The 69,888-nt window shown below is 52.8% G+C and overlaps 1 protein-coding gene and 2 long non-coding RNA genes across 5 annotated transcripts; 2 read left to right on the top strand and 1 right to left on the bottom strand.

The window, feature by feature from the left end:
* Positions 1-15,945: 15,945 nt before the first annotated feature.
* LOC132335640 (matrix metalloproteinase-24-like) lies at positions 15,946-37,646 on the bottom strand. 3 transcript variants are annotated; one of them, XM_059862424.1, is made up of 7 exons: positions 37,047-37,646; positions 34,520-34,668; positions 28,455-28,571; positions 26,209-26,513; positions 18,314-18,865; positions 17,849-17,965; positions 15,946-16,343 (listed from the first exon to the last, which is right to left on the bottom strand). In XM_059862424.1, exons 1-5 carry the CDS (start codon positions 37,503-37,505, stop codon positions 18,858-18,860), a joined length of 1,038 nt encoding a protein of 345 aa, XP_059718407.1. In that variant the 5' UTR covers positions 37,506-37,646; the 3' UTR covers positions 15,946-16,343; positions 17,849-17,965; positions 18,314-18,857. The 3 variants fall into 3 exon arrangements, with proteins under 3 accessions (XP_059718407.1, XP_059718405.1, XP_059718406.1); XM_059862422.1 differs by having other exon boundaries at positions 18,314-18,612; XM_059862423.1 differs by having other exon boundaries at positions 15,946-16,289; positions 18,314-18,612.
* Positions 37,647-37,748: 102 nt separating this feature from the next.
* On the top strand, positions 37,749-42,936 carry LOC132335641 (uncharacterized). Its single transcript, XR_009488715.1, has 3 exons — positions 37,749-37,889; positions 41,874-41,953; positions 42,849-42,936. It is a non-coding gene; the product is annotated as an uncharacterized LOC132335641 (long non-coding RNA).
* A 6,878-nt stretch (positions 42,937-49,814) lies between these two features.
* On the top strand, positions 49,815-60,085 carry LOC132335642 (uncharacterized). The gene is made up of 2 exons (XR_009488716.1): positions 49,815-55,564; positions 55,942-60,085. It is a non-coding gene; the product is annotated as an uncharacterized LOC132335642 (long non-coding RNA).
* Positions 60,086-69,888: the final 9,803 nt, after the last annotated feature.

The raw sequence follows: 69,888 nt of genomic DNA, 5'->3' as shown, positions 1-69,888 counted from the left end.
TCGATTATGAACCACGAATAACTTGTCACCTTTACAGAAAGAGATAAAAGCCACAATAGTGTAAATAGTGTAAGAATAAATAATTACAGAGTCTAAATGTAGGTTTTAAGATTTTTGGTATAGGGGTTTCTGGTGACAAGATGGAGGGATTTGGGCGTGTCTAGCCTTTCTTCTTCTTCTCTACCTCCATCTTGTCTGGTGATGTTGGCACTTTTAGATTGGTCTAAAGTAGAAACTCACTGTCTAATATAGATGATAGGTATTGGAAAATAACTGTAAATATTGTACACGTAGTTTGTAGTATATAAAGATAACACCGCCCTGGAGGAGGGGGGAGTGCCTCTGGCTGTCCTGCCAAACGGATCTCGGCTGGACAGGGAGAAAGAACTTTATAGATAAGATGCAATAAACAATCTTGAGACCGAAAAAATGAAGAGCCCTGACTTCTTCTTCAAGTACCGGGCTAGGAAAAGAAACTTTCGAACTTTAGTCGGGGTCACTCTGACCAGCAAGAAAGACAGCCCCCGGCAGCCTCCCACTGCCCCGTTGTCCCCTCAGGGTCTCCCCCAGCCGGGCCAAGCTGCCTGGCAGCGGCGCAGCCCCGAGGGAGCTGCAGAGGAGCCGAATTGAGAGGCACCTCGGAGCCCTCAGCAATGCAGGCAGCAACACACGGACAGGAGGACACAGATGGCCCTTCCTGGCTGGGCAGGAGGGCTTGTGGCCATCTCCAGGCACCAGTCCGGCAGGGATCCCCACAGCTCCGGCCCCTGCCCAGCCGCTCTGTCGCCAGCACAAAGGCTTCAGCAGAACCACCAAAGGCCAAGGGGCTTCTGGCCATCTCCCCTTCCCCACAGCACGCCTGGGCAGCTTGCTTGGCATGAGGACCCGTTTTCCCCTCTTCTCCAGTGCCCTGTGGATGCTGGGCACCAAAGAAAGCTCCTGGGAGTCTGGGTATTAGAACACATTCTATATTTATATCCTAAAGAACAACTAAAAAGAAGGAAAAAACTAATCTTAAAGAAAAGAAAAATCCCCCCTGGCTTAGGTGCCCTTTAGCAGACAGAGAGTTTCTCAAATCAGCTCTCCTCAGAGCTCCAGCAGCACAGCCAGCCGTGGTCCCAGAGACAAGGCCGTTCCTTGTGTGCCCTCCGAAACCGATCTTGCAGCCTCTGCAAGATGGAGCGTGGAGCTCTCTCCAGAGCCCGGAGGACAAAGGCTGTTTCGAGAGCCAGGCTTCTGCAGGAAGGGCTGATGTCCTCTGCCTTGTCTTCAAGGGCTGTGAGGGAGAGGAACAGAGCCACGGTCAGATCCCGGATCGGCGGGGACCCGAGGAGACCCCCGTGCCAGGGCCATGCCAACCGGCTCTGGCCATGGCCAGGAGGGAGCAGGGAGCAAGGGGATCAGCCCGAAGCTACCGGACACTATTGCCCAACGTGGGTCTGAAATCGGTGCGTGTGCTCCGGCCGCGCCAGCCCTGCTCCGCACAGGGTGCAGAGCCCTCGGCAGTGGGGCAGGGGTTGCAGCTCCCCCCCGGCAGCCCAGCCGGGGCTGGCAGCCCTCTGCCTTCACTCACCCTGACGGATGTGCCGGAGCTCTCGCTTGTGAGCCCTGAGGTGCCTCCCGGCCATCCCTGGGAACACAGAGCCTGTCACGGCGGCAGTGGCACAGCTCCCTGCCAGCAGCGCTGCCAGCCCTGGGGCCACACACCCTCCCGGCCCCGGCAGGGCTCGGGCCGGGCCCTTGCTGCATGCTGCCGCCCAAGCGCAGGGCTGCGAGAGGGCGGCAGCAGCGCCGAGGGCAGGCGGGGCTCCAAGGTGCAGGGCATGGACGGCGCTGTCGGGGCGGGGCCGGGGCCGGGGCCGGGGCAGGGGCAGGGGCCGAGCTGCGGCAGGGCAGGGCTGGGAAGGGCAGCCCAGGATGGTGCCTCACCGATGAACCTGATGGCCGCCTGTCGCAGGGACTCCTGTGGGCTCTCCAGGTACTGCAGGGCGTGGTGCACGTGCTCGGCCGCTCGGCTCCCGCCTTCTGCCAGCTGGAGAGAGCGCCAGGAGGGTGCGCTTGGTGCAGGCTCAGCCCCTTGGCAGGGCGCTCCGTGCGGCCAGCACTGGCCTCCCCCGTCCACAGAGCCCTGTCCGCCGGCCAGCTGCCCGGGGAGCCTCTGTGCCGCCCCGCCGCACAGCCCAGCTGGGCCCGGCTCCATCGGCACCCATCTCGGGGCCACGGGAGCCTGGAGCAGAGCCCGCGTGGCCCAGGGAAGGCAGCGGCGTGTGGGGCGCAGGCTGGCGGCCCTGGATGCAGTGCTGGGCAGGGGCGCGGCTGCCAGCCGCATTCGCTGAGCAGCGCGGTCAGGGGGCTTCTCCAGCCTGAGGCTGGGGCTTGCAGGTCGTCCTTACCAGGCTCTCGCCGAACCTCCAGGTCTGATCCAGCTGCAGCATGTCTTGGAGATCCTTCCTGTGCAGGAATGTGGCTGAAGAATGCAGCGTTTCCCCGGAGGCCTGGAGAGCAGCAGAGACCCAGAGATGGCACCACAGCCCAGGGCACAGGAGCCGCACAGGTCCCTGTACCAAGGCCAGGAGGAGGCTGCAGCCTGCCAGGCGCCAGAGCAGGAGGCAGCCCGGCCCCCTGCCAGGGGACCAGCAGCAGCTGCTGAGTCCTCACCTCTGCCACACGCTGGTTCTCGTCATGGCAGTGGAAAAAGAGTGGGAGCAGGCTCTTGCGCACGCGCGACTTCAGGGCCTTTCTTTCCCCTTCCGGTAAAAAATACAGCAGCTCTCGGAACATGAACATGGAGCACAACTGCACCTGGCTATCATCCTGTATGAAAGGAAGAAAGAAGGACCTGAGCATGGGGAGCTTCATGCCCACCCGGGCCCAGGCCTGAAAATGCGCAGGGCACAAAGTGTGCGGGCAGCAGCCGGTGGCCGTGGCTGGAGGCACAGAGCCTTACGTTGTCAAAGAGCAGCGGGAGCTCCTCAGCCAGCTGCAGGGCGAGGGGGCTGGCTATCGGGGCGCCATTGCACAGGAACAAACCGCTGAGGAGAACCATGGTCATCCTAAGCATGTCGCTGTCATTTTCCTGCAGGAGCTCCACCAGCCTTTCGTGCAGGCTCCACATTCTTATGCAGGCCTGCGAGGAAGACGAGTGTGTGAAACGCCACCCTGCTGCCACAGGGCCCAGAGGCCAAAGGCCTGTGCCAGAGCACTCGGGCAGCTGGAGCGGGAGGCAGGAGAGCTGGGAGCGGCTGCCTCAGCGCCCAGAGGCCAGCCGAGCCCAAGCGACTGCCTTCCCCAGCCCCACGCTGGCAGCATGGCTTCAGCCACTGCCCTCTTCTCACCGAGACACTGGTGCCGAGCACCAGGAGTCCTCTGAGTGCCAGGCGACGCATCTCCCTGCACTCGCTCTGCAGGTTCTTGGACATGACCTCCAGGACGCTGTCACGGCATTCACTCAAGTTCAGGCACCCCAGGATCTGGAAGGCACAAGGCCGGTGACAGGGGAGCCAGCCGGCAGGAGCCCGGAACCACACAGGGCCGGACCCAGGCAGCAGCACAGGGCGCGGGCACCGTCCCGGGCAGCTGCGGCCACGAGAGGGCAGAGAGCTGGGAGGCAGCTGAGCGAGGCAGTGCTGGCCCTCAGGCTCACCTCCACAAGGAACGCCATGGCAGCCAGATCCCGGGATGGCATGTCTTTGCTGAGCAGCCCGAGCAGGTAGAACGCAATCGCAGAACACAAGGTTTCGGATGCGTGGTGCATTTCTCTGACAGGGGGAAATAGGAAGCAAAACCCTGAGCCAGCAGGGGTAATCTCCCAGGACTGACTCACAGAGGTCTGGCCTCTCTCCACCACCCTGCAAGGGAGAGCCAGGCCCTTTGGGAGGTGGCTGCTCTTGGGCACACTCCTCTCCCAGCCTTTTGCAGTCTTCCTTGGCCATCCCTTGGTGACAAGGCCCTCTGGCCCACGACCACGGGGACTGTGGGGGGCACCCCGGGCACAGGGCACAAATGCCGGGGGCAGCTGGGGAGCAGGGGGTCTCACCTGGCCAGCACGCCCACAGCACAGTGCTGGGTGTCAGCACAGAGCAGCGTGTCCCAGCCACGCTTGTCTTCCATTGCCACCACCACGTCCTCGTAGTGCAGTCGGCAGAGCAGGTCCTTCAGGGTCTGCTCCACAAAGCTGTGTGCAGAGCAAAGCCCAGGTGATGCTGAGGGCACTGGCACCTGCCCTGGGCACGTGGAAGGGACAGGAGGACTGCCATGGAGCACCTGTTGGGGTCGGTGGCGAGGCCGTGTTGCTGCTGGCATCCCTTCCAGAAGGTGTCGGCCGCCTCTGGCATATCCAAGGTGCTGAAGAGCACTTGGAAGAGCAGATGCACAAAGAGGTGGGGGAAATGCACGCTCACTACGTGTGGGACACAGGGCATCTGGAGGATCTTCCACATCACCACGGTTGCCTGCAAAGGACAGAGCAGCCCAAGCTCAGTGCTGAGGTGTCCGTGTGGCAGGGCCCCAGCATGGGAAGGAGAGGCCAGCGGAGACGCAGGGGGAGCACCGGGCCTGGTGGCTCTGAAGCTGCCCCTAGGCCAGGTTTCAGCCCAGTGCCTGAGGCAGGGAGATGCCATGGGGGAGGGAGGATGGAGACCTGATGGAGAGGTAAGCTTGGGGTGAGCAAAGGCCACTTGCAGAAACTCACAGCCAGGGCAAGGACAGCCGTGTGGTCCCCATCGGAGGTGCACATGCTGTGCTCCGGCCAGTTGCCCAGCACGTCAAGGAGTGCAAGCATGGCCGGCTCTGCAGTCCTGCACGCGCACATGATGGCCTTCCACATGGTGGTAGCAGCTCTGTGGGGTCAGAGCTCTGTCTCAGGGCGGTCTGGGACACAGCGCTGTGGCCTGGGCCGCAGCAGGGACCTGAAGTAGCTGCCAGCCCTGCCTCTGCCCACTGCCCCTCAGCACACAGGCAGCTCAGCCCAGTGGGGACTGGCCCCTGAGGAGCAGGGAGGGAGCATGGCAGCATGCTGGGGGCTGACATGCCAGGGCTGGCAAAGGGAGGAGCCAGAGGGCCCTGGAATTCTCTGTCTGTCAGACACGTGGGACAGGCTGTACAGGGTGATGGGCTGCTGAGGCCTGAGCCTTGTGAGCACGTGGGCCCTGTACCTGTCACATGATGGGGCCGCACGCAGAAGAGCCATCACCACATCAGCGGGCTGTGCCTCTGCCAGATCCAGAAGGGGCCTGTACAGGTTGTACTGAGGAAACTCATTGGCCACGAGCCACTGGTGGATGTACCTCACCATGGCGGGTACCTGGAGAAGGCAGGGGAGATTTGGAAAGCTGCCAGAGGGAGTAACGTGCCCAGCTGCCCCAGAAAAGTACTTCCCTTGCCATCAAACCGCCATGGCCTCAAGGCTTACAGTGAGCAGCAGGCATGGCCTGGGAGGCCAAGCAATTGCTGGGAGGCTGGAAGCCAGGCCACAGGCTGCTTACTTGTTTTGGACTGGAAGGACCCTCCTCCACAAGCATATCCAGCAGGGCAGCACTGGTCTTGGTTTTGAGGACGGGAGGGTACGCTCTGATCACGCTGCCCATGACGCTGGCCTCTTCCTCCCGAATCCTCTTCATGAATTTGCCAACCATCTGTAGCAGAAGGGCAAGAAGCAAGGGATGTTGCGTGGAGTGCTCCGAGCACGGTGCTGGGCTGAGCAGTGACAACAGGCCCAGCAGTGACAACAGGCCCGACTGGGCATGGCTGCAGGTACCTGCGCTGTCCTGCGGAAGAGGCCACGGGTGCCTTCCTGCTCTTGTGCGCGCTCCACGGCTGCCCCTGGCAAAGAGCGAGCACAGCCCGAGCTGAGGGGCTGCAGGAGAGGCCGGAGAACACAAGGCCAGCCCTGTGCTCCCCAGGCAGGGACAGCCCCGCGATGCCCCAGGGCTTGGAGCACGGCTGCGGGGTGTCTGCCCCGACCCCTGCTCCGTCCTCTCCATGGGCTTGTCCACAGGGGTTGGGATGGGATGGGATGGGATGGGATGGGATGGGATGGGATGGGATGGGATGGGATGGGATGGGATGGGATGGGATGGGATGGGATGGGATGGGATGGGATGGGGCCAAGCTAGCTGCGGGCACCAGCCCTGCCACTCACCCTTCTGCACTAGCTGGAACTGCTCCACCTCTTCAGGCTGCTGTGCTGGAGCAGTTCCAGGGCCTTCTTTCTCCTCCTTCCCCCAGGCCAGCTTGGGCACGCTCGCAGGTCTCTGCTCTGTGTCACTGCCTGGGTTCATGGCTACTTGCAGGAGAAGATGGCTCGGAAAAGTCTGAATCAGCAAGTGCTGCAGTTGTGCCTTGAAAGCACCTGCAAGAGTGAAGTCCTGGCTAGGTTACAGAACAGCAAGTCCTGCACTCTGGTCTCGAGGGCTCCAGCCACAAGGACAGGAGACTCCTCGTCAAGGAGCGTGGTCAGTGAATGCCACAGTCTGCCCTAAAGAGCACCTGCAGAAGAGAAGCCTTGGGAAGGCCAGAGGTCACCAAGTCCTGTGGTCTCGCCACGAGGTCGCCTGTAGGAATAACGCCTCGGGAAAGCTCCGGGTCAGTAAGGAACGAGTGCACTGTGCTCTGTTCCGTCCTGTCCCGTCGCGTGCACCGAGCACAATGGTGTGGCCACGTCGCTGCCAACACCTAGGTCCCTGCATGTCACAAAGGGCCCTTGGACACGTAGTCCCATTCCATTCCATGGTGACCATGCCGCACCGTGTCACAAAGGGCCCTTGGACACCCTGCCAGCTGCCCTGGGGCCGCTGCCAGCCCCCCCCAAAGTGGCCCAGGTTGGAAGGAATGCCTTTCCCCAAGTGTCTCAGAGAGCCCGACAGGATCTTTAGGAACGGCTCAAACCATGAGCAAACGCTGCCCTGCTCTGCGGGCTCTCGCTCCCCCGTGGCTGCTGACGCAGCAGCAGCGGGAAGGGCACGGGGCCTTCCACAGAAGCTGGCACGGCCTCCTCAGGACACATCCCGCATGGTGGCCACGCTAAGCGTGGCCGTGTGACAGAGACAAGGAACGTGTGGGCCAGGGCACCAATGCTGCTCTGAGCCCTGGGGCCCGGGGAGCACTGACATCAGCCCGTGTGGCAGAGTCCCCGCCGAAGCAAAGTCCCCCCAAGTGCTGGCAGCGCTGGTGCCCATCTCCTGCCCCAGAGACCTGTGCCTCCAGAGGGCTTCTCTGCCAGAGGGCAGCCAAAGCTGACGTGCACTGGGGGCTGTGCTCCATGCTACAGGGCCTCTTGGTAGGAGCACCTGGAGCACCTGGTGGCAACATTTGGTATGGGCCAGATGATGTTGCTCCTTCCTGGAATGATTTTTTCAAGGAAGGGATTAGCAGTAGCACAGAAACACCAACAGCTACAGAATTTCACAGCACAAAGAGACTCCACCAAAACACTGCCATGTTTCCTTGTGCTTTTCTGTCTTTCTTGCACTCGGAAAGAAAAAGAATTGGCCCATCCTCTGCTATTCAACTGTCCACTTACGGGTGTCTTCCTGTGGCAGCTCACGTGCAAACACAACAGGCTGCCTGCTGAGCGTGGCAGTGGATGGCCACAAACAGGGAAGTGCCTGGTGAACATCAAGGCAGACACCTGGGGAAGTGCAGAGGATAGGGATAACTCTGGGAGGAGAAGCTGTTCTGTGTCTCTGATGAGGGTGCCAGCGCACTGAAGGAGCGGCCAAGACAAGTGCTGGAAGCAGCCGTGTCCTGCTCTTTTCTTCTGTCAGATGCACACGGACAGACTTGTGGCCCACAGGTTCACCAGACTTGATCCCGGAACAATGGAAGCCCAGGCATGGGTAGGAAATGGCCTCAGGCAAGGGCAAAGCAGGATCTTCTAGCAGCAAATCCTGAGCTTGTGAAGCGAGCCATGTCCTCAGCAGACACCAAAGTGCTTCCCTCCAAGCCTGAATGCTGGCCACACGTGCCTGCCTTTCTTCAGGGCCTGCTGCTGCTTTCTTTGTTGCAAGCCAGTCCACAATTTAGGCTGGAAGCTCATGCACGTGTTTTTAAGGTGCCTGCACGGAGGAGAGGGATGGCAGCTGCAGCCCAGGGCTTGTGCTGCCTGTCCCAATGGCACCAGTGCTGCTGCCTGGGGGTGCCTGCCAGTGGAAGGCGAGTCTGCCCTCAAGCACGGCCACTGAGGTCAGTCAGGGGCACAGGCTGCAGCTGCAGCTGGCAAGCACTGCTGTGAGGCTGGCAAGGCAAGAGAAAGCCATTGTGGCCAAGTGTGCTGAACCCTTTTGCTAAATCACATGCAATGATGCCCACAGTATCACCTCTTCTGGCAATGGCAGCTGGCGCATACGCCTCCTTGAGAAGGTGCCGGTGATGGGGCTGCTGCTGTTCCTGTGCACGCTCTGGTGCTGTTTCTGTAGTGTCCAGAGCCACTTTGGCAGCAGCGACTCAGCAGCCCTGCTCGAGGAGACATCGCCGCCCTCGCCATGGAGGCAGCAGCCCTGCGGGCCCAGAGCTCTGCGTCAGCAGGGCCTCATCCTCAGCACCGTGGCCTGGGCAGCCGCGGGGGCCCCGGCTGGCCGCCAGCCCTGCTCTGCCCGCTGCCCTGGCGGCACCCAGTGACCGTGCCCCGGCGGGGCCCCCTTGCCCTCCTTGTCTCCAGCCAGCCCAGCCTGGGCACCTCAGGGGTGTCCCCACCCTCCTGCTGAGGCCCGGCCTGCAGGGCTTCTGCCCCAGGCGTGGGAGCCTCTCTGGGGAAGCGCCAGAGAGCAGCCGGCTGTCAGGAACAAGGTGGCAGCCTGGGAGCTACTTATGGCCTCTGACACCCAATTCCTCAGGGCTTCCCACCAGCCTGTGTTCCTACCCGCTACTGTCCCCCTTGCGCATCCTGCCCCCCACTCCCTCCCACAGGGCCCTCGTGCCTTCCCACCACCCTATCCCGTCAGGGCCCCTGCAGCACCTCATCCCTTAACGGCCTCCTGTCGGAACTCAGGACATTCCTTTGGGAGTCTGGAGTTTCCTGGGACCCTTGCCAGGGGGCTCGGAGACCCTGGCACACAGCCCAGAACACCAGTGGGTTCGATTATGAACCACGAATAACTTGTCACCTTTACAGAAAGAGATAAAAGCCACAATAGTGTAAATAGTGTAAGAATAAATAATTACAGAGTCTAAATGTAGGTTTTAAGATTTTTGGTATAGGGGTTTCTGGTGACAAGATGGAGGGATTTGGGCGTGTCTAGCCTTTCTTCTTCTTCTCTACCTCCATCTTGTCTGGTGATGTTGGCACTTTTAGATTGGTCTAAAGTAGAAACTCACTGTCTAATATAGATGATAGGTATTGGAAAATAACTGTAAATATTGTACACGTAGTTTGTAGTATATAAAGATAACACCGCCCTGGAGGAGGGGGGAGTGCCTCTGGCTGTCCTGCCAAACGGATCTCGGCTGGACAGGGAGAAAGAACTTTATAGATAAGATGCAATAAACAATCTTGAGACCGAAAAAATGAAGAGCCCTGACTTCTTCTTCAAGTACCGGGCTAGGAAAAGAAACTTTCGAACTTTAGTCGGGGTCACTCTGACCAGCAAGAAAGACAGCCCCCGGCAGCCTCCCACTGCCCCGTTGTCCCCTCAGGGTCTCCCCCAGCCGGGCCAAGCTGCCCGGCAGCGGCGCAGCCCCGAGGGAGCTGCAGAGGAGCCGAATTGAGAGGCACCTCGGAGCCCTCAGCAATGCAGGCAGCAACACACGGACAGGAGGACACAGATGGCCGTTCCTGGCTGGACAGGAGGGCTTGTGGCCATCTCCAGGCACCAGTCCGACAGGGATCCCCACAGCTCCGGCCCCTGCCCAGGCGCTCTGTCGCCAGCACAAAGGCTTCAGCAGAACCACCAAAGGCCAAGGGGCTTCTGGCCATCTCCCCTTCCCCACAGCACGCCTGGGCAGCTTGCTTGGCATGAGGACCCGTTTTCCCCTCTTCTCCGGTGCCCTGTGGATGCTGGGCACCAAAGAAAGCTCCTGGGAGTCTGGGTATTAGAACACATTCTATATTTATATCCTAAAGAACAACTAAAAAGAAGGAAAAAACTAATCTTAAAGAAAAGAAAAATCCCCCCTGGCTTAGGTGCCCTTTAGCAGACAGAGAGTTTCTCAAATCAGCTCTCCTCAGAGCTGCAGCAGCACAGCCAGCCGTGGTCCCAGAGACAAGGCCGTTCCTTGTGTGCCCTCCGAAACCGATCTTGCAGCCTCTGCAAGATGGAGCGTGGAGCTCTCTCCACAGCCCGGAGGACAAAGGCTGTTTCGAGAGCCAGGCTTCTGCAGGAAGGGCTGATGTCCTCTGCCTTGTCTTCAAGGGCTGTGAGGGAGAGGAACAGAGCCACGGTCAGATCCCGGATCGGCGGGGACCCGAGGAGACCCCCGTGCCAGGGCCATGCCAACCGGCTCTGGCCATGGCCAGGAGGGAGCAGGGAGCAAGGGGATCAGCCCGAAGCTACCGGACACTATTGCCCAACGTGGGTCTGAAATCGGTGCGTGTGCTCCGGCCGCGCCAGCCCTGCTCCGCACAGGGAGCAGAGCCCTCGGCAGTGGGGCAGGGGTTGCAGCTCCCCCCAGCAGCCCAGCCGGGGCTGGCAGCCCTCTGCCTTCACTCACCCTGACGGATGTGCCGGAGCTCTTGCTTGTGAGCCCTGAGGTGCCGCCCGGCCATCCCTGGGAACACAGAGCCTGTCACGGCGGCAGTGGCACAGCTCCCTGCCAGCAGCGCTGCCAGCCCTGGGGCCACACACCCTCCTGGCCCCGGCAGGGCTCGGGCCGGGCCCTTGCTGCATGCTGCCGCCCAAGCGCAGGGCTGCGAGAGGGCGGCAGCAGCGCCGAGGGCAGGCGGGGCTCCAAGGTGCAGGGCATGGACGGCGCTGTCGGGGTGGGGCCGGGGCTGGGGCCGGGGCCGGGGCCGGGGCCGAGCTGCGGCAGGGCGGGGCTGGGAAGGGCAGCCCAGGATGGTGCCTCACCGATGAACCTGATGGCCGCCTGTCGCAGGGACTCCTGTGGGCTCTCCAGGTACTGCAGGGCGTGGCGCACGTGCTCGGCCGCTCGGCTCCCGCCTTCTGCCAGCTGGAGAGAGCGCCAGGAGGGTGCGCTTGGTGCAGGCTCAGCCCCTTGGCAGGGCGCTCCGTGCGGCCAGCACTGGCCTCCCCCGTCCACAGAGCCCTGTCCGCCGGCCAGCTGCCCGGGGAGCCTGTGTGCCGCCCCGCCGCACAGCCCAGCTGGGCCCGGCTCCATCGGCACCCATCTCGGGGCCACGGGAGCCTGGAGCAGAGCCCGCGTGGCCCAGGGAAGGCAGCGGCGTGTGGGGCGCAGGCTGGCGGCCCTGGATGCAGTGCTGGGCAGGGGCGCGGCTGCCAGCCGCACTCGCTGAGCAGCGCGGTCAGGGGGCTTCTCCAGCCTGAGGCTGGGGCTTGCAGGCCGTCCTTACCAGGCTCTCGCCGAACCTCCAGGTCTGATCCAGCTGCAGCATGTCTTCGAGATCCTTCCTGTGCAGGAATGTGGCTGAACAATGCAGCATTTCCCCGGAGGCCTGGAGAGCAGCAGAGACCCAGAGATGGCACCACAGCCCAGGGCACAGGAGCCGCACAGGTCCCTCAGGAGGAGGCTGCAGCCTGCCAGGCGCCAGAGCAGGAGGCAGCCCAGCCCCCTGCCAGGGGACCAGCAGCAGCTGCTGAGTCCTCACCTCTGCCACACGCTGGTTCTCGTCATGGCAGTGGAAAAAGAGTGGGAGCAGGCTCTTGCGCACGTGCGACTTCAGGGCCTTTCTTTCCCCTTCCGGTAAAAAATACAGCAGCTCTCGGAACATGAACATGGAGCACAACTGCACCTGGCTATCATCCTGTAAGAAAGGAAGAAAGAAGGACCTGAGCATGGGGAGCTTCACGCCCAGCCGGGCCCAGGCCTGAAAATGCGCAGGGCACAAAGTGTGCGGGCAGCAGCCGGTGGCCGTGGCTGGAGGCACAGAGCCTTACGTTGATCATGACAGCATCATTTTCACTGCTACCACAACTACTCACAGGTGGAAGTCCACAGTAAAGGTCACTCAGGACAGAGCTGACCTCATGAGACTCTGCCCACCACAGGCTCACTGTCTGTGCTCAGGGACATCTTCCCTCATCTTCCCTCGGTGTCATTTTTCTCCTTGCTAAAGTACCTGCAGTATTTGTGCTGCCAGCAGATCTAGAACTTGTGTCTATGTAACGCTACATATAAATCTATGGAAGTGACTTGCCTCTCTGTGCTAATCCTTTATCAGAAGCATAAGATCAGGCACTATCTTAAGTTAAATTAATTTCAAATAGCTTTCAATCATTTGCTTCTGCCCAAAATAAATGCCAGCCCACTTGACAGGTGGAAAACAAATCCCACGGATTCACAGGATGGCTGAGGCTGGAAGGCACCTCTGGAGATTGTCTGGTCCAATGCTCAGCTCAAGCAAGGTCAGGTAAAGCCAGTTGTCTGGTCAGGTTTTGAATGTCAAATGTCAAGTTTCTCATAGTGGGGAGCTGTGCACAGGGCACTCCAGATGTGCCAGGTGGAAAGGAAGGATCATCTTCTTGCTGGCACTGCTCACCTTCCCTAGGTGCCTGTCAGCCTGTTCCTCCAGCCTCTCGAGGTCTCTGAACAACAGCATCACTGGGCAGTGTTATCAAATGTCATCTGGCTCTGCTCCAAATTTCCTGTCATATTCTGTGGTATTTTCTGGAGTCCTCCATGGCAGGAAGGAAATTATGAATCTGATTCCATGTTCTTAGAAGGCTAATTTATTATTATATTATATTATATTATATTATATTATATTATATTATATTATATTATATTATGCTATACTAAAGAATAGAGAAAGGATACTTACAGAAGGCTTAACAAGATACTAATGAAAAACTCGTGACTGACTCCTCAGAGCCCCAACACAGCTGGCTGTGGTTGGTCATTAACTCAAAACAATTCACCTGTTGGAGAAACAATCTCCAACCACATTCCAAAGCGGCAAAAGACAGGAGAAGCAAATGAGATAATATTGTTTTCTTTTTTATTCGAGGCTTCTCAGCTTCCCAGGAGAAGAAATCCTGGAGAAGGGATTTTTCAGAAAATATGACAGTGACACTCTGCTGCATCACTGATGTCATTTCATGAAGGTATCAGTACTGATCTCATGCAACTCCTCTGACACAACTCTTGAACTTCTCCATCTCGCGGTTACCGCAGCCAAGGATGCCACTGATCTTCGCACTACCCAGATTTCTTCAGCTGTCAGGTCCAGCAGATCATGGCTGTTTGTTCTTTGATCACCAGTGAGATACCCAGTAAGAGTCCTGTGATGATCAGCAAGATGAAGGCTCATTCCTGAAGAAGTACCTCAACCACCACAGTGGTCAGGCCAGCCAGCTCTTCCCCTATGGAACAGATACACACCTTTTCCCGCTGTGCTTAGGAAATACTTGTTCCTGGAAAAACAGCCCTGGAAAACAGCTGCTGCTGTCCAGTTGTAAACCACCATTCTGGCTGGCAGTTGTGTGTGAGGATGTCACAGAGCACAGAAAATGTTGGCTGGGAAGCTCTGTTGCAACTAGAGGTAAGAAACTCAAATAAATGAACTATCCCAGTTCCAGCACAGCCACAGCAGGCAGGACAGCAGTGGAGTGGACAAGTTCTCCTCCTCCATGGCCAGGAGACCACCCGAACCAAAGCAGGGATAAACCTGGGGCAATGGCTGGAGCAGATGAAGTAGAGCTCAAGAGAATTCCTAGGAAGTGAACTGACCTCCACAGAAAGCAGGACAAGAAGCTCCTCTTAGTTCTCCCCAAGTACCCTGATTCTCAGTGCTGTGGTTGCTTCTCATCTAATTTTGCTGAAGGCAGTCATGGCAGAAGCACACAGAGCTCCCTCTCCTTCTGCTCCCTGCCCTGGCCAAAATTTTCTCACCACTGTTTAATCCCCTCATCTTTCTATTCTAGCCTCCTCCCAGACACATCTGTTGATCTTTTCCTTCCAGCATGCCCCTGTTATCTCCTTTCTCCATCCTGCTGCACACTCTAAAGGGGTTTCAGGACTGAAACTACAACATCATTCTCAGAGAACAAGTGAGACAGCATTCCATGGGAGGAGATGGGAGGAAGAAGTCTTAAGACCATTTCAGAAGCCAGGAGTTCTCAAAAATCCAGCTCTGGATTCATCATCCTGTTTTCTCTTGAAGGGTCACTCAATCAATAATATTGTTAAGCAACAAGTTCCCTTTAATTTGCTAATGGTAGCGAATTCCATAGCATGGAAGAGAACACATTGTTCCTTTTGAAGGGGTAGGCTATGATGTGCTCTAAAAAGAAAATACTGAGGTATAAAACGACCAGTGTGGTTCTCTCCTTCCACAGCACTCAGCCTGGGGCTCTGAGGGCTCTCTGTGTTCTCACCTACTGCTGAGCTGGAGAAGTCTGGAAAGGAGCTTGTACCTCCCACATGGTTTCTGTTGGTTCTTGAACATACAAGAAGGTCTCTGACTTCCCAGTTCTCCATCCTCTTGGAGAAAGATTCAGATGGAGAACTAACAGCATAGCTTGGTGCTTTCTTTGCTATGGAAACAAGGTCAAGCAGTGTGATAGAGCTCTTTAATTTGCTGTTCAACCCACCCCCCCAAGACCAAGTAACAAGAAAAACTGGCACTCAGAGTATCCCAAGACCTGGGTAAAAAACAGTAGGGTAAAGAAGGATGTGCACTTGGAGGAAACCATCCCAAGAGGAACACAACAATTTTTGCTCATTTGCACCATCTGTACGTCACAAATGGGTCTGGTCAGAGACCTGCCTGAGCTTCCTCTTTCCCAGTTCTCAGGAAGCAGCCAAAAGTCCACCAGTGAGCACCAGAAAGAGGAGGACCCTGTGAAACTGGTGGGAACAAGTCAGCTCATTGAGTGAAATAGCTTGAGCTGCTATACTAAACACAAAGAAACACAGGTAATTTAGTTTTGAAGTTGCTGATGTGTTTTCCTTACCAGCACAGTGTCATCACCACAGAAAATTACAACTGAGGACACACCAATAGCACTATAAAAGCATCCTCCATTATCATGATGACACACCAGGTGAATACACTACTTACCTTACATCCAGCTCAATGGCTCTATACAACTTGAAACATAGGTTTAAGTTAATTTTTCTTAATTAAAAACAATGTGTGTTCAGGATAAACCTCATTAGCTGGTGTGCTCCCAGATGAGCTGCCTTACTTTGGATAAACTGCAATATAATCCCACATTAAACCCAGATCTTTGGTGAAAGGACTCTCAAATTGTTTTAACATTCTACTTTTCCCTGCAGAATAAAGAAACACATGGTTTTGTTGCAACAGAGAACACTGGAGTCATAGATACACTGTTTACATATGAACTTCCTGCAACTCTCAAACTCCACCCCTCCTGATTCTTTGATTTTAATCTTCCTCTGGAAAAACCAATCAATAGGTAACAGACACCTTGAGACAGCTTTGCTTTGTGAAGTTGCCAGCACATGCCTTCCTGTACAGTGTCATTCCTTTTAACTATGGAAATCCATACCAAAAGACTTTATTTGGCTACGTACCTCATTGAATAATTCCTGCAGGTGGCTGAAATGCCTGTCAGCACACAGCAGCAGGTCACAGACTCCATCAGGGCAGTGCTATCAGTCACTGCCATCAGTGTTAATCCCTCAGCACAGCTGTGCCTGTGGGTAGGCTCTGGAGAGCACCGGGGACTGTAAATGCAGGACACAGCTTCTAAGACAACAGAAGCACAAGTAATGTTGCATATCTGATTAAGAGCAGAAAAGAGACTGAATCTCTGCTCTTTGTCATGCTAGTTTTATCCTTTATGAACTGTATCACTCTACCAACAAATCTACATATTGCAGCGTACTCAGACACAAAAAGACATATGAGGGTTGTATTTTGAAATTTTATTAAAGTAAGAATGATCCTTAAGAAGTCAGATGATTGACTGTGTGTGACAATAGCATGCCTCAGGTAGTTACAGAGGAGATGGCGTGAACTAAACATGCTTTTGTTCCTCCTACCCCAACAGCCATGTAGAGACAACTGTTGCCCAAGCACAACTTAAAGAAGCTTTAGGGCTACTCTAAGCTATGCCTTGGTTCTTGCATCTTCAGACCTGAGGTAGGTCTGAGCTGTCCAGCAGAAGAACATGTGATTTGTCTGTGCTCCTCCATTCACCTCCACGACACGCTCTGCTCAAGGAAAGCTTTCCAATCTTCTGAAGACCCTGAAGAAAGGGTGATACTGCTCTGTGGAATTCTGTGGAAAACAGCTTTTCTATCTAGAGAGGAAGAAAATACATGTTAAAAAGAAATACAGGTGTTCCTTTGTTCAGAAGCAATTATTGTTATGTGTTGCTTCTTAAGGAATTACTGAAAACTCTGAAAAGTGTCTGAACAGCTTCCCTGCAGAAAGGAGTGACCTGCAGTTTTAACAGCAACTGCACCACAGCCATGTTAAAGTGATCCCCACGAGACCAAGGGACTGCAGAAGGACAAAGAACACATCATGTTACCCACATGAAAGGTAATTTGCCTTTATTGCCCAAAAAGCAGTGCACAAATCAGGGCTGGCAGCTGTTCTATACACCTTACCAATGGTGCAAGCTGGGCTTTATTTGACATGCCAGAAGGGACTGTGAGGACAAGCTCCTGTAGAAACTCAGAGGAAAAATACAAACTAATGGTCTGGAATGGTAAGACCAAAACTGAGAGAGTGGCAGCCAGAGAGAGGGGCAGTTGTGCCATTTCAGCTGCTCAGCAGCCTGACAGTCAGTGGAGCAAGCATGTTCTGCTGAAAAATTAAACCCATCTTTCACAAATGTAGGTTGTAATTCCATAAACAATTCAATATCAAAGAATTACTAAACCCAAAATGAGAATTCCTATTTGCCTATACCAGCAGAGAATTTGGTAGAACAGATGGTAAAACAGTAAAGAAAAAAAAAAATCATAGAAACACAAAGAAATGTAGGTATGACCTTCATTCAATCAGTCTTGAAAATGAGCTATGGGTTGTATTTTAAAAGTATTTAAACACAGAAGAGTCGACTGACAGAATTCAGTCCTGACCCAGCTGTGGAAACACTGTAAGGTAACTAAAAAACCCCAGGACGTGGCACAGGCAGTGTGGACAATCCAGTCTGTGACATTTGGAATACTTTTTTGCCCATCAGGTTGAAATAATATTTAATTCCTGATGCTGGCAACAGAGCAAGTGTTGCTGTGGAAGTTGTAAGAGCAGCTCTGTGCCACAGCCAGGGTGTTCTCTAGAGCAGGAGACTTTCTGTCTTTGTCCTCCCCTAACACAGAAGTTCCTGATGGGGCTGTAAAGACTGAGCAGGACTGAGACACAAGAGAGCTGGGATGGAAAAGATCTCCTCCTCAGAGTCATATTCTTGGTGGATTTGGGTAGAGAAGGCAATATTAGTCAAACTGTTTTCAAATTGTGAGCTCTCCTTCAGAAAGAGCAGAGAAAAGAAAGAAGAAATTTAAGCACCTCCCAAGTTTGCTGCTCATGTGTGATGTCAAAATCCAAAGTATTGGGTGCCATTTCCCTGCCTGATGCTACAATCCACCTCTGCCTGTGATGACCTGCAAACTCTTTTCAAGAATTCCTCTATTTTTATTTTTTTTTCTTCCTGATGGCCTGTTTTTTTTCTCCTCTGCCCTTCAGCAAGTGGAATGCCACAACTTTATTAAAGACATGGCTCAGTTTTGGCTCATTTCACATCATCAGTTTCTGCTTTATAAAAGGAAAATGATAAAAAGAGACTTTTTGGCTCACCTTGATTCTTGTGACCTGTTTTTTTTCACACTTTTTTTTCCCTTCCTTTTTAAGGGAATGACACACCATTTTGGTTCTTACTGGCTCTTTCCTGTGAATCCCAGAGTATTTCACTCTCTGTTAAAAGAAGTAAAATACTTTATTTTGATTATACATAAATCAAAAGGACTCCAAATACCTACATAACTATATTTCTACTTTGTATATTGAATGACTACTAACAAATGCAATGGGATAATATTTTTCTTTAAAGAAGACTGTGAACTTCAGGTATTGACAAGTACCATCAGGTGTATTTACAAGTACAGTGTTTTGAAAATTTGGAATTTGGAGGTGACCCTTATTAATGAATCCCACTGTAATCAATAACTAGGACTGCCAAGCTTTAAAATCCAGCCTGCATTGTGAAGCCACTGCCACGTTTGAAGAATGACAGCAAACACACCAAAAGAAATCACTACTTACAGAGAGGCTGTCCAGGGGTGGAGAGGAGAATGTGAAGACAGAAATCTTCCCCATGTGCTGATGGGCTTCCTCTCTTCTCCTTCAGGTTGACAGGACAGGGGTGCAATCTCAAACTGCTGCTGATTTAAGCTGCCTGATTTGATTTCTTTTTACTGTGGCTGGCTTTCTTGAAATCATGTGTCTATATCCTTGCTCAAATCTGTTCAACATTAGCACAGGATGTGAGAGAGCTCCGGCTTATGGGATGGAGTCTCTCTCCAAGCAGCTACAGGATGAAACCAGCGTTAAGTAGGTATGTCCTGGAGATTAAACACAGAACCGGTCTTCAATGAACAAAATACCAAGCAACAGTATGACCTGGTGATGTATCATCAAAAGGCCTGAGAGAATAAATTGAAATTTTAATACAATTTATGCCCCACTTGACTTCCAACGTGTACGTGAGAGCCTTCCAGGTCTTCTGTGCTAAGGGACACGTGAGTAACCTCAAAGCAGCTCTGGTTTTTGCTCTGGAAAACGCTGATGCTCATTTTCAACAACACTGTCAAAAGCCTGAAAAATAACGATGGATTCAAAATGCCATTTGTTAGAACAAAACTCTTTAGATGTGGAGATGTTCTGTATCTGAGAAATCAAAGAAAGAAAATTAAAAATCGACTTGGCAGCCAAATAGCACTAAAAATTACACATGTTCTCTCTTGTGAGTTACTCACTGTATTCACACTCTGTAGATTGCCAGTCTCAGTACCTCCATAGAAAATGAACATGAGAAAAAGTGGTAAAATAAGAAAGAAATGAGACAAAGCGAGGCAAGACGCAGAGGAAACAGGAATTAATCAAGGAGAAAAGACTACCAAGCTCTGGCAATTTGCTGGCTGAAGGTACAGGGGTTAAGGTGCATTTTCTTTTCCAAGCAGGCACTGCACTTGCACAAGTCAGGTAAGTGGTGAGCAAGCAGAGAGCAGAGAGTCAGCCTAGGAAAATGGATGCCAATGCAAATCTCAAACACAAAAACAAAGCTACAGCTGGATACTCTGCATTCCTCTCAGTTCCCTCGCCCCATAAAATAAAATATCACAAGTGTAATCAAACAAAACAAATAGGATAAATAATGTTTAGCCATCAATGTTTCCAAAGTGACTAGAAACACCTGGAAGTCTTTGATAATGAAGAATTGTATGACTAGTTTTCACCTAGAAAAAGCCAAACCTACTGATACATCCCCTTTAATCCAGGGAATCTGTTGGATATTCTAACATACATTCTACGTTTATAGGATTAGTCTAGTCAATGCTCCAGAAACCTTGGACATGCAGGCATGAAAAAAAGGAACAGTCAGAGGTGCTTCTTCAAAAGGATCAAGCAACTGGCAAAAAATACTGCCAGCTACCTTTTCACGCCCCTGTGAGCATCACTAGTCCTCCCTCATGAAAGATTTCAATTTTAAGCAGTCCTGGTTTTAGAAGGACACTAGCTGACAGAAACAGAGAATTTTATGAGCTGAATACCTTGTTATGGCTCAGAGCTGCCATGAGAAGTAACTACAATTTGCTTTCAAGTTCTAGGAACTCAAATTCTGTCTATGGCAGTGCTAAAGAATTATGGAAAAATGTAGACTGAAAGGCATGGCTGGAAGCCACCAAGTTGAACTTTTTGCTTCAAGCAGGGCTAATCTCAAAACTACATCAGGTTGCTCAGGACATCATCCAGCCATGTTCCAAAAGTCTCAAAGGATGGAGTCCCCACAACCTCTCCAGGTGCAGCATCTGAGTTCTACCACTCTGCAGATGAAGAAGTTTGTACCTGACACCCCAGGTGGAGCTCTTCTTGTTGAAACTTGTGCCCCTTGCCTTTTGTTCCTTTTTCTGTTCCTCCACCTCCAAGAGAGTGCGGATCCCTCCTCTCTCTAATACCTCCTCAGGTGGAAGACTTTTATTAGATGCTTCCTCCCCATCCTCCTTCTCCTCACTGGGCTGACGAAGCCCAGCTCCCCTGGTTTCATCTCATTTACAGGGATACAAATGTCCAAAGAATCAAGAAGGTTTGTGATGTTAATACTGCCAGGACAGAAAACAGTAAACCTCTAGTGAAGACAGTGCTTTGAACACACTGATCAGCAAATGAAATGTTGGCTTAAAGCTCTGCATTCCCCCAAACAGGCACGTCATGATCACTGGCTGTCAGTAAGCTCCAAAATTAGCTACCCTAATCAAAATTTTCTCCTTCATATCCTTGCTGAATATTCACATTCGTCAGCCTAGACAATATTTGGCTGTCCTGAAAAACCTGGTCAGGTTCCTGAGCATATGCCATGGCCAGATGGTGACTCCAGGAGTGCTCGCTCTGCTGTTCAGATAGATGTCCACTGAAACAATGCTACTCCTTGTGGTAGAATCACAGGCAAAAAGCTGTCCAGTTCCTCTGCCCTGTGGCTGCCAGGACCTTTCCAAAGGTGGTGCAGGCCCTTCTCCTCCAGAGCTTCTGCAGAAGCTCCTGCACTGAATTAGCACTGAATTAACTGAAGGTGACCTGTGAAATCTCATCTCCCATACTGCTTTTTGCAAACTCTGGCAGTATTTTTGGTTGGCTTTCTCTCAGAAGCCATGAACAGGAAGCTTTCCAAAGAAGCCTCCGCAGGAACCCACTGGGATCTGTGGGGGACACGATCAGTTGGAACAATTATAAGATTTGTTTACTTGATATTAGCAAAGCTCAGCGTTTCTTGCCAACATCTAAAAAGCTGCCACAGTGGTCATCCAACACTAACAGAGAAAACTTGCTACAGGTGTGGAAGAGAGGCACTGAAAGATGAACCCTATGGTCTGTACAGTGACCACACAATGTTAAGCTGAGCCACACTGGAGTTGGTACAGAAATAATTCATCAGCTGCTGGTGTTTCCTGAAGGAGCTGCAGTGGCTGCCCTGAGCACACTCCCACCTACAATGCCACGTGACAACAGGTGATAGGGAGGGTCTTGAAGGCCAACTCTGGGCATGGTTAAAGAAATAAAATCTAGTGATCCCCGGCAGAGTATGGATACCCCAGGTCTTACCTCACTTTAGTATTAAAAAGATTCTCTAATCGACCTGCAGGGGGTTGACAGACACCACAGATTTAGTGGTATGGTGTTAGTGACATGCATAACAGCAATGTATTTTTGCTTTTAAAACACCAGAAGGGAGATTTGCCTGGGATTATTATAAATACTATTTGTAATGTTAAACTGGAGATAAAAATTTACTTTCTGTAATTAATCTGGATTAAAATAATGTTTGAGTTGTCAGAGGTGTGTAAGAGCTGTTATGTGCCATGTGGATATTTAAACTGACAGAACTAACTTTCAGTCACTCAGGATTCCTTTTCAACTTGTCTTTGGAGTTACATATATCTATAATGATTATTTCCACATAAAGGCTACTAAGTACTTAATTTGGCCAGCTAATAATGTATTTCATGCACCTCCTCTCTGCCTGAGCCAAGTTAGGAGCCAAGGGAGAGAAACCCCAGCACTGCCAAGACTGTTCACCCCTTTCAGGTTTTTGCTGCCTGAGCAACGTGTCGGTGTTGTGAGTCTTGAGGTGGGCACTTCAAAGCCTGCTTGGCTGTTGCTACGGCACATTTCAAGTAAAAAATGCCCAAAACCTCAAGAAAGGAGAGGAAAGTCAGGTGTTCTTTCTGACAAAACCAGCACTTGGGAACTGAGCCCGTGCTGACACGTGCAGGTGTCCAAAGGCTGTGTCTGAGCAGCCCAGAGGGGCCCCTTGGCCAGGGAGCAGCCACAGCCCAGGTCCTGCTGAAGGACAGGGACTCCAAACACAGCTTTCACCTGCCTCCATGCGCCAGGCACCAAAGCCTAACAAGCCTGGGACCAGCTAGGCAGCCAAGAGCTGCTTTCATTCCTATTGAAGAGCACCTTCCAGGAGAACCACGAGGTCAGTCCCCACCACTGTGACCATGCCAGCTGCTCCTCGTGTGTGCTTGTGTAGATGATTTATCTCTAAATGTGCCCCCTCTTTGCCAGTTGCATGTTGTTTGCTGCATCACTTCTCTGATTTCCCTTGTTTCCTCCAAATTCCAATGTTCTGCTTCATGCTTCCAGCTGCTCTCATCAACATTATCACGGGAAAACAAACAAATTCTTTATCCCATGGTCCCAGTTAATAAGAGCTGCTCCAGGAGTTCAGCTTCCTACCTGGTTTTGTCCATCTTCATCATAAGATTATCTAAATTAATCTTCCAGAGCTTACTTAGGAGAATGCCAGCAAAGGCAGTACAATTATGAAGATAAATCAGCAACCATAAATTGAAAGTACAGTTTTCCTCTGCTAAAGAAACGGAATGCCTGAGTGGAACTGTAACTAATATCCATGGGGAGGGAAACTTTGCATTCACTTTGAAAGCCTGTGCAGGGGTCATTCTTCACAGCAGAAGAAAACGGAAGGCTTGGTGCATGTGCCCCTGTTACCAAGGGCTCAAGGGGACAACCAACAGCATCCCAGCTATTATGATTACACCAATAATTTTAAGGGACATGGCAGTGGCCATGCTGTCCAAAAGGGCAAAATCAGTATAATAATAACAATGCAAAATGATAATGAGTATGTAAATCCCAACTAACTATATCCTAGCTGGGATGATAAAGTTGTCAATAACCCCAGTGGATTACCACAAGGCCTCTTGACAAGACAGAAGCTTTCATCAACAGGACACACCACATTCTCCACGTACAAATTGGACATGGCTGTTTGCATAGAAAGATCTGCTCAAATGATTCTTATTTTCCCTGACTGGATGAAGTTTCATGTGAAAAATTTCACTTTTATCCATATAATTTGTACTGCTAGTGAAGACTGCAGAGCAGCTCTTCTGGGGGGGTGACAGCTGCTTCCAAGCACAGACGGACTGGACCTCTGCAGGTGCCACAATACAGTGTAACAGATGCAGACCCACAAAAGCAAGGATTCAGACTGGAGTAACTGTCATAAAACTACATGGGTAAGAGGTCAGCAAAATGTTCTAAGGATCTGCGGCACCAGTTTCAGCATTCTGCTCTGTGGACAAGAGATTTACCTTCACAACTGCAAGGCTAAGAGAGCTCCAAGGTAGACGGCTGAATTTTCCCCTTCAACCAAGACACATTCCTGTCAGGAGTGGAATATTTTCCACTGTGGTATTTTGTGGGTTGATGAAAAGATATCATTGTTACTTCAATCTTATTTCAAGACTCTTATAATAATTGAACAGACACTGAATGGCCAAACCAGTTCCTTTTTTGCACGTGAATAAATGAGAGCTTTGCTAATGATTTTCTGGTAGGGCTTTTTTTATTCTTTCACTGAGGCGTCTTCAATTCGAGACTGATCAACCCTGTTGCCACAAAATACATATCTTAAGGACAAGCAAGACCACGTTTGAAGAAACACTTCCTGTTAAACAGATGATATTGTCCCCTCTAATAACTTATTTTCAATGAAAATTGGCAGTGAACTGAGCAGGAAACCTGTGACAAGAAGAAACTCTTCAAAGCCCTCCTAAAAGCATTTCAAGTAGAAGACATCAGAGGTGAGAACCTGAAGCAAATGAGTGCTCCAGTGACAAGGAATAGTGAAACAGAAGGAAACCCCTCCCTAAAGAGGCCTGGATCACCCAGTGAGGAAGCAGAACACCTTCACAACTGCACACCAAAGAAAAGGATGCAGGCAAAACCAAATTCCTCACACAACATGTCTATAATGCTTTGACTACAGCCTTTCCCCTATCACCCTCAAAACATCAAATTCCCTTTCTACCATCAACACTGCCCCAGATGGAAGGGTCAAATACAACCCCACCATTCTCAACATCCTCAGTGGTGACTTTTCAAAAGAGCCTGTGCAGCCCAGTCTATGCAGCACAGTAATCTGAAAGCAAATGCACAGGTGACATCCTCTGGAAAGCAAATCTCAAATCCTTTATCAATTCTTACACAAAGAGCACACCAGCCCCTCAAATACCAATTCATGAACTTGGAGGACACCACTCATGACAGTCACTCAGAACAGCAGAGAAATACATCATGTTTTTGAAAGAGCCACATGGATAAGAACAGCATTAAAAAAGCTTTTATAAAAAGAGAGACACTCTACTCATTGTATGCACTGCACTCAAACACCATCCTAAAATATGCATCCAAAAAAATCCTGGAAGAAGTGACCACCTGTGGTGGGACATCCTACCAAAGGATGGAATATTTTCTGCAGAGCCATCCCTGCCAGTCTTTAAGCAGCCTCCCAACCTTGCAAAGCTTATCTCAGAAGGAAGTCTTTTGTGCAGAAAATGAGGATAGAAAAAAGCAAGTACAACTCGTCAAAACCTTCCCTTCCACCTTCCTGCAAGGACCTTCTACCCCAGACATCAGCACTCCCAGGTCTCATACATGAGCTTTCCTGGGAAGTCATATCCAACACCTGGGCCTCCCACACTCCCACAGCTGAGCTCAAATAACTGCTGAGGCCAGAATGAAGTGGCACAGAGCCCTGACACACACAAACACACCTCACTGCTGCAGCTCTCACATGGTAACCACTCAGTCCCTGTCTGTCACTCCTGATCCTGGAGGGAGCCCTCCAGCCAGAAACCTAGGAATAAAAATTCCTAACATTTCAAGGCAGCAAAACACTGCTTCTCCGTCACATTATCATTTCCCACAGTCTCCACACTCTCCCCCTCTCCATACCCCACCTCCCTTTCTCAGCCTACACCTCCTCTAGTCATTTGCACATGCCAGGAAACATTGCTCCCCTTTCCCTGCAAAGACAAGGATCGTCTCATCTCTGCTTTCCTACAAGTCAGCACTCCCTGGTGAACCTGACAGCTCCATTTCCTGTCAGAGATCATCTGATACCAACTCACAACTCTGAGGGATTTTCCCCATTTGCAATCCAGTCTGAAAGCAAGCTGTCACCTTTAAGCCAGCTCTGAAGGCGGCTTGTGTGCCTGAAAGTTTTTCTTCTTTTAAAACAACACTGTTTGGCCTATGAAAGACATCACCTCTGCATAGTCCTTAGGCATCATGGGCACAACAACACTGCTGCTTTTATATAGTTTAAAAATCAAGACATATTTACAATCCAAGTAAACTTGCAGTCCTTATCAAAATATTAAAACATGATTTTGAATCCCTGAAGGCTTAAAGACACCTTGTTCTTCCCAAACCATTAGGACTGTGGAAATTGGAGAGATATTTTGTGAGGCCACCATGAAATTCTGATTATCAGCCTAAACTTTTTACAAGGCATCACTATCCTCAATCAAAGCTTTGAAAACAGAACAGAAAGGGCTCGTTGCCTTTAGAGAGTAAGATAAAGCTAGAAAGATGCAGAAACTCTTCGTGCTTCATCAGATAAAAAGAGCTGTCCCAATCATCAGTCTCCCTTTACTGATCAGCCAGCCCCAAACTCTGACAGGATAAGGAATTCCAGAGTGTGAGAAAACAAATATGGATCAAAACAAATTGGCAATTCAAATGTCTTTACTCTCAACTTTCTATTCAGCTTTACAACTAACTTTAATTGGCCTTGGAAAGTATTCCATTTGATACAATTTCAACACTATTTTATTCATCTTTTTCCTCCCAGAGTTGTGGGTTTTGTAGCAGTTAAGGCCCAAATCTTGAGAGATGTAAGAAGCCAGCAGACACACTGTTCTGTTCACTCCTAAAATTCACAGCATGCACAGCCACAAACAAATTAATACTATTATTTTCCCATTTAAGATAGAATATGTATTTAGAAAGCATGTGAACCACTGTATGGGAGGTGAAAGCTCCACCAAGCAAATACTTTCTAGCTGAAAGCCTGTCAGTGTGTCTGCAACCAACTTATCCTTGTTGGGAAAGATGACCTGCACTCTTACCATCATGATTAGAATTTCCCAGGGTCCATGGCTCATCTGAGTCAAAGTGAGTGTCTCCTCCAATTCCTGGTCCAGGAAAGTAAGCATGAGCCAGGAATCCACCTTCTCCATCAAATGGAGAACTGTCTCCGTGGAAACCAGAAGCAAAAAAGATCATAATATCTGCCTCCTTTCTGTCATTCTTAATTTCATGGTAAGGAACCTCTTCAAAGGTAAGTGGTGTCACTCTCTGCCAAACATCAAAGGCCTGACGAATGGCTCTCCTCGTATCAATCTCGCCAACCTTGGGGGTGTAGTTGTGGACACTGTGGGAATGAGAAAGAAGGGATGTTTCAATTTGCAGAATACATTTGAGACTTATCAATACACAACCACACAGTTTCAACTTCCAGTAGGAAAGTTTTGCTGCTACAAAGAAAGTTACCAACAGAACTACCACCCTGCTCTGAATTCTACGTTCCTTAACAAGAACCTTCATCATTCTTTGGTTGATTTTGGATCACTTCCTAAAAACCTTGCAAATCTGGGTGCAGACAGGTGAGTAAATTTTTTTTAAAATGTTAATTACTTCAGATTTTGTCTGAAGTTATGCTGAGATGGAATCTACTACATGAAAAAAAAGGGACCACTAAAATTCATTTTGAGAAACAAACTTCCAGTAAACTACACAACCTTACTTATATGACCTGCTTCCTTCTCCAAACCACTTAAAATATTCTAGAGCTCATAAGGGTGATGGATCTGCCAGTTTTGTACAGCCCAGTCCATGAGAGCTAAAGATACAGAGTTTGGGGAGAGTAAGGGGCATTTAACTGCACATAAATGTCCCATAATTCTAAACCAAATGTTAAAAATGCTGTTCATGAGATGTTTTGTGCATGTGCACATAATAGCCTCATGATCTATTAAGCTTGACTCGGGGAATATAAAGTATCTATGTCATGGGAACAATTTTCAGTGTTTAATGAAGCTGGCTTGATTTAATATAAACCCACTGTAACACACTCAGAAGTGAATCAAGACACCCATCACTTGAATGCACACAACAAATACAGAAATTGGAAAGCTAAACACTACTGGTTTGACAAGGGCAGCAGTGCAGTCATCTGCCAAGCTGCTTCTCTTGCCCATGCATATGCTTAAGATCTATTTTATTTATGTGTCTCCATACCCCTCTCCCCTACGGTCCAGAAAAAGGTTAGAAGAAGGATCTGATTCTCAGACCTTTGCATACAGAAGGTGTCCCTTTACAATTTGAGTTAAAACAATTACTATTGGTGGAAGCTTTGAACTAGCCCCTCCTCCCAGTCTCTGCAGCCCTTCACTGTTACTTGAAGCATCCTCCTCCCTTCTCAGAATTCTTGGCAGAAGAGACAGAGGGCCCCAGTTTCTGATCCTCTTTTCCTTCACTCCATCATGTTCTTTCCTACACATTTTTGGTACTTTTCCCATGCTGGTCACTCACATTTCTACCTCTTCACCCCACACATTCCTTCTGACTTAGTCTTACCCAGATCTCCTCCTTAATGACTACATCTCTAATTTTCACTCCTTTGCAATCTCCTTTCCCCCTCCAAAAAATTTAAAAGGCTGCAATTTCAACTAGAGGGTGAGTTAATTTTAATTTGAAGTGACATTCCTATTGCCAGAAACCTCCACCGACCATATTTCAGCAACTGCCTTCCAAAAGCTCCGAGCCTGACTGACTCAGAACACCTCTCTGGGAAACAACTGCCCCTCTGCAACCCTCCCTTGACACCCGTAGCTCACCCCAGCTGGCCTAAGCCTGGATAAAAGCAAGAGCTCTACTACAGGAGCAAAAGTAAAACCTCTGCAAAAATAAATGTTGCAAATCAGTAGAAGGAGAAAGCATCTCGTCCCCAAACAGTGATGTTCCTTTTGCTTTAATGGTTTGTTAAAAGTGACCCATGATCTAAAGGCTAGAGCCTTAGATTTCTAACAGAAGAAAAAGGGCCTTTTACTAAGATTTTTCTACCAAAATTACACAACTGATGGCTGCAATCCAGGTGCCTTTACTGATCAGTTATTTTCTAATTGATAAGAGACTCTTCAGTTACGCCCGGGTTCTGACAGCATTCTCCCCCACCACATTCTGAGAACGAAAGCCCAGACTGGACATTACAGGGAGGATCCAGTTTCAATTTAAAAGCACTTACAAATTCTGCATGCCAAACCAGTACAGACCATTTTTGCCCCATCAGAAAGGGGGAGGGAGGGGGCTGTACCTGTAGGTTATGTGCTTCTGTCTCCACTTCTGGCCCGTGAGTGCATACCGCTTTTTCCTCCGGCTGCGGCGCAGGTGGGGATGATCCGGAACTCCACAGCGAGGCTTCTTCATCCACCTGCAAGGAAAGGGCAAAAAACAACAAGCTACACTAAGAGTTTGGAAAAGAGATTCCAAACAATTCAGGGGGTGACTGGAAGACCTCTGAGAGATGGCCAGTGCTGCCACCAAGAAGGGTTCAGTCCTTCCTTTGTCAGGTTTATCCTCTGCACAGGGCTGTGCTACCCACCTCTGCTGGCAATCCACACACCAAAACCACTTCACTAGTCCCTGTGCTCAACAAGAGCTTAATCATGATAATGCCACAAGAGACCCAAATCAAAATCGCAGCTGGGTGTCCCCTGGGATCAAATTCACCTATCACCTACTGGATCCACTCTCCATTTGACAAAGTGGTCCTGTGCCACTGAAAAAAACCTAGTTCATACCTCACTAGGTAAAACTGAACAAGTGCAAACACAACCCTCCCAGACAATAACTAAGGCTTCTACCTGGAATGACCAGAACAGATCCCCCCAGTCTCTGGGTCACACACACCAAATTCCATTAGGTTCTCCCTATAACCCCTGACTCTTGATGTCACTCCTGATGTAGGAAACTCTAGACTCTATTGCCAAGTGAACTGGAAGAGCAAAGGATGCTGTCCCTTGCACAGAGATCCAGGCAGTATTATCACAGAAGTCCACCCTCCTTCCCTACCTGCTTTACCTCCAGCCTTGACAGATCTTTTGTTCCTTTCTTAAAGTAGCTTGGGGGTGGTCAAACACTCACAGAGGTTGCCCAGAGAAGTGGCAGAATCTCCATCCTTGACGATATTCAAAACCCAACTGGAAATGGTGCTGGGCAGCCTGCTCTAGATGTCCCTGTTTTAGCAGAGGGTTGGAGTAGATGAACTCAAGATGCTCCTTCAATGATTCTCTGACAGAATCAAGGAGAAACAGACTGTTCCTCAAATTACACTTGCTCATGTGGACGTGGTCCAGAGAAGCCAGAGGTGGCTTATGGAGGAACAAATCTGCCCATCAGTGCATGTGGCAGCTGGGAAGGAGACAAGGGCAGAGACTGAGGAACTGCAGGTACTAGTCTCCACAGGCCCCCAGTCACATCCTTTGAGACTTTGCAGTGTATCCCAGGACAGCAGAGCAGAGTCCAGAAATGACACAAGCAGTCTCTGGCCACAGTCTCTCCCTAAGCAGACTGGCATTGCCTCAGCCACTGGACTTCTTCAGGCATTTCATGCATTTGATCCACTCACTCTGATGGCAAAGGCAAGGGACACAAAGCCCTTAACAACACTTTGCAGGACATCCCACTGAAAAGCATTCTAGCCACTGCTGGCCCATTTCTCACAGGACACCAAATTCTGTCTCCCCTCCTCAGCAAGGTTTCTCCCACATCCTTGGCTACCCAGGGGACAACTTTTGGCCTCCAAATGCAGACATTCCTCCATCAACTGCAGCCAGCCAATGGCAAGTAGTCCACGCTTGGGCCTAAACAATGTACATCTTATTCACTAAAAAATATTAACCCCAGACCTTCAGGAAGGGAGAGTCTCCCATCACCAGAAGATGGCTTACAAGACTTTTTGTCAGGACACCTTTTCAATTAAAACCAACCAGACACACAGACACTGTGCCTCGCCAGAAAATTCTTTCAGAACCCACACACCTGCTCCCTGTTCAGGCAGCCATGCAGCCCTTTCCTGATTCCACTTCCTCTCTGTAATTCTGGTTGCTTATAAATTTCAATGCAGTCATCTGTCATTGTCTCCCCACCAAGAACAGAGCAAATGAGAGCTGTTATACACATTGCACTGTACCTGACAAGAACCCAAGCTGTGTATATAAAGCCAGCACAGATCTTCCCCACTTACATCACCTCACATTTATCAGCACTGTACATCTTTCAGAAATCCAGGCAACCTGTGGAAATTGGATCTGTCTTGCCCACACAACTGCTGCCACCTTCAAAGAAAAGCAGTACATCTAAGATTTGCTTTTCAAAATATCAATTCAACCTGAACACACTGTGTTTTTCCAAGTGTCCTTTATTTGTGCTCTTTTGCATTGCTTCTAGCACTTTCCTAAAGAGACCTCAAGCTTACTGTCACCTGTATGCTCCCAGATATTTCCTGAGTTTTCAGGGGTTTTTTCAGTCCCACTCACGTGTTATGACACAATGTTTTCATCATAACCTTACACCAGCCATAGTCTGAATCAGGTTTTCACCTCCTGAGCTTCATGGGAACTCCAGTAGTCTGAGCATCACCATCATCAGGCCCTGACTGTAGTCAGAAAATGACCTTCTGTTTTATCCTTACTAGTATCATCCAGAAGATAAAGAATTAACAGAGCAGTACTACCAAACCAGCCTGCATGTGTAGAGAAGTCACTGGGGCTGTCCAGGGCAGTGCTGACACACCAGCACAACCTCACACCTCAGCATCTGTTTCCTGTAAGAACACCTTGCCAAGTTCCCAACACTTGCCCATGCCCAGCTGGCCACATGAATTCACCCCCACACAGCTCAGCCCACTATTATCTAAGCCAGAACTGCACAGAGACCCCACAGAAAGTGGATTCCCTCCAACAGCCAAATTCCCTGCCCGTTTGCCAGCTCCAGGTACAGGCGCAAGAGCATGGGGCTGTTCCAGAGGAAGCTGCAATCCCAACTCCTGGGGCTTCAAGCACTTCTTGAGCCAAAGCTTCCAAGGTAGAGCTACTGAGACTCACGCTGCCCATGGCCCCTCACTCCTCATTATATAGTATTTAAACTATATAAGAACCCAATTTCACTTAGGCCTGTCTGAACCCCTATATTTCTCCACAGTTTGTTCCAGAGCTCAGATACTGCCTGTCTGAAGCCAAGGAACAGAGCTCAGCTACCTGGTTGGAGCTCAGCAGCACCCGAGCTGTCGTCAGCCTGAGCTAATGTCAAGCTGAGAATGTTTATTTGGATCAGCTCCCTGCTTCAACTTACTTCCCAGACATATGCGCCCTGCTCTAATCACATGGTACAAATCCAGCCATCTCTCCTCCTCTCAGCAGAGCAGGTCTGTGGCAAAATATCCACAAAGCTGTAGCTTGCTGCTGTTAATCATCTGTAGCTGAGCCTTATGATAGTCACTCTCTACTGAGCAGTTTGAATACCCCACTCTATGTTCTAGGGGAAATCATCACATCAGAAACAACAAAAGACAATTATTTGCAGCAAGATTCAGATACTTAGGGTTGATTCCCCCATCCTTATTTTTTTTAAATGGGAACAGCAGTAACACTGCATCATCAAAATTTATACTTGGCACTCTGAGGCAGACTATTGCATTCCTCCAGCTGCTTGGCATCAGGAAACAAGCCATTTCCAAAAGCAGTGACATCCAGTTCTTGTCCAGATACAGCTGTTCTCCCCAGCTCAGGCTCCAAGCCTTTCACAAGACTCTCCTAAAGAGAGGGAGCTGTCACTCTCAATCCCCTACTCTTGAGCTGGTGGGAGTGGTATCTTTAAACAGCTGTGGTGCAGCCCAAGGTGAGAGACTTGCACAACAGGCTCAGGACAAAGCACAAGACTCTTCACACAAGTAAGATCATGTCTTGGTTCCTTCCAAAGCCATGGGATTGACCATGACAAAGACAAATCACCACTTTTGTTCAGCACAATTGTGCCTTCTCTCCAGCACACTCCAGGATTATATCCTTGCTCAGCTGCTCACAAAACCACAGTCAAACCCACCAGCTGCAGGCAGACACAAAATTTGCTGAGGCATCATCAGTTGCAGGGTCTGAGGAGGCTGTTTTATGTATTCTCCCTGCACTCTTTACAGGAAACTACATATCCTCTGCTGAATGGATCCCCACCCAAACTTCCTTTTGGGTACTAAAAAGCATCACCTGTGGTGATGCTTCTTTTCCTCTCCCACTAGCAGTACCTGCATGGTGGTTTCCACATGCTTGGGTACCAATCTTGGAGGAAAAAGCAAGCTCCAGATCTGAGGGCATGTGGGAAAGGAGATGAGAAACTTTAGGCTTCCATACTAAGTGTAAATAACTCTGATTCTTAAAGTCACTTTAAAGAGACAGAACTTGTGACACTGACGGAAGTGACAGAAAAATTCCTAACTGCAATCTCAAAACTCCTAACACAGACTGAAACAATGACTTAGTAAATGCTCAAGTTATTCAGAGCCCTTGGAGGCAGCCTGCCTTGTCAGCTCTCTTCCTTCTACTCCACAACCAGCTTCCACAACCAGGTCTGAGGAAGTGACAGCCCAACACAGCCCAGGCAGATGCCCCTCCAGCTCAAACGACAGGCTCACTGCTAACAGCAATCTGGACCTCTTTTTCTCTTCATGCAAATTCTAGGCAAATTCCCCCCTGCCATACAACATATGGACCCACTGGCTCAGGACAGATGGAGGCAGAGCAGCCCAACATGCCTCCAAAGCACACCAGTGTTTGGCTGGAGCTGAGGTCTCAAGCTTTTGAGACTTGAGTTTCAGAAGAGGGAACCATCTGGGTTTTTCACTCATCAGCCTTTGGGTGTTCATGGGCAGATCAAGCCCTGCCCACAAATACAAAGTCATAAAATGTGGGCAACACATTTCTTTCTTTCAGAAAAACTTTTACTTACTAAAGCAGGGACTCCCACTCACAGTTTGTGCCCTTCCCCTGTCACCCACAAGGCAGCAGAAGCAGCTCCTTAACTTTCCAAACTAGCACCCCAATATCACAGCCCCTTCTTTCCCCACCCCTTTCCAAATCATCAGCATCCCAAGTCTAAGCTTCTACACACCAACTGCACACACACAGCACTGCTCGATGGCTCTGCTTCAGCATTCACCTACAAACCATGTTATTAATGGCAAAGAGATCTCAGATGGAAAATCCCCACCTTTAAAAAGAAAGCACTTTGTTTTCAACTCATTTGAAAAGCATACAGGATTTTCTCTGTCCCTCAATGGAGAACAAGGGGCTTTTCCTGTGAGCTAAAGGAGGGAATGTTACATTCACTGGAGAGGTAGTCCTTGTCCAGCAGGATCCTCTCCTGTCCAATTCAATAATTTCTTCTGTTTCTCCCTCTTCTTGCAGTCTGGAAGGCATAAAACCAAGCAACTTTGTTCTTTACATTATTTGGTTACTTTATGGCCCTTTCTTTTGGGCTACCATGTCCCTTTTGCCAGCAGTGTGCTCTATGAGGAGAGATGAGGAACCAGGCAGAGCATGCTGTGAAAGGGTCTCCTAATGTAACAAGGGCAAGGGACAAACAGGCAGGGCCCAAGCAAATTCCACTGGGCTTTCTCTTTTTGCTCACCATGAGACGCTTTTTTCCCCAGAAAGCCTTAGTAAGACCTTCTCTGCATTCTGCTTTAGTTAGCAGATGCTCCCCAGACCAGCAGCAGATGGATCCAGCCACTACACGACACCCTGGCAGCCAGACAAGGAGCCACTGCCACACCACTCTTTGGAGCCCACACTGAAGAGAAGATGAAAAAAAAAAATCCTCTCCAGCCCTGGCAATTTACACCAATGCTTCTGAGCTATCAAAACCCAGATCACAAATAACAACACATGGCCAACACAGAGCAGAGAACATCCAATGTCCAACAAATGGCAACTGTGGTCAGCTAAGTAGCCTTGACTACTGTAATCAGACTCCAATAACTCACTTCAATTCAAACTATGGATCTCCACAAATAACATCTGTGGAGATGCACAAATCAAATTAATTAGGAAATAGATTAGAAGCCGTTTCTGGAGCCAGAATTTTAACCTGAATTCAGACAGAGATGGAAGTAAATTAAACCCTTGATGCCTTCCACTTTCAAAAGCTCACAGGATTCACACTTTGACTGTGCAGGAGCAATGGGGATCTGTGCCCAAAGAACAACAGTAACAAGAGCCTCTCCTCACACTCATAAAAAATACTGTCAGTATGAAATACATATTTCATACTGAAATATGACAGTGCATTAAGAAAGAGAAAGACAAAAACAGCCTAGATTAATCTTACTCAATAGTTGTCTGGTCCAAAACTCCTGTTACTGGGATTCCATAAAACTGTTGCATAGTGGCAACTGCAGACTGCACAGCTTTTCCTGACTGCAAGGGAGACATTTGGCTGTCAGATGGAAGTAAGTAGCCATAAGTTTTTAACCAACCCTGAAAAAGAAAGAAACAGATGGTAAGATGCCACAGTAAGTTTTTCAACATAACAGTTCAGAACATTTCCTCAAAAGAAAAAGTGACAAACTAGCCCAAAATATTCAGCCATCTCTCTTTTTTTGGTTAGGTTTGGTAATATCAGACGATTCCTAGGAAGGGCTGAAGACCAGCTTAATATCACCTGTCCTGACAGGACAAGGCAGACCTGCCACTTAGAGATGAGCATCATCTGAACAACTGGGGCAGACTTAAGTCTTTGGAGCACCAGAAATGCCCAAGAAGCTTTGTTCTTGCTCCAGGGACTTCCTGTGCACCCTGTGCTCTTGCCATCACGAGAGTCCTCAGTCCCCACAGCAGCAAGCTCCCAAGAGCCCACTACCCACTGCTGTCTCTGGACCATCATTCCAAGAAAACAGCTTAAAAGTCCTGAGAAATCCCTGGAAACACAAGTTCACCTTTGCACTTGCAATGAGAACAGGACTAATTCTAAAAAACCAAATGGACAAAACCAACCAAACAAACAACAGCAACAACCCCCCCCAAAAAAACCTAAAACACACACAAAAAATTGAACAACCTGATTAGGTGGCTGTTTCCTCAGCTAATAGCTAACACCAGCCAACTGTCAGAACAGGAAAACAGCCAACTCTCCTCAAGGAGTTCTGTCCCTTTTCCCTGCCTCCACCCTAAATTGCAGCCTTATATAAAACTGCATATCAAACTTGTCAAAATGCTAAGGACAGCATTTTCAAAAACATACAATTATTCAGGATTTTTTTTCCTCTCCTGTCTTCCCCTCCCTCACTTTGATATGAGGAGAAATCAGAATATTCAGTAACAATAAGAACAACAACAATCATAATAATAGCAGTAGTAGAATGAAAGCTTGTTTTCCTGAACTTTTCCCCATAACTTTTCACGCACACTCCCTAGCGCTTCATTCTTCTGGTTGATTCAATTCTTAGACCAGGATTATTATGAGACCAGCATATATCCTATAAGCTTTTCCCCCATCGCTCTGAGCCACAGGACAGTCCTCACCCCATAAGCACTGATAAATCATCTGCATGACCTGTTCTCCCACTGACATGATCACTCAGGGAAAGGGGAGGGAAGATGCTTGCTCTCCCTTAACATAACACAGCAGCAGGAAAGGGGCTCAAGTCAGGAGAAGCAAAAGTGGAAGAACAATCCCTGTTTCTTTGTGGCAACAAGAAGATGCCAGAAGCCATTAGGGAGAGGGAAGGGCCCTGCTTCCAAAGCAGGAGAAAGTATCAAAGAAGGGCTAGAAGCCCATCTCATTCCACTCCCCTGCTATAGGCAGGGACATCTTCCACTATGGTCTCGTTGGTTGCTCCAAGCCCTGTCCAACCTGGCCTTGGACACTTCCAGGGATGGGGCAGCCACAGCTGCTCTGGGCATCCTGTGCTAGGACCTCCCCACTCTCACGTTCCTTCCCAATATCCCATCTAACCCTGGCTGCTGGCAGTAGGAAGCCAGTCCCTGTGTCCTGCCCTCCAGCCCCTTGTCCAAAGTCCCTCCCCAGCTCTCCTGGAGCCCCTTTGGGCACTGGAAGGGGCTGTACTGTCTCCTCAGAGCCTTCTCTTCTCCAGGTGAACACCTTCAGCTCTCCCAGCCTGCCTCAGTGCAGCGGAGCTCGAGCTGTCAGAACATCTCCATGGCCCCCTCTGGCCTTGGACCAGCAGCTCCTTAATGGAGTTGTGTTAGGAGCCCCAGAGCTGGAGGCAGTGCTCCCGACGGGGTAGGGAAGCGATACGAGAGCGTGGATCGGGCACGCCAAAGTTCATCGAGGGCACATACAACGCTACTAAACACAGACATGACCAATGGCTTCAGACAAAGCCAAGCTGCAAAACTGCTCCAAGACCATCTGTTATCCCTGCCTTGGCCTCTGACAAGCACAACAATGCTGGGACACTCCATTATAACCAACATTAGCTCCTCTCGAGCAGCGAGAGCACAGTAACCAAAACAGCCCGGAGCGGGGCTGCCCCCGCGTACACCCCTTCCCTGCCGACCGCACTCGGAGGCGGCAGCGGGAACGGGGCACCCCCCGATGGCCACCGGACACTCCGAGAAGCTGCTCCCGGAGACCGAAGCTTATGTTCACACTGGAGGAGCACGGCTGCTTCTCCGGCGGGTCCCAACTTGCCGAGGCACGGCCGGAGGAGCTGTGCCCGCACACCCGAGCTCAGCCCGGCCCTGCGGGAGATGATGGAAATCTTCTGGCGGAGGAGGCGGAGGAACCGCTGCCCGCCCAGCTTTCCGGCCCACCCCGAGACACCCAGCGCACATCGCGGCCCCGGGACGCCGGTGGCAGCCGCGGCGCCGCCCGGCCCCGCTCGCGGACCTACCCGGCCGGTGCTGGTGTCGGCGGCGGCGCGGAGCAGCGCGCAGAGCAGCGGCAGCAGCGGCCCCGCCGCGCCCAGCGCCCGGCGCGGGCAGCGCGCCATGGCCCCGGCGGGGCCCGGGCCCGGGTCGGCACCAGCGGCGCTCGGAGCGCTCCGGCCCCGGCGCCGCGGCTGCGGCTGCGCGGCTGCCCGGAAGGAGAAGGAGGAAGAGGGACGGCGAAAGAGGAAAGGGAAAGGGAAGGCGGGCAGCGGAATCCGATGCTTCCTCTGCCGGTCGGCCCGGGGCTGCCCCGCGGGGAGTGCGCCGCGGGTCGCCGTGACCGGCCGGCGTGTGGCAAAGCGTGGCATATGCAAAGTTTTCTTAAGAAAGGTTATTCGTTGTGACCATCTCCGGGAGAGAACGTGATACCAGCTGCGGGTAGCCGACAGCAGGACGGCTGGAGGGGCAGTCAGCAGGGACATTCCTGAGGGGATGAGGGCTGTGCCGTGCGGATATTTACTAGCTCTAGCTTGTGGAAGGCCTTCCCAGATGAACTGCTATGTACTAGAGGTAGCCGGCGGCGGATCAAGCTCAGCCACGAACTTCACCAGTCTCTCTCCTTCCAATTGCACCCCCATTTCCCTGGACACTTCCAGTACATCAGGATCAGCAGGACTCCCCCTGACACCTGCACAATCAGCCCCATCTCTCACAGGCTACAGGGGCCCTTTTCTCCAGCCAGGCCGAATCATAGCTCCTTCCTGTTCCCCGGCAATTCGGTCTGCTTGCAGGGAGGGTATTGCTCGCTGCAGGCAGCCAGTTCTACCCGTGAGCAGCTTGGCACCTTGGGACCTCTTCTCAGCCAGGTAAGCACTGGAAAGTACCAGCAGCCAGAAGATCTTCCCTCTGCTGCTTCAGCCCAGCAAGATCACTCTTGCTTCAGTTCTGAGTTTTCTTCTTTTTTTCACGCCCTGTCCTGGAATAAGAATGACAAACCCATGTTCCATTTGGGGCGTACTGTGTAACCAGAGGGGCTATGAGGATGGAGGCAGGCAGCACTCCATTTCTCTGTCCCCTCTGACCATCTGCCCCTGCCAGGACTTTGGGCAGAGAACTCCTTCCTCCCACTCTCACTGAGCTCCTGCAATTCTGCTCTGTAAACCTCATTGCATTTCTCTGCAGGGACAACCCTATGCTCTCAACAACACAGTCTATGCCAGCTGACATGGAGCTGTCAGACCCTTCCCAGAATCCGTACTGTGACCTAAATGCACTACAAAGCTGAACTGATCTTTTTTTTTCAAAATGATAGAACTACAGAGGTCTGGTTAAACCTTCCTGGAGGTGTGAGTTAAACTCGTTTCTTCTCAGCAAGAAACCGAGTGTGCTCTGCAGGGGCTCGTCATAGCACCACTCTGTCCCATCTGCAAAAATCGAGGTGTTACAGATGGGTTTGGATTGGCAACACAAGGGACAGCTGTTCACAGCTCAATGGGCCCATGATGCCTCAGGCCATCAGGGCAGAGATGCCACCTGTAGGTGGGCACGAGACCCAGGGGTGGATGTAACCATGGACAGCATCTCCCAGGTTATCCATGATTGTGAGACGTGAGCTGCCATCAAGCAAGCTAAGCAGGTGAAGCCCCTGTGGTATGGGGGGCCATGGTTCAAACAGAAGCATGGCGAGGCCTGGCAGATTGACTACATCACGCTGCCTCCAACCTGCCAAGGCAAGTGCTACATGCTCCCAATGGTAGAAGCCACCCCGGGATGGTTGGACACCCAGCCTGTGCCTCATGGCACTGCCCAGAACACCATGCTGGGCCTTGAAAAGCAGGTGCTTTGGAGGCATGGTACCTGTGAGAGAATTGAGTCCACCAAAGGGACTTATCTCAAGGACAGCCTTATCAACACCTGGGCTAGAGAAGCTGGCATTGAGTGGGTACATCACATTCCCTACCATGAACCAGCAGCCAGGAAAGTTCAGCAGGGCAATGAACTCTTCAAAAACACATTGAAGGCAATGGGGGGATGGGACCCTCAAGCAGTGGGAGCTGCATTTAGCGAAGGCTACATGGTTAGTTAATAGCAGAGATTCCACCAAGCAAGGTGGCCATGCCCAATCCGAGCCCCTGTGCACAGCAGGTGGAGGCAAGGTTCTGGTGGTGCACATGGGAGGTGTGCTAGGAAAGACTGTTTGGATTAATTCTGCTCAAAGACAAATCCACCTGTGGGGTTGTCTTTGCTCAGGGACCAGGTTGCACTTGGTGGGTGATGCAGAAAGATGGATAAACACAATGGATATCTCCAGGGGACCATGTTTTTGGGGTGAATTGCCCAAAACACTGTGCTTGTATCCATATCGGCATCTATGTGTGTATGTATATAATTAGGATAATATATGGATGTTTATAGTTTAAAAGTCAAAGTTTGATGTAACGTGTTGGTATGGGAAAAATTCAGGGTGGAAAATGTTGTGTGTTTGGGGTGGTTTTTTTGGTGAATTTTCTCTCATTTGTTACCTGGAAGGGAGATGTGGAGAGGAGAGGGCAGTTGATGCCTGTGGGGAATGAATTGTCTGTGGGACAATTGAGATGCAGAAGGACTGGCCAATGACTCTCCCATTCCACTGGAAACTTCCAGGGAGGGAGGGCAGGGTTGGGCACTGGCTTGCTGAGAGAAGAACCTGCTGGCCATGCTAGGAGCAGGGCAGTTTGGGCAGTTTCTGGTGCTGGACCCGGCGCTGCTTCAGAATTCTCCTTGCCAGCCATAGGTGAGCCCATTGCTTGCAGCAACTGCTGGTTGATGGGGACTTTTCCACACTCACCATTGCCAGGAAGATCCTCACCATCTGTGTGGGTGCTTGAGGGGAAACGGGACCACCCCACCTATTCTCTCTCTCTCTGGAGAGAGGGAGCCCCAGGTGCTGCTTGACTGGAACCACAGCAGAGCTGCCATGGCCAGGATACTGCCACAGACAGGTGAGAACCTGGGGAAAGCAGAGCCCCAGCTTCCCTCTGTCCCCGAGGCCGCCGTTACCCCTGGGGTGGCTCAGGGCTCGCAGCCGGGGGCCCCTGGAGCCCCTGGGCCAACAGCGCCCCCCGGAGCCAGGGCAGAGTCACTGCAGCCGCTCTGCCTCGCCGGCAGCTCACAGCGCCCTCTGCCGGTTGTGGTCATAACTACAGCAAAGGCAGAACTGCTCAGCGGCTGGGAAGAGTCTGGCATTGCTTGGGGGTGCTGGTGGCTTTTCTCTCTTGTTCACCTATTTTTATATATATTCTAGTAAAGAACTGATATTTCTTTTCCCATATCTTTGCCTGGAAGCCCTGTAATTTCGAGTTGTAATGATTTGGAGAGAGGGGGCTATCTCTCCATTCCAGGAAGTTTCCCAGCTTTCCTGGAAGACACCTGTCTTTTAAACCAGGACAATCTGCTGTCATTAATGGAGAAATTGACTTAGGGGGTAAAGGAACTCACAGATACTTGAAGCTTCAGCCCTTGCCTAGGAATTGTTCCTGGTCTTCACAAAACAGGGGCTTTGATGGTTTGAAGAATAGTCTTTGAATGATCTCTACAGCCCAGCTTTTACCTCCCTCAGAGTGCTCCTTCCCACAGTATGTCACACCAGTGTGGCACAGATCCTGGGCAGGTGACATCCACTGTCACCAACAACAGGACCACTTTACCTACCACCAGTGAGAGGGAGCGTGGTTCATTCCATTTTTTCCCGCGTAAGATATGGAGCAGAAATCCTTCTTGTAAATCCTTCCATTTCTTTCTGAATAAGTACATACAAGCGAGGATGCCTTGCACAGACTCTACCTTCTTGGAACCCTGGGGATCAGTGGCACAAAGTCTGGCGGTGGCCGTTGGAAGGACAATGCTGAGTCCAGTCCTTTCTGACACCTTTGTTAGTTAATTGGGTGATGGGGCCAGGGTGTGCCCTCCCACAAACCAGGAGGAGTGGCTGATCTGCCAGAGAGAAGTGCTGCCATCCAGAGGGACAGTTCAGCAAGGGTGACAGTTCAATGACAAGAGCTGAGTCCTGTCCTTGGGAAGGAACAACCACAGGCACCAGTATCTGCTGGGGGCCACCCAGTTGGAAAACTGAAGTTTGGCAGGGTTCTGCTGGACCCCAGGATGCCCACGGGCCAGCAATGTGCTCCTGCAGCAATGCAGAACAGCGTCCTGGGCTGCACTGGGAGCTGTGTCACAGCTGGCCGAGGGAGGGGATCCTTTCCCTCTGCTCCACACCAGTGAGGCCAGCCCTGGGGTGCTGGGCCCAGAGCTGGGCTGCCCAGTATGGGACACAGGCACAGACTGGACAGAGTCCAGCACAGGGCCATGAAGGTGATGGAGGGACTGGAGCGTCTCTGCCATGAGGAGAGGCTGAGAGAGCTGGGACTGCCCAGCCTGGAGCAGAGCAGGCTCAGGGCATCTCATCCATGGGGATAAAAACCTGGGGGGAGGCTGCAGAGGGGACAGGGCCAGGGACAGCCCCAGGGCCTCGGGCAGAAAGTGACACACAGGAAGGGCCCTCTGAGCTCAGGAGGCACTTCTGCACTGGGAGGGTGGCTGAGCACTGGTGCAGGTGCCCGGGGAGGTGGGGGAGTCTCCATCCCTGGAGAGACTCAAAAGCCACCTGGACACATCCTGGGCAGCTGGCTCTGGGTGGCTCGGCTGGGGAGCAGGAGCTGGGCAAGGTGACCCAGCCTCCCCCAGCCTGAGATTCTGTGACTCTGAGAAAAAACAGGCTGCAGTTCTCTAAGGACAAATGAAAAAGCTCCACACACGGCAGGTTTCTCCTGCCCTCAGCAAAGTGGTTCATGGCACGTGTCTCCCTTCTGCAGATTCCTCCCTGGAGTGAGGATGCTCCTCAAGGTCACGCCTTGAGGCTGAGAGAAATGTTTTCCCATGGTCATTGGTTTGGGTGAGTCGCATCAATCTTTAAGAATTGGTTTTTGCTGCCTTGACTAGAATTGCTTCAATGTTGCTTCAGATATAATGCACTGTACTGGAAGTTATAGGTCTCTGCCCTGGGTAGTAAATCACCCTGATATAGATCCATTAGTTTAATGGTGATCATAAGAAACTCTTTATTTTTCTATAGATATATCCTACATCCTATGGAACAGAGTTGTATAAAGGTTCTATACTATCTATCTACACCTATACTATCCTTTAAACATAAACTATTGGCTAGTCTAAAACTGCATCCAGCTGCAGCCTGGCTCCTCTCTGAGACGTTCAGGAAGCAAGGAGGTCCCTTCTGCAGCTTGTATCTCCTGCCTGCTCCCTGCACAGCTCTCCAGGTGGTCCTGTTGGTCTTGGGCCAGCTGTGACTGCAGCAGGGACACCTGAAAGAGGCACAAGGCCCAGCTCAGACAAGCCCACGCTGGCAGGAGCACCTGCAGCGCCACGGTTCTGGCTCTCGGGGCAGACACAGCCTCAGCCCTCATCAATACTCTGCCCTTGGGCAAGGGGAAAGGAACAGGCTCCCAGACAGAACAGAGCTCAGATGGCCAACAAGTCCAGCTCAAGGCTGGCAAACCCTTCCCACGTCCCTTCCTCAGCCACCACCAGGTCTATTAGAGAGACTTCCAACAGCATTGAAAAACCCAGCTCTGCTTTCCAAAGCACACATTAGGGCCACTCACCCCTTCCACAGGCTGTGCATCAGCAGGAGGGCTACCACTCTCCTGAGCTACTGGAGGACTCTTCTATTTCAAAAGCTGACTGATTTTGATGGGCAGACTCCTGGACAGGCAAGATAAAGTAGTCTGGGAGGAACACTCGCCTAAAAGTTCGGGTTCTTCTCCTTTCAGGTTCCACCTGCACATTGGATGGGAGAGAAGGTCACAGAAAGCTGTCAGCAAACATGAAGCAAAAGGACCTCTGGACAGCAAGGCAAGGAGATGCCTACTCTGAGATCCTGAACTGCACCAGACAACACTGGGGGCAAAAAGCTCTCGCGGGGGGCTGTGCAAGAGAGGCCAGTGTGTGTGTGCAGGGACATGGCACCAGGGAGGGGGCAGTGGAGTGAAGGTGCCCTTGTGAAAGCTAGGGGCTGCCACAAGAGAGAGAACAAACAATGGGGTGTGTCCACAGCAGGGACAGGGAGAGGCAAGGGAATGAGCAGATGTCTCCAAAGCACTGCCTGGGCTGAGGTGCCAAGTTCCAGAGGAGCCTGAGGCTCTGCAGAGGCAGTGAAAGCCCAATTTACCTGCTCGCCACTTCTACTGGGCACAGTGGATAATTCAGGCCTCTCTCTCTTCTTCTCTGCTGATGGACCTGGCTGCTTAGATTCCAGGCTGGTCCTCGAGCCATGTAACTGCTGCTCCTCTTGTGCTCCAACAGCCTGCTGGGTATGAAGAGAGGAGATGATGCCCATATTTCAAACACCTCAGAAATCTCCATCTCAGGAAGCATCTTCAAAGCACCAGCAGTGCAGCTGCTGTTCAGCCCTCGGGACAAAACTCAGCTGGGTTTAGTCCATCACTCTGCTCACCTGCTCCATTCCTTTGCACACAGAATCCAAACCCCCATGTGTTGCCTCCCCTTGTGTGGGCACAGGAGAAGCAGCTCCCCATGCCCAGCTTTTGGGCTAGAGCTGGTTTGAACAGTGAGCTCCTGCACAGGCAGCCCAGGGCCAGGGAGCAAATTCTCCCTCTCCCAAACATCAGAGTATTCCACAACGGGAGCAGAACACAATATGGGCAACCAAGCCCGGGGGAAGAATGAGCCTTCAAGCAGTCCCGAGGCCTTGAAACTCATCAAACTCTTCTTTCCTGACACCACAGGCTTCTGTTCCAGAGGAGCCTGAGGCTTTGCAGAGGCAGTGAAAGCCCAATTTACCTGCTCGCCACTTCTCCTGGGCACAGTAGATAATTCAGGCCTCTCTCTCTTCTTCTTCTCTGCTGATGCAAGCAGTTTCTTAGATTCCAGGCTGATCCTCGAGCCATGTAACTGCTGCTCCTCTTGTGCTCCAACAGCCTGCTGGGTATGCAGAGAGATGATTCCCATATTTCAAACACCACAGAAGCTGTCCCTCAGAAATCTCCATCTCAGGAAGCATCCTAGAAGCACCGGCAGTGCAGCTGCTGTTCAGCCCTCGGAACAAAACTCTGCTCCCTTTAGACCATTCTTTAGCTCACCTGCTCCGTCCCTTGGAATGCCACAGCATGACCAGCCCATGCTGCCTCCCCTTGCAAGGGCACGGGAGGAGACGCTCCCATGCCCAGCTTTTGGCCTGGAGCTGAACAGCAAGCTCCAGAGCTGGATCAGTCGTTCCAGGCGTGCCAGGAAACAATCTGGCAGTCAGTGGTCTCTGGCTGGAGCCAGGCAGACAGACAAGGCTGCCTGCTGCAGCCCGGGCTGCTTTACCCAAGCAGGCCTGCACTGACAGGGATAGAGACCCACCTCTTCATGGGAAACATCATTGGAATAATTCAGGGACGCTGCAGGAGACTGCAAGTCAATGCCAGTGTCTGCTTGGATACGAGTCTTTCCCTTCAGGAAGGCCAAGCGTTTCTGCAGAGCCCCTTTGGCAATTTTAAACGTGGTCAGTGCAGCACTCAGAGTGTTCCCTCTTTCTTCCTTCAAAGCAGCAGCCCCATGCTTCAACTCTTCCTGCATGGTTTCCTTTTCACTGTCCAATTGTTGCATTCTTTCCTGCTGACTTTGAATGTTGAGTGCACGCATTTCATTTTTCCTTTCCAGATCTCTCGTCTGCTGCTGGTACAATTCCTGTCCATGCTGCCAAAACAGGGAGAAAAAGGGTCACTCATTCCCTCTCTTGGTTTGCTTTTCATACCAGATCTGGACTCCTGCAGCAGGGGCAGGCACAGGCTGCCCCTCTCTCTCTGCTCCTCAGGATGCTGCAGACCTTAGCTGGGATCCCCCTTGATGCTGCATCTTTCCCAGCTCACTCAGCCCCTCCCAGCTTCCTTTCTGCTGTTCCCCGACCTCCTGCAGCTCCACTCCAGTGCTCCTTTGGGGAGGAGCTGCCAGAATGGCAGCCAGGATTTCAAGTGCACGCTAAGCAGGATTCAGGCAGTGCCGTGAGGATGTGCTCTCCATCAGGGAGGAAGGGAAGAGCAAACACCCCCAGCCTTTCTTTCCCTGGGGCTGGGCTGACAGGAGTGGTTTTCCACCTCTCCGGTGTAGAGTTTCCATGGCTCCATCCCTGAGAGCCTCACTGCCCTCTCTGGGAGCAGCAATGGCCAGGTCAGTCTGTCATTCTCTGCTGCCACGCAGGACGAGTTCTCCCCTTGCAGGCACACGTCCTGGTGGGGATCAGCACTTGGCTTTCCTCTCCTCTCTCCCAACTGGCTGCTCTCACATGGCCAAGGCCAAACAGCTTTCTATTAACAGCAAACTTGGGACTCTCCCCCCTCCTTCCAGATCCAGATATTTAGAAATCTGATCATGGGTTTGGACACCAGGAATTCCCCAAACCATGCAATGTCAATAGGGACAGTGAGGACATTGAGAACAAAAGGTTCTAGGGCACAGAAGCCCAGCATGGAGGAAAATCAGCAGCCTCAGCATTAAGTGGCTTCACCATGACTACAGCACTTATTCAGAAGAATGGAATTACAAAAGTTATACTGGAAAAAGGCGCCCCTTAGAACTGTGAACACAAGGTCCCAACATAACTAGGAAATGGCCTTTAGTGGCATCTGCCAATCTCACCAGCACATCCTTCCTTTCCTTCTCCATGATTCCCAATTTCTTCTTCAGAGATTCCACCTCCTGACGAAGAGTCACAGACTCTTCCCATCTTTCAGTGGCCTCTTTCTCCAGGGCAGATACACGAGAAATGTGCTTGGCTTCTTCCTTCCACCAGTCTGCAGCAGGAAAGGGGAAGGAGAAGTAGAAGGGGAAAAGCAAAGCAAAGCCAAACTGATGTGCATCCTGCAGAGACAACAGCACTGTCTTCTCTGCTTGCCTGTGTTTGCCAGGCCCCAAGCCCACGAAGGTTCCAAAGCTGACAGAAATGAAGGAAAGTTCCCAGTAGAGAAAAAGGCAGGAATGAAAGGGGCAAGGTTCAGAGGGATAGGAAAGTGTGTTTGCTCTTGGCCTTGTGCAGAGTGAGCAAGGCAAGAGAGATGAAGGAGAGGGGATGCCTGTGCAGGCCTGCTCCAGAGAGGCCAATAGCCTGGAGGCTCTGGCAGGGCCTGGATTTTGGGGGAATGGAGCTGAGGCATCCAGCTACAGCTCCTCAGCTGGTGAGACAGCATGGGGCAGTGAGTGGCAGAGGAGAAGCTGTACCTTGCTCACATTCCTCCAACTCCTTCTGCAGCTCCAGGTTGCAGGCTCTGAGGTTGTCTCTCTGAGCCTCTGTTTTCCTCAGCTCCAGCTCCACAGCCTTACACTGTGTGGCCAAGGCAAGAGCTTTGTCCTCAGAGCTCTGGAGCTTCACACGCAGGTCAGACACCTCAGCCTCCAGGACGTGCACAGAGTCCCTCAAAGAGCGTTCTCCTGCTCGAGATTCTTCCAGCTCCTTCAGCAGCTTCTTCTGTCGAGTTGCCTGGGAAGCCTCCATCTGCAGCACTGCGTCCTGCAGGGCCAGGATCTGGAAGATGGATGCACACAGCCTCAGGGACAGGGCTGCTCCTGAGGGAGCAGAGTGGGCCGCAGGGAGAGCAACAAAGGAGAAAAGATTTCAGGCAAAAAACATGTCAAAACCAGAAGGCACAGAAGCAAGGATTCCAATGGAGAGAAATGTAGAGAAAACAAGTAAGGGAGGCACTGGGCATCCTTGGGCGGCAGCTCTGAACAGCGGCTCAACTGGCTGTGCTGGAAGTGCCCTGCCCAGCCTGCCACAGCCACCTCTGTGTCCCCACATTGCTCAGTGCCCGGCACAGGCCCACACTCTGTCTGGGACAGCACTGCTAACAGAGGGACAGAGAAGCCCCAGAGGAGTCTGCTGCTGCTTCTCTTCCCAGACTTCCTGCTGGGACCCGGGAGAGGATGGGGGAAAACTTCTGCAGCAGACACCAGATCCAGCCTCGGCCTCAGGATGCAGCAGCAGCCCCGGGCAGAACACGGCAGCTGTGGATGCTGCTGGGAGGGGAAGGAGGTTGGAGCCTCTAAGCCAAAGGTGCTGTTGTGTGTCCCTGGAGAAGAGGATGGCACTGCACAGCTTACCTGCGTGTTGAGCTCCCGCAGTTGTCCAGCACGGTTGGAAGAGAGCTGTTCGGCCAGCTGAAGGGCAGATTGACACTGAGACACCTGATTGTTCAGTGCCAGGTTCTGCTCTTCCAGCGATCTGAGGCACACATTCTTCTCCTCCAGAGACAGAATCAGGCTAGAAGGGAAGCAAGCAACTCATTACTAACTGATATCACATTTTATCAACTCTTAGGACTTGCATCAGCTGAGGGAAAAACTGCTCTGTCTGATGAGGTTTGTCTGAACAACTTGGCCATTTGTTCCCCCTGCAGTCCCAGCCCAGCATGTGCCTACTCTGCTTTGTCCCTGAAGGAACAGTGAGTTCCTGCCTACATGCCCTACCTTCTTTTTGAGATGGAAATGTGAATTCAAACATAACAAAGTCTTGCCATGAAGACATTAGGGGAGAGGAACAATTTCCTTCTAACTAACCAGGCTCCAAACAGGGAGGTTTGGTCAACATGGAAGAGACATTTGCTTCCCCCACCTTACACATCCAGGTAGGATGAGCAGCACCCTACAGCCAGGGGATCTCTGGCAAGATCCCTAAGATTTACCAGCACCCCTCATAATTTCACCTAGAGAAACAATGGCTAAAGTGGCAACCGAGGCTTGGAGCACAACCTGATGGAAGATGCAAAAGGCTCCAGGCAAGCAGGAGTGCCCTGCCTTTCCTTTGTCTTCTTGGAGGAAGAATCCTGTGGCACTGAAGCCTGGCAGGACTTGATCAGCTGCAGGAGCCCCCCATACCTTGGTGCTGTTTCTTGCATTCTTGGCACAGTCAGAAATGCCTGTGACTGTGCAGGGTGGCAGGGACCCTGCTTGACCCCCTGCAGGCAGCGGAGGACATTTGATGAGGAAGGATGCAACAGAGACATTCTTGTTTCGGGGCTGCCTCCGAGGGCAATCTGGCCTAGATCAGTAATCAGGGCCTTAAGATGGTTCTGCCCAGAAATAGCATCAGATGCCAGGCTGATCCAGATCCCAAAGGCTTCAAGTTACAGGACCCAAGGTGGAGCTGATGGATGTATCCAGCTCCTTACAGCACAGCTCGGTCAGTGTCAACACACCCACCTAACCACAGTGTCAACACACCCACCTAACCACACAATACACCCTAGAGGGAAAGAGCCCCCCTAAAAATCTTTGTCTTCAGAAGAACTCTGTCTGAAGGCTTAAAAGAAAAGAAAATGAAACACAACATCCAGAAAATCAGATGTGATTGCATGGAGAGTTCAGAATCTGCCATTCAGGAAATGCTGCCAGAGTCCCTGGCAAGTGCAAAGAAGGCAAAGAGGGAATCCATTCACCACAATGCAGAGTCGAACAGGCTTTCATTTACCTGGCTTTTTCCTTCTCTAGGGCATTCACTGATGCCTGCAGTTCTGAATTCTGCTGAGCCACTTCTTTGCAGTGACTCTGTTCCCTGTCCAAGTTCTGCAGATGCTCCTGCAGCTGCTTGTTCTGATGTTCTGCCTCCTCCAGCAGCTTCTGGATGTGCTCAATCTCCAACATCTTCTGCCTGGACTCTTCCTGGGCCTCCTTCACATCTTGCTGGGCTCTCTGCACAGTCATTTCCTGGCATTCTCGGGAGGCTTCCAGCTGAGATGTCACCTCTCCCACCTGCAGTCAAAGAGAACAAAGCAGTCAGAGGCTACAGCCACAGCTTCTCACTCTCAGCCACAGCAAGGCTGTGAGCAAAGGTAAAGGACAATTTCCATTTCTCCCTGTCCTGAGAGCACCAGATTCACAAAGCATATGGACAACTTGTTTCAGTCTCTCAGTGGCCCACCACCAAGGGCACCTGAAAAAGCACCTGCCAAGCCAAGGCTAGCAAGAAGAGGCCAGCAGGAATCCATGCTGGTGGTTGCTGGCCAACAGCGCAGAGGACTAGCCCAGCTGTCCAGAGCAGCAGCTGACATTCAGCAGAGGATTGAGTGTCCCCCAGAGCAGCTGCCATGGAGCTCCCAGAGCAGGAGACAGCCCCAGGGCTCACCCCAGCAGCTGCTGCTCTGCCATGGAAAAGCAAAAAGGCCAGAGACCCCTGGCTTCATGACTGCCGTGTCACTGCAGTTTCACTCACCTGCTTTTGTAGAGCCTCCCTCTGCTCAAGGAGGAGATTCATTTCCTCTTTGAGGCCTTGTAGCTCTTCCTCATGCCTCCTCTGCACTGCCTGGACTTCACTGCGAGCCTCCTGCAGCTCATCCTGCAGATTTGCCTTGATGGTCTGGCAACAAAAAGCAGAGCAACTCCTTGGGACCTGCCCTCAGGCTCACCTCTTTCCATGTGCTGCCCCAAAATCCCATTCCCTCTGCTGCTTCTTTTGGCTTCTCTCCCCAGCTCTGCTTCACTGCAAGCCTTCCTTCCTGGGGCTGAGCTCTGGAGCTTACCAGGCTCTGTGCTCCCAGGGCCTGAAGCAGCCCTTGCTTCCTCAGTCCCAGGAGCTGCCTTTTGTGCCCTGGTCACTGCCCTGTCCTCTGTAGCCTGCCTACTCACACTCACCTGCCCCTTCTCTTGCTGCTCTTTCACCTCCTGCCTGAGCTGCTGGACCTGCTGGCGGGCTCGGCTGAGCTCTCCCTGAGTTTGGAGCAGTGCCTCTGCTAAAGCACTCTTCTCCTCCTGCTTTTCCAGCAGGACCTGCACAGAAGGAAACAGCAGAGGCCTTCACACTTCTCCTGCAACATCCCTGTGGCAAGGGGCAAAGACTGATGGGCTCACGTGCTCTCAGAGCACTTGGCTGCTGCTGCCCTGGGCCACTGCCTGCTCTGGGGGAGACACAGCTTCCCAGGAAGTGACTTAAAACACAGCCCCGAAGACATCTGGGTTACTGTTCAGAAAAACTCCAGGCAAGCCTTTAAAAAGATCTTTCTCCTGTCAGCATTCCTGCTGCACCCTCCCCATGCCCACTAAAGAAAAGTCCTACAAACTCACCTTGGCCATGAATATATACGAGTACACACACAATTAGAAAAGAGAAACTTGAAAAAGGCGCCCCTTAGAACTGTGAACACAAGGTCCAAACGTAGCTAAGAAATGGCCCTTTGTGGCGATCTTCAATTCTCACCAGCACATCCTTCCTTTCCTTCTCCAGGTCCTCCAATTTCCTCTGCAGAGATTCCACCTCCTGACGAAGAGTCACAGACTCTTCCTGCCTTTCAGTGGCCTCTTTCTCCAGGGCAATTTGGCGAGAGATTTGCCTGGCTTCTGCCAGCACCCACTCTGCAGCAGAGAAGGGGAAGGAGAAGTAGAAGGGGAAAAGCAAAGCAAAGCCAAACTGATGTGCATCCTGCAGAGACAACAGCACTGTCTTCTCTGCTTGCCTGTGTTTGCCAGGCCCCAAGCCCACGAAGGTTCCGAAGCTGACAGAAATGAAGGAAAGTTCCCAGTAGAGAAAAAGGCAGGAATGAAAGGGGCAAGGTTCAGAGGGATAGGAAAGTGTGTTTGCTCTTGGCCTTGTGCAGAGTGAGCAAGGCAAGAGAGATGAAGGAGAGGGGATGCCTGTGCAGGCCTGCTCCAGAGAGGCCAATAGCCTGGAGGCTCTGGCAGGGCCTGGATTTTGGGGGAATGGAGCTGAGGCATCCAGCTACAGCTCCTCAGCTGGTGAGACAGTATGGGGCAGTGAGTGGCAGAGGAGAAGCTGTACCTTGCTCACATTCCTCCAACTTCTTCTGCAGCTCCAGGTTGCAGGCTCTGAGGTTGTCTCTCTGAGCCTCTGTTTTCCTCAGCTCCAGCTCCACAGCCTTACACTGTGTGGCCAAGGCAAGAGCTTTGTCCTCAGAGCTCTGGAGCTTCACACGCAGCTCAGACACCTCAGCCTCCAGGACGTGCACAGAGTCCCTCAAAGAGCGTTCTCCTGCTCGAGACCCTTCCAGCTCCTTCAGCAGCTTCTTCTGTCGAGTTGCCTGGGAAGCCTCCATCTGCAGCACTGCGTCCTGCAGGGCCAGGATCTGGAAGATGGATGCACACAGCCTCAGGGACAGGGCTGCTCCTGAGGGAGCAGAGTGGGCCGCAGGGAGAGCAACAAAGGAGAAAAGATTTCAGGCAAAAAACATGTCAAAACCAGAAGGCACAGAAGCAAGGATTCCAATGGAGAGAAATGTAGAGAAAACAAGTAAGGGAGGCACTGGGCATCCTTGGGCGGCAGCTCTGAACAGCGGCTCAACTGGCTGTGCTGGAAGTGCCCTGCCCAGCCTGCCACAGCCACCTCTGTGTCCCCACATTGCTCAGTGCCCGGCACAGGCCCACACTCTGTCTGGGACAGCACTGCTAACAGAGGGACAGAGAAGCCCCAGAGGAGTCTGCTGCTGCTTCTCTTCCCAGACTTCCTGCTGGGACCCGGGAGAGGATGGGGGAAAACTTCTGCAGCAGACACCAGATCCAGCCTCGGCCTCAGGGTGCAGCAGCAGCCCCGGGCAGAATACAGCAGCTGTGGATGCTGCTGGGAGGGGAAGGAGGTTGGAGCCTCCAAGCCAAAGGTGCTGTTGTGTGTCCCTGGAGAAGAGGATGCCACTGCACAGCTTACCTGCGTGTTGAGCTCCCGCAGTTGTCCAGCACGGTTGGAAGAGAGCTGTTCGGCCAGCTGAAGGGCAGATTGACACTGAGACACCTGATTGTTCAGTGCCAGCTTCTGCTCTTCCAGCGATCTGAGGCACACATTCTTCTCCTCCAGAGACAGAATCAGGCTAGAAGGGAAGCAAGCAACTCATTACTAACTGATATCACATTTTATCAACTCTTAGGACTTGCATCAGCTCAGGGGAAAACTGCTCTGTCTGATGAGGTTTGTCTGAACAACTTGGCTGTTTGTTCCCCCTGCAGTCCCAGCCCAGCATGTGCCTACTCTGCTTTGTCCCTGAAGGAACAGTGAGTTCCTGCCTACATGCCCTACCTTCTTTTTGAGATGGAAATGTGAATTCAAACATAACAAAGTCTTGCCATGAAGACATTAGGGGAGAGGAACAATTTCCTTCTAACTAACCAGGCTCCAAACAGGGAGGTTTGGTCAACATGGAAGAGACATTTGCTTCCCCCACCTTACACATCCAGGTAGGATGAGCAGCACCCTACAGCCAGGGGATCTCTGGCAAGATCCCTAAGATTTACCAGCACCCCTCCTAATTTCACCTAGAGAAACAATGGCTAAAGTGGCAACCGAGGCTTGGAGCACAACCTGATGGAAGATGCAAAAGGCTCCAGGCAAGCAGGAGTGCCCTGCCTTTCCTTTGTCTTCTTGGAGGAAGAATCCTGTGGCACTGAAGCCTGGCAGGACTTGATCAGCTGCAGGAGCCCCCCATACCTTGGTCCTGTTTCTTGCATTCTTGGCACAGTCAGAAATGCCTGTGACTGTGCAGGGTGGCAGGGATCCTGCTTGACCCCCTGCAGGCAGCGGGGGACATTTGATGAGGAAGGATGCAACAGAAACATTCTTGTTTCTGGGCTGCCTCCGAGGGCATTCTGGCCTAGATCAGCAATCAGGGCCTTAAGATGGTTCTGCCCAGAAATAGCATCAGATGCCAGGCTGATCCAGATCCCAAAGGCTTCAAGTTACAGGACCCAAGGTGGAGCTGATGGATGTATCCAGCTCCTTACAGCACAGCTCGGTCAGTGTCAACACACCCACCTAACCACAGTGTCAACACACCCACCTAACCACACAATACACCCTAGAGGGAAAGAGCCCCCCTAAAAATCTTTGTCTTCAGAAGAACTCTGTCTGAAGGCTTAAAAGAAAAGAAAATGAAACACAACATCCAGAAAATCAGATGTGATTGCATGGAGAGTTCAGAATCTGCCATTCAGGAAATGCTGCCAGAGTCCCTGGCAGGTGCAAAGAAGGCAAAGAGGGAATCCATTCACCACAATGCAGAGTCCCACAGGCTTTCATTTACCTGGCTTTTTCCTTCTCTAGGGCATTCACTGACGCCTGCAGTTCTGAATTCTGCTGAGCCACTTCTTCCCATTTACTCCATTCCGTCTCCAAGTTCTGCAGATGCTCCTGCAGCTGCTTGTTCTGATGTTCTGCCTCCTCCAGCAGCTTCTGGATGTGCTCAATCTCCAACAGCTTCTGCCTGGAGTCTTCCTGGGCCTCCCTCCCATCTTGCTGGGCTCTCTGCACAGTCATTTCCTGGCATTCTCGGGAGGCTTCCAGCTGAGATGTCAACTCTCCCACCTCCAGTCAAAGAGAACAAAGCAGTCAGAGGCTACAGCCACAGCTTCTCACTCTCAGCCACAACACAGGCTGTGAGCAAAGGTAAAGGACAATTTCCATTTCTCCCTGTCTTGAGAGCACCAGATTCACAAAGCATATGGACAACTTGTTTCAGTCTCTCAGTGGCCCACCACCAAGGGCACCTGAAAAAGCACCTGCCAAGCCAAGGCTAGCAAGAAGAGGCCAGCAGGAATCCAAGCTGGTGGTTGCTGGCCAACAGCGCAGAGGACTGGCCCAGCTGTCGAGAGCAGCAGCTGACATTCAGCAGAGGATTGAGTGTCCCCCAGAGAGAGCAGCTGCCATGGAGCTCCCAGAGCAGGAGACAGCCCCAGGGCTCACCCCAGCAGCTGCTGCTCTGCCATGGAAAAGCAAAAAGGCCAGAGACCCCTGGCTGCATGACTGTAGTGTCACTGCAGTTTCACTCACCTGCTTTTGTAGAGCCTCCCTCTGCTCGAGGAGGAGATTCATTTCCTCTTTGAGGCCTTGTAGCTCTTCCTCATGCCTCCTCTGCACTGCCTGGACTTCACTGCGAGCCTCCTGCAGCTCATCTTGCAGCTCTGCCTCCACTTGCTTCCTGGTCATCTGCAGCTGTGATATCTGCTGCTGAGCAGCAAACAGCCTGGATTGCAGTCTCTCCTTTGCTGACCTACAAGTTACAATTGTGGACACACATGAGTTGCTTGCTCCAGATGCCCACAGCCCGGTATTCCAGGACAACGTGGCTCAAGATCCCCACACCTGAGTATGGAAAATGGGTCACCTGGAAACTCATCCAGAGAAGGCACATCTGGGCCATTTCAAGAGGAGAGCAGGGCCCTCTGAGGGACTGCCCAGGCCTTCCTTATGGCCTGGCATAGCACAGACTGCCCAGCCCAAGCTGGCCTCAACAGCCAAACCTTCAGTTGCTGTTCCTGACCTATGACACTGGGTAGCTGTGCCCAAACAGGCTGGAGCAAGGAGCAAAAGCCCAGCCTTGCTCACGGCCTTTCTCTCATCAGCACTTCCAAGCTGCTCTGCAGGGGGAGAGAACAGATTCTTGTCCTGGCTGACTCCTGACTTTTTAATGCTCTTGATAATGGACATAGAGGTACATCATCCTCCAGACACTCTGTATTTAAGAGGCTTCGGAACTACTTTGCAAATACAGTAAAATCTCATGGTCAGGGCAGCACTTGTAAAAAATCACAACAGCCTTTGCCTGAACAACAACTACCTAAATGCAGAGACAGCACTTTCAACTCTTGCAAGGTCATGGAGTAGACTTGCCACCTTTATTTTAGTGTTGCCCTCTAAGCAGGCAGTAGCCCAAGGGACTTGTCCTTCCTTACAGAGTGAGAGGGACCATCCAAAGGCACCTTGGAGGCTTTGGCAGCTGGCTGCCCATCAACAATCATCAAGAGTGCCCAGAGGCTGTTGAGAATTCCAAAGAGCTTTCCCTGCTGCTCTCTAACCCGCTCTGTGTCCTGTCCCACACTTCTCAAGAGTGTTCTTGGAAGTAGAAATGCCTCAAGATTTTCAGCAGGAGCCTTTGGCTTCACCCTGAATGGCAGTGTGCTACGCCCAAAGTGCCAAGGTAAGATCCTGGAATGCTGAAGATGAAGCTTCCTGATCTGAAGATCAGGATCATGTCAAGCTACTTGGAAAGGAACGAGGGATGTTCAATGCCCAGAACAAGGAACCAAACCCAAGAGAAACCTGAGGTTTCACTTAGCATCTGCATGGTTGAACTATTACTACTCAGTTCAGGGCTGGGTGGATTGCTTTTGACATCCCACAGGAGCGTGCTCGGTGGCACAAACAGGAGCCCAAGGCTCACGAGAACTTTGCTGGCTTTAGGTGTCAGAAGAATAACCTTAATTTTGTGTTTTTTTTGTTTTTTTCTTGAGACACTTCCATATTCGGTCCACAGAATGTAAAAACATCTGAAAAGGCTGAGCTCCCTGCTTTTACCTGGTCTCTGCCAGCTGCCTGGCAAGGTCTTGTCGGAGCCACTCGGTGGCTGCCAGTCGGCCCTCAAGGTCAGCCTTCTGGCCCAGCAGCTCCTCCTCTCGCCACACCTGGGCCACTTCATGCCCTTGGTCAGAGGATTCCTGGCTCAGATACTCCAGAGACCAGCTGGATGACTCTTGCTCCAGAGAATCCTGCAAGTGGGACAAGGTACAGCTCGAGCCCTTCCTCAGGAGCCCTGTACAGAGCCAGCCAGTGCCACCTTGCAGGCAGCCAGAGGACAAGGAGCACCTGTGCCCTGGGCTCAAAGTTTCCCCAGCTCCGTTCCCTGTTTTAGAGGCTCTGTGGCTGCCCAAAGCCACACATTTTGCAGAAGCATGCAACACTTTGCTGATGAACGTGCATATCCCTGCCTAAGAAATGCGTGTGCCATCTTGAGCCAGGTGTGCACAGCAGTGTGCCTGTCCTCTACTGCCAGAAAGAGCATCTGGGCTGATCTGGCTGCCACAACTGCCACTCGCACAGGTGCTGCCCAGCAATAAGGTGTTCAGAGCCATGCTAACATCATCCCTCTCTTGCTCCAGCAGATCCCTCTGAAGCTGCAATTCCTCCAATGTCTGCCTCTTGACTTCCAGCTGCCTCTGCAATGATGGCTCTTTTCCCTCGAGCGCAGCCAAGTCCTCCACTGTACAAGAAGGGGCAAGATGAGTTTTCAAGGGAAAACCAGTCTCCTTTCCAAAACCAACCTCCATCATGTCCTGCTGCTCTGTCTTTTCTGCCTGGGCTGATGCTTCCTTCTGCTGCTTGGTGCTCTTCTGATGCAGACAAAAGGCTCCTGGCTCTGGGATTCCGGTGCATTGCAGCAGAATTTCCCTGGACTTCTCAAGGTTTGCACAGTCACTGCAGAGACAAGGCTCAGTCAGAAGAAACAAGAGGCCTTAAGAGTCAGCAGTGCCATTTTCAGCACTCCAGGATGGAGCTGGGGGCAGTGGGCTAAGGAAGACCTTGGTCTTTCCCTCCCAAGGAAATCCTGCAGAGGCAAAGGGAAAGGAAGGCAGGATTATGCCTTCCTTCAGTAAGAAGCAGTGGCTGGGCAGGGGCACGCAAAGAACAGAATTCAGGGAAGCAGCACAGCGAGAAGGAGTCTTCTATTCCAGCATGGCTCTGCATCTCCTAGACAGCCTTGGGAGGCACAGTAGAGCATGAAAAACCCAGACAGGACAATGCTCGAGAGCCACACTGAGGCCTACACATGGTAGGCAGGTGATTTCTTCTCCAGGACACCTCTGACCTCCCAGGCCTGGAAGCAGATTGCCTCTGGAATGCAGGAGGAGGAGGAGGAAATGCTCACCTACTGATTTCTTCTAGCAGAGAGCCTATGATTTGGTATTGGCTTCTGATCCTCTGGGTTCTCTCCTCTATTTGGTCAAACTGTTGCCACATGCGCCCACAATTCTCTGTAGCTTCCCGAGCCAATTCAAAGGGATGCTGCTCATCAGTGGATGTCAGAGTGGAGAGGATGTTCCCAGGATTGTGGGTGGAAATGATGGAATTGGCCATGCTGTCACCGTTGTCTGCCAGCACCTGAAAGCCCACATCCAGCTGTTAGTCAGGTATTGTGTTCCTATTCCAAAGTAGCACTGAAATGCCTCTTCTGATCCCACAAGAACCAGTGTCCATTCATGGAGAGCCAGTTTCAAAATGCCAGCCAGCTCAGCACAGTTTACTCACCTCAGGGGGTCTGGAGGAACGTCCCTGGTGAGAAAGCCCTCGAGCTCCCTGCAAGTGCACAGGGAAGAGCACACTCAGACTGCATGGCTGCCCCTGAGGCAGTTGCCTCTAAGTGCTTCCCAGCCTGTCCCAGAGCACAGTACTTCCAGCTGAGCTCTTCCTCTCCGTGGCAATATTTTCAGCCCAGCAGTTTGACAGCAGCACAAACAAACATGCTGGAAGGTGTCTCATCACTTCTAAGAACACGAGAAGGGGAGCTGCCCAGAGCCCAATCCATCCTGGCCGTGAACACCCCCAGGGATCCAGGGGCAGCCACAACTTCTCTGGGCAACCTCAAGCCTGGGTGCCAGGGCCTCAGCACCCTCAGAGGGCAGAATTCCCTGCCAATATCCCATCCATCCCTGTCATGTCTTGGTGGGAAGGCTTGTCCTGTCCCTGCAGGTCCCTGGCTTAAGTCCCTCTCCAGCTCTCTTGCAGCCCTTTCATGCATTGGAAGGGGCGCTAAGGTCACCCTGGAACCTTCTCCAGCCTGGACAACCCCAACTCTTGCATCCTTTTCCCTTGGCACAGGTGCTCCAGCCCTTGGAGCGTCTTCCTATCATCCTTCTGACCTCTTCTGGGCCACTGGGGATCATTTTGGAGATGTCTGGGAGAAACTCATTCTTGACTCTGGGAAGCGCTGACGCTGTGCTGTAATTTGGGTGAGGGGAAGGCAATGAAAAGCTGCTGCCTTGTTTGTGCCCATGGCCTCCAGTGGGACAAGGACAGAGGAGGAGATGTGGCTGTGCTCTGGGATATCCAGGAGCCCCCTATTCCCTCCCAGGCCTGTCCCCAGGGCAAGCACCACAGCTGCTGCCAGCTCTGGAACAGCCAACTGTTAATCCCTTGCTAATCCCAAAGGGAACTGTTCCCTGAGGCACAGCCCGGGCCCACCCAGGCCCCTGCAGGGCTTGGCACAAGGAGAGCAGCGGCCTTGACACTCACCCTCCAGGTCTCCATCCGCCCCTTGGCACCAGCAGTGAGGAAGCAGCAGTGACCAAAAGCCCTTGGCCTTAGCAGGGTCTAAACCCCAGTGACCAACGGCCCTTGGCCTTTGCAGAGTTCAGACCCCAATATCCAAAGGCCCTTGGCCTTTGCAGGGTCTACACCCCAATATCCAAAGGCCCTTGGCCTTTGCAGGGTCTGAATCCCAATATCCAAAGGTTCTTGGCCTTTGCAGGGTCAATAGCACACGAGTGCCGTTGGCCTTTGCAAGGTCCAAGCCCCAAAGAGCAGGAGCTGTTGACAGCTCCCGGGTCCAAACCCCAATAGCCAGGAGCTGCTGATTGTTGCCAGGATCCAATCCCCAGCATTCCATGGCCTTTGTGACAGTTACCAGGGTCATACCCCCAGCATTCCATGGCCTTTGTGATGGCTGCCAGGGTCCAAACCCCAGCATTCCAGGGGCTGTTGGAGAGGCCCTCCCTGACTCTCCCCCACCCCAGCTCCCTGCTGCTCCTGGCACAGGCCCTGCCTCCCCTGGGTCCCCAGAGCCCTCCTGGGCAGCTGGGCAGGGACCTGGCTCATAAGTCAGCGCTAAGGCTCAGCATTCTCAAACTGCAGGTTCTTTAGGGATGTGCTTAGTTCCTGAGTCACAGGAATTCTTCTGTCTTCCCTGACAAAGGGCACATGAAACAAAAAGCCTAAAATGTTTCTTGGTGCTTACAAATATTCATGGAAAGTAAAGCTTTGCATTGAGAACAGCCACATGTGGAGGAAGAATGGTGTTTCATGGGCTTTTCAAATTTCTACAGAGAAATGCCAAGAGCTGCAGGTTTTAAGGCTCATCAAATAGATTAAGAACACTGAGACACAACCACAAATGCATTTTTCTCTCTGCTTTCTGTTTGGCATTATATCACTAGGTCTTGTAGGCAGAAGAAAAGTCTTGCTGCTTACATCAAAGATTCCTCGCTAGGAACAGACCTTCAAGAACCAAATGGGTCTGCTTGCAGAAGCTTTGGCAGGTACTTTTTGCCCTCATCTTCGATAGTGTTCATCTGTGTCCTAGGGAGGATTTTTGTGCCCCAGTTGACACGAATGGGCTTCTGAGCAGGGCACAAATCCTGCGTGGAAGAGAAGAGCTGCACCTGCCTTCTCTAAGGCCTGTCTCTCCAGAGACAGATGGCCCAAGGATGTCACTGCCAAGTTAAGGTTCAGAGAGCGATGCAGCTTCAAGTCTCTGCTTCCACAAGAGCAGCTTTGGGCTCCTTGAGCAGAGCTGCAAAGGAGCAGGACAGCTCCTGGTGAAGGTCTGACAGCTCCTGCCTGGTCCTTGCACAGCTCTCAGTGTAGTTCTGCCGGTGCTCTCGGTCTTGGGCCAGCTGTGACTGCAGCAGGGACACCTGAAAGAGGCACAAGGCCCAGCTCAGACAAGCCCACGCTGGCAGGAGCACCTGCAGCCCCACGGTTCCGGCTCTCGGGGCAGACACAGCCTCCAACTCCAGCCCTCATCAATACTCTGCCCTTGGGCAAGGGGAAAGGAACAGGCTCCCAGACAGAACAGAGCTCAGATGGTCAACAAGTCCAGCTCAAGGCTGGCAAACCCTTCCCACGTACATCCCTCAGCCACCACCAGGTCTAGTACAGAGACTTCCAACGGGATTTAGGAACCATTTGGTGATTTCCAAAGCACACATTAGGGCCACTCACCCCTTTCTCCACAGGCTGTGCCTCAGCACGAGGGCTGCTGCTCCCCTGAGCTCATGGAGGACTCTTCTACTTGAGCTGCTGGGCTGCCAACCCAGGCATGAGGGGAATGTGGTGCTTGGGTTTTTTTGGTGCTTTCTTGAGGCATTTGAGCACCCCAAGCCCCTGTTTATCCCCATTGTGAAAAACAAGGTTCACTCTCCTGTAAAAATGTAGAAGTTGAATAAAGGACAATAAGAGACAAAGATAATAAAGCAAAGTTTTGGTGGTGTGTGCTTGGCATTTAGCCAAGAGCACACCTGCCATTTCAGAGATGTCCTTTACATACCCTTTCTATTGCATCAGCCTACTGCATAGTCAGAAACAATTATGCCTCTTTAAACTTTTCCCCAAACTAGTTTACATGTTCCAAGAATTGTTTAGCATGGCTGCTCCTCAGGTCCACCTTTTCAGAGCGTGTGCATTTCGTGGCTGTTGTTTTAGTCTGTCCTTGTTATCACCTCCTGTTTGGGCTTTGGTCCATGTTTTCTACAGACAGTGGGTGCTGATAACTGGCATGTCAGCAGCAGGGGCCTCCATCAGATGTTCATTGAATGTTATCCCAACCAAGCAGGCAGTTTAACACAGCTATTTATTTTTATATCAGCTATTTTAATACTGTGTCTAGGCTTTGTTAAAAACAAAAAAAAAGCCTATATTTTTATAGCAAAGCTACTCTAATATACATACAGAATCCATCTAAATATTTGCAAGAAGCCAGTATTCTAATATGTATTTATAATATTACTTTTCCTGACAGCACCCATATCTGTTCCCCTGATAGCCGAAGAGAGGGGCGGGGGTTTGGTTCCACAGGGGTCCTGCAGAAATTTTGGACACAACGTATTACATATCATTGTCCCACATGCCCATGCAAAGTGACTCTGAAAGGCAAAGACAAAGTCTGAGCAGGACTGAGTGACACTGGAGCTAAGTATGCCCCTGTGACACAGACAAGGAACATGTGGGCCAGGGCACCAATGCTGCTCTGAGCCCTGGGGCCCGGGGAGCACTGACATCAGCCCGTGTGGCAGAGTCCCCGCCGAAGCAAAGTCCCCCCAAGCGCTGGCAGCGCTGGTGCCCATCTCCTGCCCCAGAGACCTGTGCCTCCAGAGGGCTTCTCTGCCAGAGGGCAGCCAAAGCTGACGTGCACTGGGGGCTGTGCTCCATCCTACAGGGCCTCTTGGTAGGAGCACCTGGAGCACCTGGTGGCAACATTTGGTATGGGCCAGATGATGTTGCTCCTTCCTGGAATGATTTTTTCAAGGAAGGGATTAGCAGTAGCACAGAAACACCAACAGCTACAGAATTTCACAGCACAAAGAGACTCCACCAAAACACTGCCATGTTTCCTTGTGCTTTTCTGTCTTTCTTGCACTCGGAAAGAAAAAGAATTGGCCCATCCTCTGCTATTCAACTGTCCACTTACGGGTGTCTTCCTGTGGCAGCTCACGTGCAAACACAACAGGCTGCCTGCTGAGCGTGGCAGTGGATGGCCACAAACAGGGAAGTGCCTGGTGAACATCAAGGCAGACACCTGGGGAAGTGCAGAGGATAGGGATAACTCTGGGAGGAGAAGCTGTTCTGTGTCTCTGATGAGGGTGCCAGCGCACTGAAGGAGCGGCCAAGACAAGTGCTGGAAGCAGCCGTGTCCTGCTCTTTTCTTCTGTCAGATGCACACGGACAGACTTGTTGCCCACAGGTTCACCAGACTTGATCCCGGAACAATGGAAGCCCAGGCATGGGTAGGAAATGGCCTCAGGCAAGGGCAAAGCAGGATCTTCTAGCAGCAAATCCTGAGCTTGTGAAGCGAGCCATGTCCTCAGCAGACACCAAAGTGCTTCCCTCCAAGCCTGAATGCTGGCCACACGTGCCTGCCTTTCTTCAGGGCCTGCTGCTGCTTTCTTTGTTGCAAGCCAGTCCACAATTTAGGCTGGAAGCTCATGCACGTGTTTTTAAGGTGCCTGCACGGAGGAGAGGGATGGCAGCTGCAGCCCAGGGCTTGTGCTGCCTGTCCCAATGGCACCAGTGCTGCTGCCTGGGGGTGCCTGCCAGTGGAAGGCGAGTCTGCCCTCAAGCACGGCCACTGAGGTCAGTCAGGGGCACAGGCTGCAGCTGCAGCTGGCAAGCACTGCTGTGAGGCTGGCAAGGCAAGAGAAAGCCATTGTGGCCAAGTGTGCTGAACCCTTTTGCTAAATCACATGCAATGATGCCCACAGTATCACCTCTTCTGGCAATGGCAGCTGGCGCATACGCCTCCTTGAGAAGGTGCCGGTGATGGGGCTGCTGCTGTTCCTGTGCACACTCTGGTGCTGTTTCTGTAGTGTCCAGAGCCACTTTGGCAGCAGCGACTCAGCAGCCCTGCTCGAGCAGGGCCTCATCCTCAGCACCGTGGCCTGGGCAGCCACGGGGGCCCCGGCTGGCCGCCAGCCCTGCTCTGCCCGCTGCCCTGGCAGCACCCAGTGACCGTGCCCCGGCGGGGCCCCCTTGCCCTCCTTGTCTCCAGCCAGCCCAGCCTGGGCACCTCAGGGGTATCCCCACCCTCCTGCTGAGACCCGGCCTCCAGGGCTTCTGCCCCAGGCGTAGGAGCCTCTCTGGGGAAGCGCCAGAGAGCAGCCGGCTGTCAGGAACAAGGTGGCAGCCTGGGAGCTACTTATGGCCTCTGACACCCAATTCCTCAGGGCTTCCCACCAGCCTGTGTTCCTACCCACTAGTGTCCCCCTGGCGCCTCCTGCCCCCCACTCCCTCCCACAGGGCCCTCGTGCCTTCCCAGCGCCTTATCCCGTCAGGGCCCCTGCAGCACCTCATCCCTTAACGGCCTCCCACTGCCCCGTTGTCCCCTCAGGGTCTCCCCCAGCCCGGCCAAGCTGCCCGGCAGCGGCGCAGCCCCGAGGGAGCTGCAGAGGAGCCGGATCGAGAGGCACCTCGGAGCCCTCAGCAATGCAGGCAGCAACACACGGACAGGAGGACACAGATGGCCCTTCCTGGCTGGACAGGAGGGCTTGTGGCCATCTCCAGGCACCAGTCCGGCAGGGATCCCCACAGCTCCGGCCCCTGCCCAGCCGCTCTGTCGCCAGCACAAAGGCTTCAGCAGAACCACCAAAGGCCAAGGGGCTTCTGGCCATCTCCCCTTCCCCACAGCACGCCTGGGCAGCTTGCTTGGCATGAGGACCCGTTTTCCCCTCTTCTCCGGTGCCCTGTGGATGCTGGGCACCAAAGAAAGCTCCTGGGAGTCTGGGTATTAGAACACATTCTATATTTATATCCTAAAGAACAACTAAAAAGAAGGAAAAAAACAATCTTAAAGAAAAGAAAAATCCCCCCTGGCTTAGGTGCCCTTCGGCAGACAAGAGAGTTTCTCAAATCAGCTCTCCTCACAGCTGCAGCAGCACAGCCAGCCGTGCCCTCAGAGACAAGGCCGTTCCTTGCGTGCCCTCCGAAACCGATCTTGCAGCCTCTGCAAGATGGAGCGCGGAGCTCTCTCCACAGCCTGGAGGACAAAGGCTGTTTCGAGAGCCAGGCTTCTGCAGGAAGGGCTGATGTCCTCTGCCTTGTCTTCAAGGGCTGTGAGGGAGAGGAACAGAGCCAGGGTCAGATCCCGGATCGGTGGGGACCCGAGGAGACCCCCGTGCCAGGGCCATGCCAACCGGCTCTGGCCATGGCCAGGAGGGAGCAGGGAGCAAGGGGATCAGCCCGAATCTACCGGACACTATTGCCCAACGTGGGTCTGAAATCGGTGCGTGTGCTCCGGCCGCGCCAGCCCTGCTCCGCACAGGGAGCAGAGCCCTCGGCAGTGGGGCAGGGGTTGCAGCTCCCCCCGGCAGCCCAGCCGGGGCTGGCAGCCCTCTGCCTTCACTCACCCTGACGGATGTGCCGGAGCTCTCGCTTGTGAGCCCTGAGGTGCCGCCCGGCCATCCCTGGGAACACAGAGCCTGTCACGGCGGCAGTGGCACAGCTCCCTGCCAGCAGCGCTGCCAGCCCTGGGGCCACACACCCTCCTGGCCCCGGCAGGGCTCGGGCCGGGCCCTTGCTGCATGCTGCCGGCCAAGCGCAGGGCTGCGAGAGGGCGGCAGCAGCGCCGAGGGCAGGCGGGGCTCCAAGGTGCAGGGCATGGACGGCGCTGTCGGGGTGGGGCCGGGGCCGGGGCCGGGGCCGGGGCCGGGGCCCAGCTGCGGCAGGGCAGGGCTGGGAAGGGCAGCCCAGGATGGTGCCTCACCGATGAACCTGATGGCCGCCTGTCGCAGGGACTCCTGTGGGCTCTCCATGTACTGCAGGGCGTGGCGCACGTGCTCGGCCGCTCGGCTCCCGCCTTCTGCCAGCTGGAGAGAGCGCCAGGAGGGTGCGCTTGGTGCAGGCTCAGCCCCTTGGCAGGGCGCTCCGTGCGGCCAGCACTGGCCTCCCCCGTCCACAGAGCCCTGTCCGCCGGCCAGCTGCCCGGGGAGCCTGTGTGCCGCCCCGCCGCACAGCCCAGCTGGGCCCGGCTCCATCGGCACCCATCTCGGGGCCGCGGGAGCCTGGAGCAGAGCCTGCGTGGCCCAGGGAAGGCAGTGGCGTGTGGGGCACAGGCTGGCGGCCCTGGACGCAGTGCTGGGCAGGGGCGTGGCTGCCAGCCGCACTCGCTGAGCAGCGCGGTCAGGGGGCTTCTCCAGCCTGAGGCTGGGGCTTGCAGGTCGTCCTTACCAGGCTCTCGCCGAACCTCCAGGTCTGATCCAGCTGCAGCATGTCTTGGAGATCCTTCCTGTGCAGGAATGTGGCTGAAGAATGCAGCGTTTCCCCGGACGCCTGGAGAGCAGCAGAGACCCAGAGATGGCACCACAGCCCAGGGCACAGGAGCCGCACAGGTCCCTGTACCAAGGCCAGGAGGAGGCTGCAGCCTGCCAGGTGCCAGAGCAGGAGGCAGCCCAGCCCCCTGCCAGGGGACCAGCAGCAGCTGCTGAGTCCTCACCTCTGCCACACGCTGGTTCTCGTCATGGCAGTGGAAAAAGAGTGGGAGCAGGCTCTTGCGCACGTGCGACTTCAGGGCCTTTCTTTCCCCTTCCGGTAAAAAATACAGCAGCTCTCGGAACATGAACATGGAGCACAACTGCACCTGGCTATCATCCTGTATGAAAGGAAGAAAGAAGGACCTGAGCATGGGGAGCTTCATGCCCACCCGGGCCCAGGCCTGAAAATGCGCAGGGCACAAAGTGTGCGGGCAGCAGCCGGTGGCTGTGGCTGGGGGCACAGAGCCTTACGTTGTCAAAGAGCAGCGGGAGCTCCTCAGCCAGCTGCAGGGCGAGGGGGCTGGCTATCGGGGCGCCATTGCACAGGAACAAACCGCTGAGGAGAACCATGGTCATCCTAAGCATGTCGCTGTCATTTTCCTGCAGGAGCTCTACCAGCCTTTCGTGCAGGCTCCACATTCTTATGCAGGCCTGCGAGGAAGACGAGTGTGTGAAACGCCACCCTGCTGCCACAGGGCCCAGAGGCCAAAGGCCTGTGCCAGAGCACTCGGGCAGCTGGAGCGGGAGGCAGGAGAGCTGGGAGCGGCTGCCTCAGCGCCCAGAGGCCAGCCGAGCCCAAGCGACTGCCTTCCCCAGCCCCACGCTGGCAGCATGGCTTCAGCCACTGCCCTCTTCTCACCGAGACACTGGTGCCGAGCACCAGGAGTCCTCTGAGTGCCAGGCGACGCATCTCCCTGCACTCGCTCTGCAGGTTCTTGGACATGACCTCCAGGACGCTGTCACGGCATTCACTCAGGTTCAGGCACCCCAGGATCTGGAAGGCACAAGGCCGGTGACGGGGGAGCCAGCCGGCAGGAGCCCGGAACCACCCAGGGCCAGACCCAGGCAGCAGCACAGGGCGCAGGCACCGTCCCGGGCAGCTGCGGCCACGAGAGGGCAGAGAGCTGGGAGGCAGCTGAGCGAGGCAGCGCTGGCCCTCAGGCTCACCTCCACAAGGAACGCCATGGCAGCCAGATCCCGGGATGGCATGTCTTTGCTGAGCAGCCCGAGCAGGTAGAACGCAATCGCAGAACACAAGGTTTCGGATGCGTGGTGCATTTCTCTGACAGGGGGAAATAGGAAGCAAAACCCTGAGCCAGCAGGGGTAATCTCCCAGGACTGACTCACAGAGGTCTGGCCTCTCTCCACCACCCTGCAAGGGAGAGCCAGGCCCTTTGGGAGGTGGCTGCTCTTGGGCACACTCCTCTCCCAGCCTTTTGCAGTCTTCCTTGGCCATCCCTTGGTGACAAGGCCCTCTGGCCCACGACCACGGGGACTGTGGGGGGCACCCCGGGCACAGGGCACAAATGCCGGGGGCAGCTGGGGAGCAGGGGGTCTCACCTGGCCAGCACGCCCACAGCACAGTGCTGGGTGTCAGCACAGAGCAGCGTGTCCCAGCCACGCTTGTCTTCCATTGCCACCACCACGTCCTCATAGTGCAGTCGGCAGAGCAGGTCCTTCAGGGTCTGCTCCACAAAGCTGTGTGCAGAGCAAAGCCCAGGTGATGCTGAGGGCACTGGCACCTGCCCTGGGCACGTGGAAGGGACAGGAGGACTGCCATGGAGCACCTGTTGGGGTCGGTGGCGAGGCCGTGTTGCTGCTGGCATCCCTTCCAGAAGGTGTCGGCCGCCTCTGGCATATCCAAGGTGCTGAAGAGCACTTGGAAGAGCAGATGCACAAAGAGGCGGGGGAAATGCACGGTCACTACGTGTGGGACACAGGGCATCTGGAGGATCTTCCACATCACCACGGTTGCCTGCAAAGGACAGAGCAGCCCAAGCTCAGTGCTGAGGTGTCCGTGTGGCAGGGCCCCAGCATGGGAAGGAGAGGCCAGCGGAGACGCAGGGGGAGCACCGGGCCTGGTGGCTCTGAAGCTGCCCCTAGGCCAGGTTTCAGCCCAGTGCCTGAGGCAGGGAGATGCCATGGGGGAGGGAGGATGGAGACCTGATGGAGAGGTAAGCTTGGGGTGAGCAAAGGCCACTTGCAGAAACTCACAGCCAGGGCAAGGACAGCCGTGTGGTCCCCATCAGAGGTGCACATGCTGTGCTCCGGCCAGTTGCCCAGCACGTCAAGGAGTGCAAGCATGGCCGGCTCTGCAGTCCTGCACGCGCACATGATGGCCTTCCACATGGTGGTAGCAGCTCTGTGGGGTCAGAGCTCTGTCTCAGGGCGGTCTGGGACACAGCGCTGTGGCCTGGGCCGCAGCAGGGACCTGAAGTAGCTGCCAGCCCTGCCTCTGGCCACTGCCCCTCAGCACACAGGCAGCTCAGCCCAGTGGGGACTGGCCCCTGAGGAGCAGGGAGGGAGCATGGCAGCATGCTGGGGGCTGACATGCCAGGGCTGGCAAAGGGAGGAGGCAGAGGGCCCTGGAATTCTCTGTCTGTCAGACACGTGGGACAGGCTGTACAGGGTGATGGGCTGCTGAGGCCTGAGCCTTGTGAGCACGTGGGCTCTGTACCTGTCACATGATGGGGCCACACGCAGAAGAGCCATCACCACATCAGCGGGCTGTGCCTCTGCCAGATCCAGAAGGGGCCTGTACAGGTTGTACTGAGGAAACTCATTGGCCACGAGCCACTGGTGGATGTACCTCACCATGGCGGGTACCTGGAGAAGGCAGGGGAGATTTGGAAAGCTGCCAGAGGGAGTAACGTGCCCAGCTGCCCCAGAAAAGTACTTCCCTTGCCATCAAACCGCCATGGCCTCAAGGCTTACAGTGAGCAGCAGGCATGGCCTGGGAGGCCAAGCAATTGCTGGGAGGCTGGAAGCCAGGCCACAGGCTGCTTACTTGTTTTGGACTGGAAGGACCCTCCTCCACAAGCATATCCAGCAGGGCAGCACTGGTCTTGGTTTTGAGGACGGGAGGGTACGCTCTGATCACGCTGCCCATGACGCTGGCCTCTTCCTCCCGAATCCTCTTCATGAATTTGCCAACCATCTGTAGCAGAAGGGCAAGAAGCAAGGGATGTTGCGTGGAGTGCTCCGAGCACGGTGGTGGGCTGAGCAGTGACAACAGGCTCAGCAGTGACAACAGGCCCGACTGGGCATGGCTGCAGGTACCTGCGCTGTCCTGCGGAAGAGGCCACGGGTGCCTTCCTGCTCTTGTGCGCGCTCCACGGCTGCCCCTGGCAAAGAGCGAGAACAGCCCGAGCTGAGGGGCTGCAGGAGAGGCCGGAGAACACAAGGCCAGCCCTGTGCTCCCCAGGCAGGGACAGCCCCGCGATGCCCCAGGGCTTGGAGCACGGCTGCGGGGTGTCTGCCCCGACCCCTGCTCCGTCCTCTCCATGGGCTTGTCCACAGGAGTTGGGATGGGATGGGATGGGATGGGATGGGATGGGATGGGATGGGATGGGATGGGATGGGATGGGATGGGATGGGATGGGGCCAAGCTAGCTGCGGGCACCAGCCCTGCCACTCACCCTTCTGCACTAGCTGGAACTGCTCCACCTCTTCAGGCTGCTGTGCTGGAGCAGTTCCAGGGCCTTCTTTCTCCTCCTTCCCCCAGGCCAGCTTGGGCACGCTCGCAGGTCTCTGCTCTGTGTCACTGCCTGGGTTCATGGCTACTTGCAGGAGAAGATGGCTCGGAAAAGTCTGAATCAGCAAGTGCTGCAGTTGTGCCTTGAAAGCACCTGCAAGAGTGAAGTCCTGGCTAGGTTACAGAACAGCAAGTCCTGCACTCTGGTCTCGAGGGCTCCAGCCACAAGGACAGGAGACTCCTCGTCAAGGAGCGTGGTCAGTGAATGCCACAGTCTGCCCTAAAGAGCACCTGCAGAAGAGAAGCCTTGGGAAGGCCAGAGGTCACCAAGTCCTGTGGTCTCGCCACGAGGTCACCTGTAGGAGTAACGCCTCGGGAAAGCTCCGGGTCAGTAAGGAACGAGTGCACTGTGCTCTGTTCCGTCCTGTCCCGTCGCGTGCACCGAGCACAATGGTGTGGCCACGTCGCTGCCAACACCTAGGTCCCTGCATGTCACAAAGGGCCCTTGGACACGTAGTCCCATTCCATTCCATGGTGACCATGCCGCACCGTGTCACAAAGGGCCCTTGGACACCCTGCCAGCTGCCCTGGGGCCGCTGCCAGCCCCCCCCAAAGTGGCCCAGGTTGGAAGGAATGCCTTTCCCCAAGTGTCTCAGAGAGCCCGACAGGATCTTTAGGAACGGCTCAAACCATGAGCAAACGCTGCCCTGCTCTGCGGGCTCACGCTCCCCCGTGGCTGCTGACGCAGCAGCAGCGGGAAGGGCACGGGGCCTTCCACAGAAGCTGGCACGGCCTCCTCAGGACACATCCCGCATGGTGGCCACGCTAAGCGTGGCCATGTGACAGAGACAAGGAACGTGTGGGCCAGGGCACCAATGCTGCTCTGAGCCCTGGGGCCCGGGGAGCACTGACATCAGCCCGTGTGGCAGAGTCCCCGCCGAAGCAAAGTCCCCCCAAGCGCTGGCAGCGCTGGTGCCCATCTCCTGCCCCAGAGACCTGTGCCTCCAGAGGGCTTCTCTGCCAGAGGGCAGCCAAAGCTGACGTGCACTGGGGGCTGTGCTCCATCCTACAGGGCCTCTTGGTAGGAGCACCTGGAGCACCTGGTGGCAACATTTGGTATGGGCCAGATGATGTTGCTCCTTCCTGGAATGATTTTTTCAAGGAAGGGATTAGCAGTAGCACAGAAACACCAACAGCTACAGAATTTCACAGCACAAAGAGACTCCACCAAAACACTGCCATGTTTCCTTGTGCTTTTCTGTCTTTCTTGCACTCGGAAAGAAAAAGAATTGGCCCATCCTCTGCTATTCAACTGTCCACTTACGGGTGTCTTCCTGTGGCAGCTCACGTGCAAACACAACAGGCTGCCTGCTGAGCGTGGCAGTGGATGGCCACAAACAGGGAAGTGCCTGGTGAACATCAAGGCAGACACCTGGGGAAGTGCAGAGGATAGGGATAACTCTGGGAGGAGAAGCTGTTCTGTGTCTCTGATGAGGGTGCCAGCGCACTGAAGGAGCGGCCAAGACAAGTGCTGGAAGCAGCCGTGTCCTGCTCTTTTCTTCTGTCAGATGCACACGGACAGACTTGTTGCCCACAGGTTCACCAGACTTGATCCCGGA

This window comes from Haemorhous mexicanus, chromosome 18 (assembly GCF_027477595.1).
Source record: "Haemorhous mexicanus isolate bHaeMex1 chromosome 18, bHaeMex1.pri, whole genome shotgun sequence".
NCBI classification, from domain to species: domain Eukaryota; kingdom Metazoa; phylum Chordata; class Aves; order Passeriformes; family Fringillidae; genus Haemorhous; species Haemorhous mexicanus.
This window is presented reverse-complemented; position numbering and strand designations above follow the sequence as displayed.

Excerpts from the sequence above, each read along its gene's own strand:
- LOC132335640 (XM_059862422.1), bottom strand. The coding sequence starts at position 37,505 with ATGTCCCTGCTGACTGCCCCTCCAGCCGTCCTGCTGTCGGCTACCCGC. Across the intron at positions 34,669-37,046 it reads CCGACACCAGCACCGGCCGG|GGTTGGTTAAAAACTTATGG; the intron begins GTAGGTCCGCGA and ends TTTCTTTTTCAG. Across the intron at positions 18,613-26,208 it reads GGGAAATTCTAATCATGATG|GACATACCTACTTAACGCTG; the intron begins GTAAGAGTGCAG and ends TTTAATCTCCAG.